Source organism: Cajanus cajan, chromosome 7 (assembly GCF_000230855.2).
Source record: "Cajanus cajan strain Asha chromosome 7, NIPB_CcT2T_4, whole genome shotgun sequence".
NCBI classification, from domain to species: Eukaryota; Viridiplantae; Streptophyta; class Magnoliopsida; order Fabales; family Fabaceae; genus Cajanus; species Cajanus cajan.
This window is the reverse complement of record NC_138523.1, coordinates 42,209,013-42,265,786: the sequence shown is the minus strand read 5'-3', so window position 1 is coordinate 42,265,786 and position 56,774 is coordinate 42,209,013. Positions and strand designations below refer to the sequence as shown.

The window sequence follows — 56,774 nt, the reverse complement described above, 5'->3', positions numbered from 1 at the left end:
TACTTGTACCTAGAAATTTTATAAAATGAGTGCAAGTATGAGTATTATAATACTCATTATTACAACTATTACTATTATTGATATGTCAGATTATTTGTGAGCTTGAATTGAATTAAGTTAGAGGTGTAAACAAAAAACTCATCAAATGTGAATTGATATTCAAGTCAAATCAATTAATTTTAAATTAAGATAATTAAATTAAGTTTAATTCATTTATAGTCTTAACCATTTTTATCATCATTATTATTATTGTTTCTTATCATTACCTCTCTCATTATTATTGTCATTTCTACTATTAGTTATTATTATTATTATTATTATTATTATTATTATTATTATTTATTATTATTATTATTATTATTATAGCTCCTTTATCCCATACTATTGCAACAATTGTCACCATTCAATTTCTTTTACACAATCTATAATTTTATATACGACTAATGTCCCCATAATTAATTAGAGATAGGAAAATAAAACTATGTTTTATCTTAAAATTATAATTACATATTTTAATTCTTTGAAAATTCCGAATTACAATTCAAAATCAATTTCAGTTTTATAATTATAGTTACTATTTTAAGATACAATTCTAATTTGTGACAATTAAAGTGATAAAGCAAGGCTTATACTATTTTCCATTATATAATATTTTTTTATTCTCTTACATATGTTATATATATATATATATATATATATATTTAATTAGAAGGTGTAATTCCATAAGTTTATTATACCACTACAAGAAAATTGTCATATAGTGACACACACCCTATAGTGACACTATATATACATGTCACTAAAAGTTACTTTTACTTACACAATAATTACAATATATGTTGGTATATTATTAAAAAGTCTGGGTATATGTTAAAATGACACACAAAATATGTTGTTAAATCTCATTCAAAATTAACACTAAAATTATGTGTAATTATATATCAAATAGACATATACTTATATATATTATACCTATAGTGACACTTTTTGTATGTCACTATATATAACATTTCTTGTAGTGTACGAGTAAAATGACATTCTATAATTAAGTTAAGAATCAAACTTTAGTCTTTTATTAAAACCTAAGGGGGGTGTATTGGATTAGGATTTTAAAGGACTTTTTTAGTTAAAAAAAATCCTACGGATTTTAAAAGACTTTGCAGGATTTTCATGACTTTTAAGATTTTGCAGGATTCTACAAGACTTAAAATCAGGATTTTAATAGATTCTGCAAGACTTTTAAATCAGGATTTTAATAGATTCTGTGGGATTTTGTAGAATTTTCGTGGACTTTTGACATTTGAAAAGATATAAAAAAAAACATTCATACATTCAAATTTAAAAAGAATCAAATACAAAAATAATAAAAAATAATAATGTCTAGATAAATAACAATAATAATAATTCTCCATAATATTTTATCCTCTTAAATAGCATTCACTCACCTATCCATAGCTATACTAGTCCTCCAAGCATTAGCGTCTTTTCGCTCTTGCTATTGGGTTTGAATAATAAGTTCAAAAGTATGATCTTCATTAACTGGTATCGTTGAAGATGAAGGTGCATCCACCACTTCAATTAGAAATTCACCAGAACGACATTCTTTACGTAGAAAGTTATGTAGTGTTGCACATACTAACACAAGTTCTACATGTGTCTTAAATAAAAATGGAGGTGCTGACTTAAAAATTGTGAACCTTTATTTAAAAATACCAAATATTTTCTCGATCACATTCCTTAAAGATGCATGACGAAGATTGAACAATTTTTTCTCATTTTTAGGGTCATTACCCTGACCTGCAAAATCTTGTAGATGATATCTTACACCTCGAAATGAAGCTAAAAATTGGCGTTGATTAGGAAATCCACAATCTACCAAAAAAATATTACCTAATTACATATGCAATATATATAATATTAGTATAATAATAATAATTATTATATATAATTATTATTATTATTTAAAGAATAAGCATTTAGATATATAGAATATATATATTATTTTAGTTATATATTATATGATAATTTTTAACAATATTTATAAATGTAAATTATTCTAACAAATATTTTAACAATATTTTCTCTTTTAAAAAATAAGTTAATGAAGACATAAATCTTAAACCCTAAAAAATTAGATACTGCAATGTCTTATGTTAATTTTCTTTTTTTAAAATATAAAAAGTCTTAATTTCATAATATAAAAAGAAAAAGAAAAATTCATAGTAAAAAAAATAAAATAATTGCTGAGTCGTAAAAGGAGGGGGATAAGAGTAACAAACTTAAGACAAGAAGAGAAATCGCAGTTTTTATGTTAAGAGGGTTTTTCCCCCAACTAAGATCTATTTTCATCTCATTCTACTCACAGAAACCCTAACAAATTCATCTTATATATTATATATTGTAGAGATTATGATATCAATTTCATCTTTCACCTTTTTCTTTTCTTAACGTGTGTTATAAAAAAAATTATCACTTAAAAGTTGAAATTTCAAGCAACTTTTTGTGTTATATAAAGGAACAAATTTAACTACATAGAATAAAATAAAGCAAGTCAATTAATGAGAACGAGCAGAAAAATAGAGCAAATCAATGACACTATCATTTACATATCGGAGTTTCACAAAATAGGGGAATGGGATGAGAACAATACTACAATATTATATATGAGCAATGAACAATAGTACAATATTATTAGCAAAGAAAAAATGGAGAAGACAAGAGCATAGAAAAAAAAAAGATGAAAAACTCACTTGAAAATTCTTGAAAAAGTCATTTCAAACAATCATTCAAAATTCGATGGGTTTGAATGGATTGTTTTATGAATTTGGTATTTATAGATAATACTATAAAGTCCTTCAAAATTTCCCTCACACAATAATCATTTAAAATCCTTATATTTTTGAATATTAATAGATTGTTTTTAAGTTGTAAAAAATCTCAAATGAATACCAATGAATTTTAATGGACTCTTTAAAAATTCTTGAAAATCCAGATTGAATACCACTAGATTATTTTTAAGTGACATAAAATCCTGATTGAATACCAATGAATTTTTTTACTCAAAAAAAGTCTTTTAAAATCCTATGAAATCCTAAACTAATACGCCCCCTAAATGTCAAAACCAATTATACTAAAAGACTTCAATTCTAAAATGTTTTTAGTCGTAACAAAAAAAAGTGAATTTTTATTTGTCACAAAATATCACTTAAAATTAGTTTGGATAATATTTTGGTACATGTTTGGATTTAGTTGGGAAAACTCAAGTACTTTTACTCTCAAAGTAGTAACTTTTTTTATTCTTCATTTATATATTGAAATTAAACTCTAATTCAAACTTCTCAGAGAGGAAAATAAAAGAATAAAAGAGGTAAACTAAACAAGCAGTAGATACTATTTCAGTCATGAAAGGCTTGATCAATTGTACAGGTCACAACCATACAATTAAGCAAATGATTGGTTTCAACTTAAATAGTTTGCAGGGGCAGCATCAATCATTACACATAATATGTCTTCAATATTTCCTTGCTTAACAACTTTCTCGGTAAAAGAACATGCACCTTACCAACAATGCAAGTGATTTATAACGATGCGTGTAAGCGGTAATAATGTAGGTTAGGATACAAATAAAATTACACATCAATAAAATAAAAAAATAAATAATAATTTATAAAATATACATATTCTAATAATTAAGAAACTCTTTTACTAATAATTAAAAATAAATTTTAAAGTAAAAACGGATAATATCTTATTATTATAAAATTATATATAAAATAACCTTATAAAAATAATATATTATAATTTTTCTTTTAAATATAAAATATTCTAAAATAAATATCATAAAATAATTTAGTATCATCATACCCTCTAGACAGATGAGTGAACTGCTACCAGTAATATTTGGCTTTCTTTTGGCATAATTAACTTCTTTGCACCATATTATTATATGGTTTTGAAACTTATCCTGCTTCCACCAATACTCCATCAGTCAAGTCCTGCATAAACTTGAATATTTATTCACAAAACAAAAATTGTAAACTCTTTTTCACTAGTGCAAAAAGAGCCTTTTACGTCACCTAAATTACGTCGGAATAGGCCAACACCGACGTTATAAAAATGCAGTGGCAGAATGGTAAATAAAGAGAGCTAATTTACGTCGGTCTAGTAGGGGTCCGACGTAAATTAGCAATTCTACGTCGGAGCAATATAGAAGCCGACGTAGATTTGCTAATTTACGTCGGACCCCCACCAGGCCGACGTAAATAATCCACTTCACTGCACTTAAATGAAGCTTCACACTTGCTGGAGGAGATTTGAAGATTTCAAAATTAACCTTCCTTCTCCCGCGCGCTCCACACTTGCTGGAGGAGATTTGAAGATTTCAAAACCTTCCTTCTCTCGCGCGTTGTGTAAATCTCTCCGCCTCCTACTCCTTCGGTTCTTCCATTCATACGGCAAATGGGTGAGGAAGCAAAACTTTCTGTTGACATTGTGATTTCCTAGTAAAACTTTTTTTCTTGCTGATAGTGTTATCCTAAATGTGTATTTTGTATTTTTATATTTTGAGTAGGAACAACCAGAAGAGAAGAGAAGAGAAGTCAGAGGAAAAAACAGAAGAAAAGCCAAGTCCGGGTTGCAGAACGGGCCGTTCTCCAAGGAGAACGGCCCGTACTCCTTGCAGAACGGGCTGTTCTGCTTGGAGAACGGCCCGTACTCCTTGCAGAACGGGCCGTTCTCCAAGCAAAACGGCCCGTTCTGCTTGCAATCGTTTTTTTTTTATAAATTTTTTTACAATTTTTACGTCGAACTTGTCATGTCCGACGTAAATTTAAGCTTTTCTGACATAAAATTCTTAAAAATAACCGACATAAATTTACTATTCTGTACTGGTGTTTGGGTATAATAATGATACTGAACTTTGAGTTTATGACCTTTTGGGAACTATTCAAAGCTTCTACCATTTCTGGAGAAAAAAAATTTGCATCAGTACTGTTCCTGCCGGCAAACATTTGTAACTTTTATTCAAACTAGTCAAATATAATAGCCTCAAATATTCGCTCTAAATTTGAATGAATGAATGGATGCTAAATTTCCTATACAGAACATTGGAGGGTTTAAATAGATATTTGATTACCTGGCTTGTTGCAGTTCCACTTTTTTACGCCATAATTAATATCGGAAGTATTTAATAATAAAGTAATTTATTTATTTAAAGAATTTTAATTTTTTTGAAGTAAAATATTTTGTTTGGATGAAAAATTTCTAAGAAATTTGAAATTCAAGCATTTATAAAATTTCTTGAAATAGTAGAATTTCAAATTCTCCCAAAAGAGTAAGAATTTGAAATTTCTCATATTTTTTTTCTTCTTATTTCACTTATATATTTTATCTTATCTCTTATCTCTTCATGTAATTATTAAATATTCAAAAATATATTTAAAATTATTAAATATTATTTAATATTAATTTTTAAAATTATTAAATATTTAAAAAAAAATTAGCTAATATTTATTTTTATAAAATTTAATTTAAAATTTTCAGCATATAAATATATTTTTAAAATCAATTTTATCATGGTGAAATCAAATTATTATATCCAACCTAATAATTTAAAATTTAAGAAATTTGAATTGATTTATCAAAAAAAAAATATTTTAAAAATGATAAAAATTAAAATCAAAGTAATTCAAATATCAAGAATTTAAAATTTCTTGAATTTATAAAATTCTTCATCCAAACTCACCATAAAGCAAATGAACATATTTTTTATCAGAAGGGTTGATTCAGCGGATCAAGATCTTCATGATATTAAACAGTTAAAGTCCTTGAAAATCTGGAACTACAGTCAGCAAGCTAAACTGACATGATTATTGCGGCCTTCTCAGAATGAAAATTGTTCATAACCTAAAAGGCTCTAAATTCTTTCTTCCAATCTCTTCTAATGTGGGCAGGCATATAGAAAATAATTATTTTCATTGATTATGTAGAATTCAACAAAATCTGCAGCAAAAGCATTAATCTATATGTCAGATTGTCAGTATAATCTTGATAGAATTTATGCAACCCATTTTGACCAAAAATATTCTGCCAAAATGGGAGAAATGACCTAGCATGATGCTACAAGCCAACATTAAGTGATTTTACATTAGGGGAAAAAAATAAACTGTACATAGATACCGCACATATAAAACATATAGTTAAGTAGTACACAAGATTACATCATAAATTGAAATATGGCCACCATGCAGTTTGGACTTTGCCAAGAAGAGACTAATTATTGGAATAGAGTAAGAAGGTTCCGATTAGCGTTGAAGAAAGCCAGCAAAGGTGCCTTTGGAGGCAAATCCTGTAATAAATAGAACATAAGATTGCTTCAAATTGACATGGGGTACTAAACACCTTCCTTGAACCTTCTTCCCGTGCTTTTTGGCCACACGCTTATGTCTTGGTGATGTCAAGTTCTCTTCACACAACTCTGGCTCTTCCTTAATAGTTGAAAGTTTAGCCCTCAGAATTTCCTCCATGTCCTTCCTAGAGTCAGTTCTCAAGCTTTTTCTGTTTGTGCAAGGCACTGATCGCCATATCTTCCTGCATGCCCTCCTCATTCTTGCTTCCAATTTCAATCTTCACCAATGCACCTCTCCTCTAACACATTGTATCAACTTGTGACATCTAAGAGTTGTTGTCTTTTTTAGTGCTAACTCTTTCTCTATATAAAGGAAGAGGGTTGGATGTATGCATTTGATCAAGGAAATTTCCACGAGAAATCAGATTAGTTGGAAAGGTAGCAGCAGCTGTTGAAAGGGGCCACAAAAAGTTGTGACTGCCTAATACTCGTTCCTTTACAACGATGTTTTAATCATAATGACCTTATAGATTATAGTTTCTTTGCCAACCGAGAAATCATACAAAAGATTAAGATTCATTACGTTTGGAGTAGGTATTAATAATTAGTAACCCCCCTTTTCTCTGTTGAAGGTCCAACCACAAATTTTCAAAATGAACTTCACTAAAGCAAAAATCGTAAGCTAGCTACTGGTACAATATTCTTGGTGCTGGACTGTCAATGTCAATTGATGTGGTTGCTGTCTATGGTTATGTTCATTATTAAGTTGCTTTAGCATTTGTGTTCCATGTTTGAACACCGCGAACAAAGACGAAATTCAAATGCCAACGGTGGTAATCTGCCATAAAATGATTGAAGTCCTTTTGTCTTCCATCCTTTATTAAGATATGAATCGGAACACAGTATCAGTATATTGATCCACATTTTTAGTAAAAGTTTGCCCCTAGTACACACTACACAATTGACCCACCTCACTTTTGTGGCCAATTCCTTATACACGACGCCCTTTGTTTCTTCTAGAATAGATGCTTCATTTCCTCCTCTTAAGGATAGGATGCTTTTACTGTTTTCCGACAATTTTTTTTAAAAAATATTTTTATCATCAAATCAACCTTTAAAAAAATGCAAAATTATCCCGAAATTCATTTTTTTTATCATTATTTTAGTCCTTTACATAATTTTGTATAGGAGATTAGTTTAGCGGATTTTTTTTTTTGTTGAATGATTGATTTAATAAATCTTAATATTCAAAGGACTAATTTAATAACATTTTTTGTTGTTGTTGAACATAATGCAATTATTCCTCTTAATTTTTCCAATACATAAATGAAAGCTCAATTGTTGTTCTCTTAATAGTGAGGGACGCAGGAGTAGGACCGTGGTAAAATCTGATATTCATTGTACCTGAAAAGATTATAATTTTAATTTATTATAAAAAAGAATAGTACCATCACTAGTACAAACAACAAGTTAGACGTTAGTGCATCTATTTTGTGATTCACATCTAACTAATCTTTTTATATAAATTTTAAATTTTTTTTATATATAAATGTATTCACTTGTTCAGCTTAATTTCTTGCATTTCTTCTCCTTTTTCTCCGCTTATTCCATGTTTTGCCTATGTTCAAATAACTGATATGTCTCAGGCTGGTTGTATTTTCATTGTGGCTTTTAATTTTGTGCATTTTCTTTATGTAGGTTAATATGCTTGTACAGGGACGGAGCCAGGATTTCAATACTGGGGGTGCCATATAGGGGGTGCCATATAGTAATATACATATGAGTTTATATTAAAAATATGAGTTTATATTAAAAATAGGGGGTGCCATATAGTAATATATATGTATATAAAAAAAAATTAAAATTGTTGGGGGGGCCGTGGCACCCGTAGGTCCCCCCTTGGCTCCGTCCTTGTGCTTGTAGGAAGTAGGATCATACAACTTCGGCAAAGAGTATTTAAGCTTTCCCTGTGATCCTGTAATTTTCTATCAAAACTAAATTTACCTAAAATACTTGGGCGATAAAATTATCAAGAAAACAAGATTTCAATGCATGTTTAATGGGTATCATTAAATACAAACAATGTCGTCACTTCAATTAGCTCAAGTAGTGAAGGTAACATTGAATTATATATATATATATATATATATATATATATATATATATATATATTAAAAATGTGACAATAATTTTATCCTAACTCCCCTTTCCCCCTCAACCATTAGAATATTAGATAAACTCTAATGGTTAAAGGTAACATTAAATTTGGTTAAATAAATTGTGAACCAAAGTAAAAAAAGAATATTTTTATAATTTCATAAAATTTATCTTTTAATTTTTATAATAAAAATATTGAATTTTATTTTTATTTGTGTTGCTTTTAGTCCTTATAACAATAGATAATAATGATTAAAAAACAAAAAATGGTATAAATAAAGACTGAAATGGAATGTATATTTTTAATTATAAAGAATAAAAGATAAAATTTATAAATTATAGAGATAAAAAAATTTAAATCTAAAATAAAATTAAACTATGTCAAAATGAAAAATGAATTCATTGTGATTAAAAATTCTTACGAAAAAAATTAAAATCAATTATTTCAAAACACAAGTACCTAGTCAACTTTGACAAGGAAACTCACATTTTAACTAATCCAATTACATTTAGGTTGACTTGGTTACGCATGATAGAGTTAGTTTTGTAACAAATTTTTCATGTAAGATAATAAACTTTCTCTCTCTATTATCAAAGGGGACCTCACATCGTAGATAAAACATTTTTCTCTATTTATATATTGTTATTCAATTTGGATCTTAAGTGATTTGAGCATTTAAATATCTATAGCTGATCATTACCGTCTCATCCTCAATATATAATTTTACTCTTTAGGAGCTTCCTATATTTACACATAATAATTCACAAACAAATTAGATTGATAGTTATGTAAGTGGGGATTGCATTTTATGGAATAAAAAAAATAGTGTTTTAAATCAGATGGTGGTGTGAGAAAAAAAATTGGATTGAAGTAACTTTTGATGGCGATTCGAAACAAGTTGGAGTGGCGTAGAACAAAAGTTGCATCCAAAGGCTTGCATGGTATGGTTAACTGATTCTGAATTACTAAATGTTTGACCATATTTTTCTCATTTCATAATTTCTCGGCTTTTTATCAAAATGGGGTCGTTGACCAAGTTATTTACGTAAATGGGATTGTTTTGAATTTATTTACGCCTTTGGGGCTGTTTATAACGGTGTCGCTATAGCCCATAGCGACACCGATGACACGTGGCATTTTTTTTCACTTCAGGGAAGCCATGAAAGCCATATAGATAAAGTCGCTATAGCCCATAGCGCCACTAAACGGCTTAAATAAAGTCGCTATAGCCCATAGCGCCACCAAACGACTTAAAAAAAATAAATTCAAATGTAAAAAATAAATTAAGTTAATAATTTAAAAAAAAAAAATAGTGGCGCTATGGCCTATAGCGACACTGTGTCGCTATAGGCCATAGCGCCACTTTTATAAATATTTAAATAGATAAAAAAGAAAAAAAAATATGTATAAAATAAAGAAATTATAGAAATAATAAATTTATAAATATATATTTATATGAAATTGATAATATAAATTAAAATTTGGAAAAATAAATTAAGTTAATAATTTATTGGAATTAAGTAAATTTTTGTAAAATAATTTACTAGAATGTTGAGTATATAATAATTTTTAACAGATATATTTTATTTAAAAATTGCATATAGTGCATAATAAAAAATGAAAAAAAAAATTTTCTAGGGACAGAATGTATTTATATAAATGGAGATAATAAAAAATACAAAAAAAAATGAGTTACAAAATATTTTTTAGAAAAAAAACTAGTACAATAAATCTGGAAAAAAAAACCCAATAACTCAAAAAAAACGAAAATTTTGAAAAAAAAAAAAAAAAGAAGGCTAGTGTCGCTGTAGGCCATTGCAACACAGTGTCGCTATGGCCCAAAGCGTTTTTTAAAAAAAATTCATTTTTTTCCTACTTAAAGTCGCTATGGGCTATAGCGACAAAAAGTCGCTATGGCCCATAGCGACCAGCCTTTTTTTTTTAGTTTTTTGTTTTTTTTTACCTCAGTTTTTTTTAAAATTTTTGTTTTTTTTGTTATTGGGTCATTTTTTCTCCAGATTTATTCTACTAGTTTTTTTTTAAATTTATTTTGTAATTCATTTTTTTTTGTGTTTTTCTACATTTTTTCCCTTCACTTATTTTTTGCCCAGTTTTTTTAAAATTTACATATAAAAAAATTATTAATACACTTAAATAATAAATTTTCTTTAAACTACACAATTAATTATTTTTAATTAAATTTATTAACAAATTACTGAAACTATATTTTTAATTATATTAAAGAAAATACTTAAAATATAAATTTAATTAAATTTGTTTATTTCTATACTTATTTAATTAAAAATATAAAAATTAAGTTTTTAAAATGAAATGTTAATATTTAAAAAATAAATAATTTTCCCCAGTTTTTTTAAAAATTAACATATTTATAAAATAATTTTCGTTTTTATTTTTTTACTTATTTTTTCCACAATTTTTTTTAAAATTTAACATATTATAATATAATTTTATTTTAATTATTTCATTTCTGTACTTTTAAATATAAATATAAAAATGTAAAATTAAAAATAACTCACTTTTATAAATAATTAAATACATATTTTTAAAATTACGTTTTTAAACAATTTATTTTTATTTTTATAAATATATAATAAATATAACTCAGTTTATTATTTTATAAATATATAATAATTTAAAATAAAAAAATATATATAAAGAAAAGAAATTAGAGAAAAAATAAGTTTATAAATACAAAATAATATTTAACTGCTAATATAAAATAAAGAAATTTTTAAACAAAATAAGTTAATAATTTAAAAAAAAAAATTAATTAGTGGCGCTGTGGGCCACAGCGACACTAAGAGTCGCTGTAGGCTACAACGCCTATTTTAAATTATTTAAAGTACAAAAATATATATACAAAAACAATATAAATTACAGAAAAATAAACTTTATAATTACAAATTAATATTTAAGTGCTAAATATAAATTAAACAAATTTCCAAACAAAATAAGTTAATAACTATAAAAAAAAAAATTAATTAGTGGCGCTGTGGGCCACAGCGACTCTGTGTCGCTATAGACCACAGCACCACTTACATAAATAATTAAATCTATTTTTTAAAATTACGTTTTTAAATAAATATTTTTATTTTTATAAATATATAATAAGTATACTCAGTTGATTATTTTAAGGTTACATTTAAATTATTTTAGTTTTTTTCGTTTTTTTTCTTAAATGGTGTCGCTATGGGCTACACCATCTTTGTTGGCTCACAAACTGTGTTGGTCCAGCCCATAGCAACACTGTTGTGGCTCATTCCAGCCATCCCTACGCAAAAAAAAAAAGCCACGTGGCATGGGTGTCGTTATGAGCCATAGCAACACTGTTGTAAACAGCCCCAAAGGCGTAAATAAATTCAAAACAGCCCCATTTACGTAAATAACTTGATCAACGACCCCACTTTGGCCAAAAAGCCTAATTTCTCTGCTTTCAGAGGTTTTCATTTTTCCTTAAGTTAATTCTCAGCCCTTGTTTTCTCCAGAAAGTGAATCGATTTCATCAACCAGTTGAAATTATCCTAGTCTGTGCTTTCCTTCTTATCTATCCTTCCATCTTACATAAACAAAACACATATCTAAACTAAAATATACAACTTTTACAAGAAGAAAAAATCACATGAGACTTACTACCTAAACTAACTGTATTCTATATATGTCTTAGTCACTTCTTATACCCTGCAGCTTTATACAAAAGGCAACAAAATTCATTCAATCTTATATTAGGATAGAAGACATGCATGTTTCAGAATTAACTGACCATTCATCAAAAACTGAAATTAAAATGTTATTTGTTGGTTTTAAGGCAGGACTAGACAATGAACATAAGTTAACTTTAATTTATGAAAAAGTTTATTTTATTTTATTTTTATTCTGGTCAGTCTAGGTTTTTTTTTCTAGGTCAATCCCTCTAAAACCAGAGCATTCAGAAGTAAAAGATGTCTCCATTAGGTCTAAGGTTTAAGGTTTCATAGTTACTCCCTTGTGGGTCTCGTAGCCCCGTAAGTTTCGTGATCCTTCCTAGCCGTTTTTACGTTCTAAATATTTGATTATTATTTATGAAATTTTATTCTTGATATTATTTTAGGATTATTCTATAACTCATCCCGCATACCATGGTGCGTACTAGGTTAAAGATCTCGTCTCTAAATTTCTCAACAAAACTATATCGGAATGCAATCGAGATGATAACTAGGAATGGTAACCAAAGCTCTCGTCCCACAATCCTTGAGATATTTTATCTCGACGAAGGTCCATCAATAAAACTATCTCGATATTAGTCTGGGATGGTACAATTTTATTTTTAATTCTTCTTTTCTATTGAGTATTTCTAAAAAAAATTATCCATACAAACCTTATAGTTTTAATAAATACAATACTGAAATTCTTGGCTACGTATTTGATGTTACTTTTTCTACCAAAAGAAAAAGGCCAAATTTAAGATTTGTGATTCGAGACATTTATAGACTTGTTTTGCTTGTGGCAGATTCCAGCTCTGCATGAATGCTCAGGAGCCACAAGGTGATTACTTTCTCACTTACATTATTTTATTTTATTTTTATGAGAAGTGCTAGGTATAGTCTCTTACTAACATTCTCTTTGTTTTTAATTAAAATTTGTTAAAATTTTCACAAATTTTTATAAACTAATCACTTAATTAATTAGAAGAGAGACTCATTCATACACGAGGTCGGTTAAAATTTATAATTTCAAATAACTTTTGATTAATAATAAAGAGAATACTACTAAAACAGATGAAAAAAAATTGCGAGAAAAATCTGCAATCAATAATAAATAAATAACTTAAAAAGAATTCTTAAAAATAATACACGAGATTGAAATGGGCCGCAGGTATCCATTACGTAATATAAATACCTTTACACACACAATATATATAGTTTTTTTTTTTAATTCGAGAGAATGAAATTAACATTGTGTGAGTTGGCTTGCTAATAATTTAGGTTTTGAATACTCATTCAGTTAACACAACAAACATAGGTCTTTGTCATTTTTTTAATATTTAGCGAGTTAGGTCTTATCTTCAACAAGTTTTATCAAAGTCTCAAATGATTATTGGAGTAAAGGAAAAACATGTGATAAAATATGACCAAGGTTGTAGTATAAAGTAAGATTAATCTAATCCAAACATAAAAATCATTGAGAAATTAAAGATAGCATTTAAGATTTAATGGATGAAAAATGACAGCTTTGCACGTGAAGAAGAAAAATAAAAAGAAAGAAGCTAGTTGAAGTGTGAGCAGCAACAGCAAGAAGCTTACTTTGGTCCCTTTTAATCATAATAGAAATAGAAATCTTTTATAATGGTAGTTTATTATTGGAACATGATAATTTACATTGGAAGATGCAGTTTGTTATGTAAATATGATTAAAAAAGAATAGTAGTAGTAGCAGTAGCATATATGAAGAAAAGAAATGGATAAAGTAATAAGAAAGCTTAAAGGGTAAGAAAGGGAGTAAAATGGTGTGCAGCAGCAGGACCCTACAAAGGGTTTGGAGTTACAGAGAGGGCATGGGTTAATTTGGTGGTTTGTGTGAGTTATGAGTTGTGATCCAAAGAAAGATAGGGTATTGGCAAGTTGGCAAGAATAACACTCACTCCCAGATTTTCAGCTTTCAGCTTTCAGGGTTGCACGTGACACCCATAACTCACTTTCGCCCTTCTTCAAAACCCAAGGTATGGGCCGTCTATCCAATCAAACCCAACAAATATTATTAAAACAACACCTTTTCATCAATAACGAGTAACATTATGCACTCTTTATTATTTAGCTCCATTCAAAAGAAGGAGAAAATGGCTGAAATGGGAGCCGTCATGATGAATGAAATCCGAAGGAGGCAATAAGCCTGCTAAAACCTCCCATCCATGATCCACAACTGTCCTTATTGTCTCTTTTAGGAACCAACGAACTCAACCCCCACTTGCTCTATTTAGTTTACTTTTCAATACGCAATTTGAGCCTACAATATCCCACTCAATTACTATAACAACCATTTCATTTAAATCTAACCTTTTATATTTTCTATATTTTTCAAATAACTATTTTATATCTATATATTAAATAATAGAAATTTTTGTATTGAAATTGCACAAATAAAATTAAACTCAGTCAGTTGACGTAATTGTTAAATGTTTAGTCAACAAAAGTGATGTCTACAAATGGATAATGATCTTTAATTATTAATTTTAAAATTATATTTACAGAAAAAAAAAAAAATTTCATCTATCAGTGTGAACCAAAACCTTTCAAGAATAGCTGCATTCCAAAAATATCTATTAAGCGAAAATTTTCAAATCTCACTATGAACCAAAACCTTTCGAGAAGAGTTGCAGCGAACCAAAAATACTTGTGTTAGAAATTTTTTTTTTAATAATAAATATTGATTTTTGGGTCAGAATTAAAAAAAAATTGATTTTTGTTGATTGGACAGTGATAAATATGGGAAGCAATAAAGTATTGAATGATGAATTGTTTAATATTATATTTTAATGTGAGTTCATTCCCCAGTAACTCCCACATTCACATGGTGGTGGAAGTGGGTACTATAAAAATGATATCTTTATGGCATGGCGGTCCCTGGTCAGTGGTCACAGCTGTGGTGGTGAGTTTGAACTTGGAAGAGGGGGTTGGATTGGGTTCCAGTTCCAGTTCCAGTGATAGAGAAGGAGGGGTAGACATGGGTGTTTCCCACACCTCTTTCTTATGATTCTTTTAACCCTTACCTTCTATTCTCCTCAATCCTCATTGTTTTCTTCTCACCCTTTTCCTTCCAAGGTTGGTTGCTTCCTCACTTACCTTTTTCTTTTTCCCCATCTCCTTTCTTTGCTTTCCTACCACCATCTTCTTCTATTCATTTTCCTGCTTTGCTTTTTCTGTTTTTCAACTCAAATATGTTCTTCTTTCACTCCAATTATTTTGTCGGCTAATTCTTCTTCATTCTATTAACGTACAGCATCATCAATTTTCTCCAAAATTTAGAGTAATAACGCCCAATTTTATTCCATCGCTAAGCATGTACAGTTGTGTGATTGTCTACGGGTATTGTTATGTTCAAATTTTACATAGGCTTTGGAGAAGGGTGGAACAATAACAATAATGATGCGTATTTAGTTGCCTGAGCTGTGGGGATTGCTGTTATTCTACCATTGGGTCATGAAATAAATTATTAGTAGTGATTAAAGCCTTTTGTAGTTTTGTCATGTTGAAAAGGGGTTGTTGGGAGTTGTTCTATTCTCGAATTGTTACATGAACAGGAGCAGAAAGAATGGCGTTGTAGTAAATTGATTATAGGTTTGACTTATTTTCAGAGGTTCTTATATGATTCTGATTAATTCACTCGTCTTATTTTGACATTTGAAGTGCCGTTTGGAGTGACAATGTCGACCTCAAGGCCTAGCCAATCGTCCAGCAATTCAGGGAGATCAAGACATAGTGCCAGGGTTCTTGCTCAGACAACTGTAGATGCAAAACTCCATGCAACTTTTGAGGAGTCTGGTAGTTCCTTTGACTACTCCAGTTCAGTGCGTGTGTCTGGTACAGCTGATGGAGTCAATCAACCGAGGTCTGACAAAGTTACAACGGCTTACCTCCATCACATACAAAGAGGCAAGATGATTCAGCCTTTTGGGTGTTTGCTGGCTTTAGATGAGAAAACATGTAAGGTCATTGCATACAGTGAGAATGCACCTGAAATGCTGACCATGGTGAGTCATGCTGTCCCCAGTGTTGGTGACCACCCTGCCCTTGGCATTGGCACTGACATAAAAACTCTCTTCACTGCACCAAGTGCTTCTGCATTGCAGAAGGCTCTAGGGTTTGCGGAGGTTTCGCTTCTTAACCCCATCCTTGTTCATTGCAAGACCTCTGGGAAGCCCTTTTATGCAATTATCCACCGTGTTACTGGTAGTTTGATCATTGATTTTGAGCCCGTCAAGCCTTATGAAGTTCCCATGACTGCAGCAGGTGCCTTGCAGTCTTACAAGCTTGCTGCCAAGGCAATTACCCGGTTGCAATCCTTGCCCAGTGGGAGCATCGAAAGACTATGTGATACCATGGTTCAAGAAGTTTTTGAGCTCACAGGTTATGACAGGGTGATGGCTTATAAATTTCACGAGGATGATCATGGGGAGGTGATTGCTGAGATAACAAAGCCTGGCCTTGAGCCATATCTGGGTTTGCACTATCCAGCCACTGATATTCCCCAGGCCTCTCGCTTTTTGTTTACAAAGAACAAGGTCCGTATGATAGTTGATTGTCATGCAAAACATGTGAAGGTTCTTCAAGATGAAAAACTCCCATTTGATTTGACTTTGTGTGGTTCCACCTTGAGGGCTCCTCATAGTTGCCACGCACAATACATGTCAAATATGGACTCAATTGCTTCCCTGGTTATGGCAGTTGTAGTCAATGACAATGAAGAAGATGGGGACACTGATGCTGTTCAGCCACAAAAGAGAAAGAGACTTTGGGGTTTGGTAGTCTGCCATAACACTACTCCCAGGTTTGTTCCCTTTCCTCTAAGGTATGCTTGTGAATTTCTGGCTCAAGTGTTTGCCATCCATGTGAACAAAGAAATAGAGTTAGAATATCAGATTATTGAGAAAAATATCCTGCGCACCCAGACACTCTTGTGTGATATGCTGATGCGAGATGCACCCCTAGGAATTGTATCACAGAGCCCTAATATAATGGATCTAGTGAAATGTGATGGAGCTGCCCTCTTGTATAAGAACAAGGTGTGGAGATTAGGAGTGACACCAAGTGAATCTCAGATAAGAGACATAGCTTTGTGGTTGTCTGAGTACCATATGGATTCCACAGGCTTGAGTACAGATAGCTTGTCTGATGCAGGCTTCCCATCGGCTCTTTCTCTTGGTGATATTGTGTGTGGAATGGCAGCTGTTAGAATAACTGCGAAAGATGTTGTATTTTGGTTTCGGTCACACACTGCTGCAGAAATCCGATGGGGTGGTGCAAAGCATGAACCTGGTGAAAAAGATGATGGTAGGAGGATGCATCCAAGATCATCATTCAAGGCTTTCCTTCAAGTTGTGAAGTCAAGGAGCTTACCATGGAAGGACTATGAAATGGATGCTATTCATTCCTTGCAGTTAATACTGAGAAATGCATTCAAAGACACTGAGAGTACAGATATACAGACAAATGCTATTAATACAAGACTAAGCGATTTGAAGATAGAAGGGATGCAGGAACTGGAAGCAGTAACAAGTGAGATGGTTAGGTTGATAGAAACAGCAACAGTGCCTATTTTGGCAGTTGATGTTGATGGGCTAGTCAATGGATGGAACATAAAAATTGCTGAGTTGACAGGTCTTCCTGTTAGTGAAGCTATTGGAAAGCATTTACTCACACTTGTTGAGGATTCTTCAACTGATAGAGTCAAGAAGATGCTTGATTTGGCACTGCAAGGTATTTTTTTTATTTCTCCTTATTTATCCTTATCTGTATTACTTTGTTTTTTAAAGCCTTATCATTCATAAACAAAAGCTTAAAACAGAGTTAGTGTGTGCCTTTATCTATTTAGCTTAAAAGTATGTTTTGTTGTCATTTTCATTCAATTTGGTGCCCTTACAATACTTGGGAAGAAATGGAACACCCTAGGATAGGAGTTTGGGGGCTTAGTGGGAGAAATTGATGCTATTTCTGTGACACAATGGAATTACATTCATCTAACCTGATTTCCATATTTCTTAATTGTTGTTTTGTTCTGATAATCAGGTGAAGAAGAGAAGAATGTCCAATTTGAGATCAAAACGCACGAGTCTAAGATGGATTCTGGTCCCATTAGTTTAGTAGTAAACGCTTGTGCAAGTAGGGATCTTCGAGAGAATGTTGTCGGGGTTTGTTTTGTGGCCCATGATATAACTGCTCAGAAGAATGTCATGGACAAATTCACCCGTATTGAAGGTGATTACAAGGCAATTGTACAGAACCGCAATCCATTAATCCCTCCTATATTTGGCACAGATGAATTTGGCTGGTGTTGTGAGTGGAATCCAGCTATGACAAAGTTAACTGGATGGAAACGAGAGGAGGTGATGGATAAAATGCTTTTGGGAGAGGTTTTTGGCACCCAGATGGCTTGTTGTCGTCTAAAAAATCAAGAAGCTTTTGTTAATTTTGGCATTGTAATCAATAAAGCCATGACTGGTTCAGAAACAGAGAAGGTTGCTTTTGGTTTCTTTGCTCGGAATGGCAAGTATGTAGAATGCCTGCTTTCTGTGAGTAAGAAATTGGATGTAGAGGGCCTAGTTACTGGGGTCTTCTGCTTCTTACAGCTAGCTAGTCCAGAGCTACAACAAGCATTACATATTCAGCGCCTATCTGAGCAAACTGCCTTGAAGAGATTGAATGCATTAACTTACATGAAAAGGCAGATCAGGAATCCTTTATGCGGAATTATATTTTCCCGGAAAATGTTGGAGGGTACTGACTTGGGAACAGAACAGAAACAACTTCTGCACACTAGTGCTCAGTGCCAGCGGCAGCTTAGCAAAATTCTTGATGACTCAGACCTTGACAGCATCATAGATGGGTATGATATCTGTGAATGTTTTTCTTTTTTTCTCCCTTATTTTATACATTTGTGTGATCTTGGTGTGAAGTATTTAGTTGGAGCTCCTATTAGAGCATAGAAGCTCCTATTTGAAACCTCATTGAAACTCAAGACTTGAAAGGTAACCTCATTCATGCAACTAAACTCCAAAAAAAATTGACAAGTACAACACAACTGATATCGGGTGTTTGTTTGTTGTTATCATGTTTTGTTGTTCTCATGGTTCTTGTTTTGTAGTTTTGTCATGTTTTGTTAAGGTGTACCTATATAGAATGTTTAAGTATTAACTTCTTTGAAAAAAGGCATACAATGTGGATGTTTACTTTTTATTCACACTGCTTTCAAAATCAATCTGTTGTGCTAGATTAGGTTGTGTATGTGAAATTATGAATACACAAACACGAACAAAACTTCCTAGTTTTCTCATTAATTGGTCTTGACATCTTTCATAACAGTTTTATAATCCTTTTTTTCCTGTTTGTTTAACAGTTACTTGGATCTTGAGATGGCTGAATTCACTCTGCATGAAGTCCTGGTTGCCTCCTTCAGTCAAGTCATGACAAAAAGTAATGGAAAGAGTATCCGAATAGTCAATGATGTTACAGAGCAGATCGTGATGGAAACATTATATGGTGATAGTCTTAGGCTTCAGCAGGTCTTGGCCGACTTTTTACTTATTTCCATCAATTTCACGCCAAATGGAGGTCAAGTTGTTGTAGCAGGCTCTCTAACCAAAGAACAGTTAGGAAAATCCGTCCATCTTGTTAAATTAGAGCTAAGGTAACTGTTCCATAGCATTTGAAATCCATTCATTTAATTAATCTGAATGTGCTATTTGTATTCCCACTGCATGTGATTCAAATGCCAGGAGGAAACAATGTGACATTGATTGATGCATGATTAACAGATTGTTCTAGGCAAAGAAACTTGCATTATAACCTTGATTCACAGCTAAGTTTAGGTTAAACTAATGATTGATTATTTTTTGGTTATTATGTAGCATAACACACGGTGGCAGTGGGGTGCCAGAAGCGTTACTGAACCAAATGTTTGGAAATAATGGGCTAGAATCTGAGGAGGGTATTAGCCTTCTCATCAGCAGAAAGCTGCTGAAGCTGATGAATGGAGATGTTCGCTATCTAAGGGAAGCAGGAAAATCAGCTTTTATCCTCTCTGCTGAACTTGCTGCAGCCCATAATTTGAAAGCTTAAAAGTTTTGGAAAAAGAATAAGATGATGCAACACAATCTGTTTTGTACATCATAAAGAGAACGGAGCTAGAAATTAATTGCATCCAGTGTAACTCTAATTTGTTTCACGTTTCCTTAACTTATTGTAACGTACGTTGTAGATATGTATTAATCTTTTTCCATTTCTTAACCTCCACTTTTTCTTTATTCCTTCCAGCAATCAACATCGTACCCCATGTTTTTCAACCTATAACTTCTGCTTGCAACCGTTTAAGTTGCGCTTCAATTTATTGATTTGCACATATAACAATCAAGTTTTTGACGGATTAATCATTAATTAATCAATCAATATTTTGTACTTGATATAAAATAATAAAAAAAACAAATTGTTGATTTAACCGATTTGTATGTTATTACGCATAGTGATCTTATTCTTTTACATATCTTCTTTATATTACAAAAATAAATAAAATATTTTCTATATAAAAACAAATGTTAGTTATATCTCAATCTTAAGTTAAATTATGAAATAGACAAAAATAAAAGGAATAAATGTAATAAGTAAAAACCAGGCCACCCAACAGTGCAAATAAGAAGTAGGGTATAATGAAAAGGAACATTTATCGTTTAAAAGAGAACTTGTTTCTCTATTTTCTCTTTTCTATCCATATTATGGTATTGATAACCATGATGAATTTGTGATGGTCAAGAAGAATGGATTGTTTTTTTCCTTTTGACATAATACTATTTGATATTAAACATGTTCTTTGATTGTTGTGTGATGATATTGGTCGTTGAGGGGCTCTCTCCAAAGATGACTTCATAGCCATCCCCAAAGCCACTCATATCTCCTGCCAGGAGTTGCCAGAAAAGCCCACCTGCACATGGGCCCCCTCTGCTGGCACTGCTATATATCATATTATATAGTTTCTCAAAATAATTATCCCTTTTTCCTACACTATATTCATATGATTTTGAAGAAAACCCAAACTCGGTTAGCACAATGGGCTTTCCTAAAACATCACTCGAGTCTTCGATGTGAGCTTTGACCCATTCGTCACCAAATACATTTTGGGCTGTCTCGTTGAAGCCCACTAGCCTGCATCCATAATCCCATTCATTTAATTAGACATGAAACTCAACTAATAAATTTCAATCAAACAAAAGAAATGTATTTAAAAGATTGTATTGTATCAGATAGCATTTTTCGTCAGATATTTTGATCTCCACACTCATACAGTTGATGAGTTTTATAAATGAAACAAATTATGAGTTTTATAAATGAAACAAATTATGAGTTTTATATAGTTTACCACTGATCAGGATAGAGATGAATGGTAGCAAAATCAATTTGAGGAAGTTGGTTGTTGGAAATAAAATCAGTTCCACTTTGGAATCCAGCAGGATTGAACCGTTTCTTTTGTGGCATTGATTCACCATAGAACCCTTCAAGCCCTATTTCCAGCAAATGATTGCTATCAAGGGATTTCACATAAGCTGCCATCTCATTCACCCAAACCTATATGTAAATAGGATTCTTTATAATTATGTTTTAAGCTCAAAAGCACAATCATGTAATTTACACTTGGACATGCAAGTGTCCTTGGTTTAATATAATATATTCAAAAATCTCAACCAACCTGAAATGATTTTCCTGATAAGTCATTTTGGACACGAGGTTCATTCATAAGTTCCCATGCAAAAATGGTTTGGTCATCTTTATATATTTTTCCGGTTATTGTGTTATTTCTCGAGAGCATAACCTGCAATCCATCCAAAGTTTCTATAAGAGAGGGAAATAAAAGAAAACTACAAAAACAAATTAGAGTTTGTACCTTAATATGGTTTTTGTAATATTGCTTAACAACGGGGTGTGTAAAGAAATCATCATCGTTGCTCACATTCTGGCCACGTTCTCTTGCCCATTCCACATATTTACTTTTGCCTCCAAAACTTTTCCAATTATTCACCAGGCTCAGTATTATTCGTACCCCATATTTTCCTGCTTCTGATATTACAAAATCTAGTCCCTACACATTCACCAAAGTACAATCCAACAACCAAAAAATGGTTAATGGTTATTATATATGCATAAAAATTACACCAAAATATATTTTTAGTATCTCAAATATGAAGGAAACTTATTTTGATTCTTGAAATTTAAAATTAATATTTTTAATCCTCATAATTAAAAAATATTATTTTAATCTCTGTAAATTTGTCAAATAAAATTTAACTTAATTTATCAGTGTTTATATTACTAAAAAAGTCATATTAAACTTAATTATTGTTACATAGTTATTTCAATCTATTACAATCTTAATAGTTTGTATAAATTAAAAAGATCATTTTAAATTTATGGAGAAAAAAAACAAATTTAGAGAAGAAATGAATTAAAATGCAATACCTTAAACACAGTTTCATCATAAGAACCAGGAGAAATTTGAAGGGCTCTGTAAGTTCCATCATTAAAGGCCATTGTTCTTGCAACGTTTAAACCATGTTGAGAAGCTTGTTGATAAATGGAAGTAACTTTGGAAGATGTAGAAGGGTCAGATGCCATGTACATTAACCAGTAGGCATTGAAGCCATTCAAGTAATATGGCTTCCCATTTAGAATAAAATGAGTGGCATTTCGCTGAACGAAAGCACTTCCACCATCAACCAATGCAACCGTAAAAGCTATCAATACCAAATTTTGTAACCCCATGGCTCCATGATTACTCTTCATTCCTCAACTTTGAAGAAACACAATAACCAAAGCCTGATTTATAAAGTGATGAAACTTTAAGATACAAAAACAAAACAATTAATGTTAATCGTATATGCCAAACTAGCTTTGACAGAAAAATAAAATAATTAATGTTATATTTTCATTTTATATTGTTTTCACAATCTTCATTAAAGAATGTTAGGATTCGGATTTTTTTTTTCATAGATACTTATTATTAGAGAAAAAATAGAAAGAAAAAAAATAATCTTATAAGTTAACATCTATTTTTTTGGTGGTTAAATGATTTTAACTTCTTAAAAAAAATTAACTTTAACTTGTGGATAAGTTAATTTTAACTATAAATAATTTTTCTCATTTTTTTTTCTAATATATAGAAATTTATCCAAATAAAAGTATAGTTAAATTAATTAAAATCTATGTACGTGGCACATGAATTTCTACAAATAATAAATAATTGGTATATTATTGTGAGTTATATGAAAAAGCTAAATTAAAAATAATCGAAAGCATAAAATATATTAAATTATTTTTTAAAATTCAATGAAAAATATATTATTGTAAAAATAACCTAATGAAAGATAAAATAACAACATACATACGAGGAAACAATTTATTTATAGATATATATAAAGTATAAACTGTAAAAGTATTGGTGATTTCAGTAAAAAAATAAATAAATTATCAGTGATTATTACTCAATAAAAAATGATAATTATTGGTTATTTTAAATGTGTAGTTTAGCCAAATATTTATTAGATCTAATACTCAATTTGGTTTCTATATTTTCAATTCCACAATCTTAAAGCTGCATTTTGATTCCACAACTAAATGATCATCCATCCGTGATACTTATAACGTCAACCATGATCATAGATAAATAAATTATATCATAATTAATGTTTCATTTTTATCACATAAAACGGTAACAAATGATGAAAACATTATATGCATTAAAAAAAAGTATTAAAGACCTTTAATACTCAATAATATATTCAATAAATGAGTTATTATATAAAAAGAGGGAGATTCATTTATTTGAAGTGTAAGTTTTCATAAATTTATTTTACTCAATGACTCATCATCTACATTGAGTTTTAATAATTCAATTAATAAATTAAATTTTTTTCATACAAATATCAAAATTATAATTTTTATAAAATTAAAAATTATTCAATATTTTATTTTAATAATTCAAATTGACGGATAATCATAAAAGTATTTTATCTGTCAATTTTGAATTGATAAAGTGAAGTATCATATGATTTTCAATTTTTTAAAAAACTTATAAACATAATTTATATATTAAGATCTTTTAATTTAATGGTTGAATCATTGAAATTCAATATACATTATGTGTTATTGAGTGAAATAAATCTATTAAAACTTATTAATAATTATATTTAATATATAAATTTGACTCATCTAAAGTGAAGGGTATACTTTAGACAATAAAATACAATAAAAATTGTTAATTAAAAAATCACAATAGAGAATTGTGCTAAAATCAAATACTTGTATAATGAAATTTAAAATTAACTATAATGTTTATCATTGATTTTTTATCAACAAATATTATTACACTTCATTTTATAAAATATAATTTTCTCCCTTTAAAGAAATCAAATCTTAAATTAATATGTTGATGCCTGTAATTTAATCAAAATTTTAATTAGTTCGTTATAGTTAAAAGTTTGGCTAAAAATCTATTTTGGTCCCTTATAATAATTATTTGTTTCAATTTAGTCCCACTTTTATTTTTTGTCTCAATTTGGTTTCTCATAAGTTAATTGGTTTCAATTTGGGACTTCCGTCCAAATTATTTAAACGGAGTTAACTATTGGCCACGTGGATGTCACGTAGATGCGTACGTAGAAAACACGTGGACGCCAAATCTTGTGAAAACACCTGGACCAGAATGGCCCGTTCTGAAACCAGAATGAGTCGTTCTGGATGCACTCTTAGTGTGTTAATTTTGCATCCGAAACGGGACGTTCTAGATGCAAAATTAAGACACCACCAGTACATCAGAACAGGCCGTTCTGAATTCAGAACGGCCCGTTCCAAGACTGAGAATAGAATATTCTTTATTAATTTTATTAAAAAATATAATACTTTTGAAAAATACTTTTTATGGTAAAAATTTTAAAATTATTTATTTTTATAAAATACAATTGTCTTATAAATAAAGTAATAACTTTTTCTTTTTCTCTTTCTGTCTGAAGAAATATTTAAGTGTTACTTTATAATTTTTTGCAACTTATTTAAAATTAGAGGAATAAAATGATAAAAATTAATAGGATAAACAGAATAAATCTATCAAGACTTACTCTTGAAGTAAGTAAAATTTTTTCTTCATTAAAAATGAAGATAATTTTACCAGAAAATAAAAAACAATTAAACAATAAAATAAAATATAAAAAAATATTAATATATTTATTATATTAGATATAACAACATAATTAAAATATAATTAATAATATATATTTTATAAAATTATTAATATTTTATATATATAAAAAAGAATGAAAAAAATTTTAGTGGGGGTAAGTGTCCCCACTATGATTAACTTAGATCTGTCCCTGCATATGGTTGTGGTGAAATGATAGTCCTGTGTATCCTCTTCCTTTACTTCAGGTTCTACCTCTTCAAGAACAGGTTATTGTTGTTGGGGTACATCGTTAATGACTTCAAGAAAAAATATTATGTCATTTCATCCTTTACTGTATAGTGTCAATTTGGTAGTAAGTGGTTCACTCCAGTTTAAAATGAAATAAAATCTGCTACCATTGTCTTTAGTGATACATTGCATTGTCCTTAATAATACACTGTATAGCCTAACTGTTTAGCAATTGAAGTTATCAATTTATATTGACAATATTACCAAATTCAATGTTTGAAATGCTTTGTACCTTGGGTCTTTTTCCTTCCATAATTCACAACCGTGAACTATAATTATTGATCGTTTATACCTAGCAGTCTGGAACCAGAACGGTCCGTTCTGAAACCAGAACAACCCGTTCTAGTTGCACTTTTAGTGTGTAAATTTTGTACCTGGAACAGGCCGTTCCGGATGCAAAATTAACACACCAAAAGTGTAACTAGAACGACCCGTTCTGGTTTCAGAACGGGCCGTTTTGGTTCCAAGTGTTTTCAAAAAAATTGGCATCCACCTATGCATTTACGTGGCATCCACGTGGCCACACAGTTAACTCCATTTAAATAATTTAGACGGAAGTCTCAAATTGAAACCAATTAATTTATTAGGGACCAAATTGAGACCAATTAATTTATTTGAGACCAAAAATAAAAGTGAGACTAAATTGAAACAAACAATTATTATAAGGGACTAAAGATCCGTTAATTTATGCTGTTTGGATATTATGACATGGCGATTATATTTTAATACGGTAATTCATTATTTTTTATTTTCATTTTTTTAAAATGCTTCTAATTAGGTCCCTAATTTTAATAAACTAATTGTACTAAAGTTTTATGATTCCTTCTAGGTTTAAATATTTTAAACATATAATTTTCTTAAAAAGAGCGTTTTTTAAGACATTTTTTTACCTCTTATCTCTTTTAATTTTTTGTTGTTAAATTCAATTTTAAAATTTTAAAATTGTAATAATTAAAAATAATTTTATATTATAATAAAAATTATTTATTATAAATATAAAAAATAATTTATAATTTATATATTTATTTATTATAAATCATAATTATATAAAATAACCATTTAGGGGTGGGCAACAGGCGGGTTCGGTCGGGTTCAGGTGAAAAATGTTCAACCCGTTGTAAACCGACTTTGGAAAAATGTGACCCATATCCGACCGACTGAGCTTTCGGTTTGAGGCGGTTCGGGTTGCAACGGATTCGGATTTGTGCGGGTGGGTACAATCAGGTTTGAGATTTTTTGTGGACCAAGTTATTTTAACGAAGGTAAAGCTTAAAACGGTAAAAAAATATTTTTAAAACAATGTACAAAAATAGAATGAAGGTAACAATAGATGATGTAAATAGATTCGTAGATGAAACATTTACAAACTAAAGAAACAAAAACAAAAGATAACAAAATCTATAGTTGTTACATGCAAAAGAAATCTAAAGTTAGATTACAAAATCTATAAGAAACTACTGTCGCACAAGTTGTACTCAAAATGGAGATAGAAAAATGGAAAAGAAAGATAAAGAAAGAAACAAAAACAAAAATATAAAAATAGACTAGTGTGTTGAGAAATTGAATGAGGAAGGAGAAGAAAAAATAAATATCTAGGTTATGAGAAAAAGAAAAAAAAAGTTACAAATTAATGGCTATATTATACTTGAAATAAAGACTTTTGAATTTGGACCATTGTTGTTTAGTTATACAAAAGTAATAAAAATCTAAATTTATCTCATTTTCGATTGGGTTCGGTTTTTAGTGGGTTTAAAAATTTAAAACCAATCCCGCCCAATATAACTCGTATAGAATCAAAATTTTAACCTGATTTACCCGTAAAACCCGCCCAAACCCACCCAAAAGTAATCTTTTTTATCGAGTTTTTCGGGTTCGGTTCGGGCCTCGGTTTTATGCTCACCCCTATAACCATTTATCATGTTCAATGTATAGGTTAAATATTAGTTAATTTTGAATAGATTTAAATATATTTTTAATTCTCATATAATAAGCAAGTTTTGATTTTGTTTCATGTAATTTTTTTTTTCATTCTTTTAAAATTCGTAAACATTGTTTTTGATTTTTATAAAATAAGCAAATTTTGGTTTTAGTCCTTATAAAATATATCTTTTTTTTATTTTTCATCCCTAAAATATTTAAAGTCACTATTTTTGTTCCTGAATGACCAAATTAATATATATATATATATATATATATATATATATATATATATACCACTTATTTTAAAAATTTATAAAAAATGAAAATATCACATGTAAATAAAGTATCAAAAACAGTAGTAAATATTACTTAAGATGATCATATAACCTTCTAGTGACACATATATAATTAAAAAGAGTCACATAATAATAAAAAATAAAATCATTATTTTGAATTTTAGAGAGATAAAAAATAAAGAAAAAATAATATTATATTCTCTCTCTATATAAATTAAAATAATTATTTTTAAATGAGATTATTTTTGAAGAACTATTTACATATACTTAATATATTTACAAATATTTACATGTTAAAATTTTAGTTATACAAAATAGAGATTCTGTTGTATATTACATAAACTAAAATATTAAATTAAAATCTTGAATTATATAGATGAAAAGTTATGTGCTTAATTTTCTTTTTTCTCAATTTTTAATTGATGAATAAATGTAAATTAAAAAACGTAAAGAGTTTCAAAACTCAAATATAATATAAATTTAAACATGAAATAAATTCTAAACTTTTTAATTAACATATTATAATTAGTGATTTGATTAGAATCAATTAAAAAATGAAAAGAAAAAGATAATTAATTATTATATTAAAGATAATTATCATGTCACAATATTCGATTAACATAAATTAAATTTTTTTTAATGGAGTTAACAGATAAAAAATTTAATGACAAACCTTTTTAATTATAAGTATCATTTTAGAGTTCTTTTTTATTTTCATTTTTTAAGTGTTTTAAATTATACGACTAACAAATTAATTTAACAAAAATTATATATTTAAGATTTTTCTTTATTTAATATATTTTTTCAATAAGTAAAACATTAAATGCAATTAAATGTATTAAAAAAAGTATACTTAACATATTTAATTAATGATTAATTAAATGAAAATAATTGTATTAATTAAATATCTTAAGACATAATTAATATTTTTAATTTACTAATTGGAAAGGTTTTTAAATATCTTAAAGCATAATTTTAAATATACATTTTAATATTAAAGATTTTATATTTTTGATAAAATTTTTAAAATAATTTCCATTTTTATTCCCTCACTTTAAATATACATTTTAACTTTTTTGTTTATTTAATACTTATTTTGATATAGAAAATTTATATTCATTGAAAAAATATTGAAATCGTTGTTCATATAGTTTACTTATGGATAAAAAAATACTTACTATCTTCAATAAATTAATTATTAAATAAAATAAATATATTTAATATCTTAATAAAAATTAAAAAAAAAAATCAAATAGCTTTTTAATCTATTGACCGGAAAGATTTGTCAGAAAAATATACATAGAATCAATAGTTTTATTAATGAGCGTTTTAAAGATGTACAACTAAGAAATATTTAATGCAGTCAATTCAATATTTTGATTTACTTATGAAGATAGGATTCATTCCTTTAAATATAGCAAACTTTATTTTTAATTTCTCATAAAATTTTCAATTTTAGTCTATTGTTTATTTATTTATTTTTAGACAATTAGTCATTGTCATTAACTCTAAATCGTTAATTATTGACATTAACTTTGTATTTTTGTCAGAATTACTACACACGCGTCGTCGTCTTCTTATTCTTATTTTTTTTTTTCATTTTCTTCGTCATTTTTTTATATTTCAGGTTAAATTATTCTTTTGATCTCTTTATTTTAAAATAAAATCATTTAATTTTTTTAAATTTAAAATATAAAATCTTAGTTTTTTTTAATATTTATTAATTGTTAAATTATAATTTTTACTCATACTTAAATTATATAAAATTTAGTAATATGATATTTAAAAATTAAAAAATTAAAAATATATAAATAAAATTTATCAATCATTAAAATAAATATAAATAAAAATATTTAATAAATTATTTTTTAATATATATATATATATATATATATATATATATATACCACATCATTAAATGTAATAATTTAAAGAGTAATATTTATTAAATAATATTAAAATTTAATAATTAATAAATATCAAATTGAGATATGATCAAAATTTTGTATTACATTATATTTTTCATCGATAATACTTACCATTTATAGAAACATTTATATAATACAACTTTTATGTAATAAGAATTAATCTCTTTGGTGATTAGCCGCATTAAAAAAAAATCGTGTTTGAAAAATTCTCTAAGAAACCAACTTTGTTTTTTAAGTTATGAATGTTGATGGATTACAATCGAACTTGAGTTCTCTTCGTTAATATTACTGAAAATTACTTTTCAGAATAAATACATATTATTTTGGAATATAATTTTTTAGAAGAAATATATCATTCCAGAAAATATATTTTTTTAAAAAACAAATATATAATTACAGAACTTGTTATTTTAGAATAGTACATGTTTATTTTAGAATTTAATTTCAGAAGAAAATGTGATAAAACAGAAGTATAAAGTATTATTTTTAAAAAGTTAATTAAAAAACAACCTTATATATTAGACACAAATATTTATTTTATACAAAAATATTTTTAGAGATTTTACTTCTATGAATGATTTTTTAAAAAATTTATATTTAATTCAATTTTTTATTTTATCATAATTATTTATAAACGAAATTTTAATATTTTAAAAATATATTATTGATAAACAAAAATATCTTGTGATATAATATAAATTGTTTATTATAAATCTAAAATATATTTTATTTATTTAAAAATATCTATTTATTTAAATTTAGAATATAATTTATATATTTAAATATAATATTTATTTATATACATAATTTATCTAAAATTTTAGTTATATAGTAAGATTTAATTTATGAATTATAGATGTTAAAATATTAATTTTATATAATAAAAAAAATGGAGGAAAGGTGTATCCAATGAATAGACATAGTGTAAATAGAAAATGGTTGATGTTATGTTACTGGGTCTTAAGTCTTAACCATAGAGGCTAGAGCCCATTCTGTAGCCTGATACGTGAAAACGCGCGCATTTCAAAATCTTGAACGTTGAACCAGAGATGTTTCCCTTTTGATGTTCAAATAAATATCAAACCATTCCAATCCTCATTTTTTGCGTACGAATCGCTATTCTGTGCGATCCGATCAACGGTAAAAACATTTCCACATTCTTCGCTCTTTCTTTCCTTTCTATCAATTTTAATCGATTAAATGCTTCTTACTTGTTACTCAATCTTAATCAATCATCTACACTACTTCACTGTTTCATTTCCTTTTTAAATTTTGATGTCTCGATTCTGCTTTCGCTTCACTCTGTTATTTGTAGCGCCTCTATCCTGAATGCTCTTAGGTTGTCTTTCTAGTTTCCAATTTTCAGATTCTCTCGTTGTGCTAGGGTTTTCTCTCAAGTTAATTGCAGTTTAGTTAAATACTTGCTGAATTGCTGAATTTTTATTCTTAGATGAATGAATTTTGTGAATGTTTCGGTTATACGCATAAAATTGCTTTGAGGTTGGAACATTAACATGGTATGTTGTTAATTTGTACCTCTAGGCGTCACCAATGTCAACTCGAAGGGAAAGCACAGAGAGCGAAGCCACGAGGAAACGAATGAAACCTGTGGTACTTGTTTTCGTCTTTCAACTTTTTCTCTGTTATGACATGTTACCTTCCGTTCTTTTCGGTATCCCCTTACTTATTTATTTATTTACAATAATCAGGTGGGAGATGAAGCAGAATCAAAGACTGTAGAGGAGGAAGAATTTGAGACACACGTTGCTGGATCTGAAGAAATGGAACTCAGTATCTCTCTTATTCTTGAGAAGATTGAGAATTATACTCAGAGGGTAGCTATATATACTTATACACCGTGTGAAGCTTGGGATCATACTGCATAAAAGAATTAACTAACTCTTTTATCAAAAAAATAAAAATAATAATAATAAATTAACTAACTCTTTCACATGCTGAATGATATGGATTGCATGTAGGTATCTGAGCTCCTAGAGTCAGGGAAAACAATGTTAAAGGAGCTAAGCGATGAATTTGAAGAGAAACTGATCATGTGAGCTGTGACATTGTCACTAAACATTCTGAGTTAGGGATTCATTTACTTGTAATACCGTTCGCTTTCTGTGGTATGATCCTTTTAAATTTACAATATTCAGGATTCACAAGGAGCAAGTCGAAAAATGGCAGGAAGAAATCAGAGAATTGCGCGCACTAGATGCCTCAAATGAGGAAGCCAATGCTCTTCTGCATAACGCTCGATATCTTCTTCAGCCCACTCATGATCATTAGTGAGGTTAACTTTCTGATGTCTATGTATATTCGTTAATATAATCGCCCCCCGGTTCCGCACGCATTAATCAGGAAATACCTATACCTTGGTGGGGAGAAATTATTAGGTGTCGGTGACTGTTATGACCCTGACTAATCTATACACAATACATAATCGAGTGCTGTTAATTTTTTTTTTTTATTAATTGAAAAACTTGAATACATCACAATTTGTTAGGACCATGTATACGTGATGGTCTGACTCTACTTATCAATTTCTTGTAGGGAGAAACTATTATGTGCTATTCTACCCTGGGGATTACTCGGGCACTGTTAGATCATCATTAGGAATTCTTGGATTAATTTGAATTGGACTGTGTTCCATTATCTGATTGATCTTAAGGAGCAGTATATTCTCATCGCAAATAATCACAATTGGTTAAAAGTAATGATACATGTATTACAATTATATAACATCATTTTTTTTTATCTCTCTTGACATCATTTATTATATTTAAGATTTCTCTCTCTCTCTCTCTCCTTTCTTTCTTTCTTTCTATTACTTGTACAAATTGTTGTACCAATATCATTTTCCATTGATTAATATGGGTTGGGAGTAATAAACATTTTAGTAGTAATGACGCATGCAAATCCGTGGCATTTAAGTATGTTAACAGGAAAGATGTTTGAATGTTGCAAGTACTGCGTGTAAAACGATGCAAGGGTTAAGTCCTTCTTTTTAAACCATTTTTGCTCCGCACTTGCCTTTTCTTGAATTCAATTTGTTTTGACCAATTTCCTGATGATGAGCTCCTATGCTAAAGGCTAACATATTGTTGAAAGGGTTGATATTGAGATGTTTGTTCGCATGCAGGTTATCCAACGTTTGCGGATTGAGTGAAAATTCATGAGATATTAATGTTTTACCAATTACCTGGATCCCATATGATATACAGGCATTGTTAGAAATAGTCTTTACTTTGATATACATGAAATATATAGATGGTTAAATGAATAGAAAAATTTTCAACGTTACCAATTTAGTGTTGTTTTGCTTGGTAGTAAGTGAAAGGGAAAACTTTAAGGCTATATTGTACTTATGATATGAACATTGCATTAAAGATAACAACTTAGCCATCATCGGGAAGAATGATAGCATATGGACGTTATTTCACTGTTTTTGTGGAGAGGTTACCTTGTTCAGTTGTCGTGGATCACTGCAAACAAAGAAAAAAATCATAAAATATTCAGAGTGGTAAACTCATGTTGTAAACGCTACCCATGTACAGGACAGTGTTGGCAGATTTAAGTTATGCTGAAACAAGGATTGCGAATGAAGAGCCACTCGGGGAAGCAGAGATAAATTATACTACACCTAAAGGGAAGGGTAATAGCATATGCAGTTATGTCCCCCTCATCCTTTTTTAAACTGCATTGCATTGGGTTTGCAACTAGACAAAGATCCACACAGACTCAACTTATTAAGTTTAAAACAAATTTTAAAGTGAATTTTTTTAAAAAAGATTAATAATAATATCTTTTGATAAAAAATAAAAATATTTTATAGATGATTCTTGAAAAAAAAATAATAATTATATTTGTATATTTTTTAGAAATGAGATTTTTAAAGTGAATTTAAAAAAAAAAACAAAAAATAACTTAACTTTTAAAAAATTATATAATTATTAATATAAAATATATTTTTTAAGGGATCTAAAACAAAGGGTTGGTTGGCTTAGAAGTTGAACTGGCCTTGAGTAGATAAATGTTACATATACAACAATTTGTTTTGTGCAACAATCATAAAAAATTGAGAAAAATGAGAGAAATTTAATATATATAATAAATGATGATAGAAAAAGGTAAAAAAAAAATTGTACAAATTAAATTATAATATAGAGTGTTATACATGGATCATTTCTCTAACACATATTTTTACTCGTGGATAACTAGTGTCGATCAAAATGCTTGTTCAAATTCATATAACTTCACTTTTCACTAAGTAGAGAAGGATAATGATAATATCATTGTTTTTGTTTTGACATTTTTCTTAACAAAGATTTCCAAATTTTTTATTGAAGATATATTTCAACTTAGTGGAGAAGGCCATTTCCAAATTGTAGTTGGGAAAAGAGGGGGAGGAGAAAATAGAGAAGCGGTGAAAAGGGGGAGCAAAGCCCTAATCCGAAGAACCACCAACAGTGCTGCCTATTTCGCTGAAAACTCTGTTCTTTTTAAGAGTTAGTCATTCTTCATTAATCATTATCTTATGTGGCTTGCTGATATAGAAAAAGGAAAGAGAGGATAATATTTTAGCCAAAGATTTGCGTTAAAACTTAAAACTGTAAAACTTGGAGGACCCATTTATTTTTAACCAAAATAAATAAAGCAAGCAAAAAGTTGAATTCATCTAGGACAATTTTTTAGTTGTTGATAAATCTGGGATGATAATTCTGAGTACACGTGGAAAAGATTTGTGGTCTAAATTTACACCGTTTAAATGTACTAATTTGCATTTTGCTCATTCATATGAAATTAATTTGGATTCTGTCATTTGTTTAATTTGATCTTTTGAAGTGCGTTACCACATTATTTATTAAAAAAATAATAAAATTAGTTCTTCAAGATTTAAATTGTCATTATATTTTGTTCTCAAAAGATTTTATTATTAAACAAGTCTTTTAAATATTTAATCTTTTGCTAAATTAGTTCTTCGAAAAAAAAATGTGTCACTACATTTAAGATAAATATGGTAAGATTTTAATTTTTCAAAGGGTTAATTTGATGATATATTAAATTTTTGAGAGATTAATTTGCTAGATAAATGTTTGAAAAATTCAAGTGGTGATAAAAAGAAATTTTAAGGATAAGGGGGTTTGGCTTAGTTAGGCGAGAGGTGCGTGAGTTGTTATAATTAAACTTCCTTGAAATTGAGTTTGATTTCCACAAATAAGAAAAGCCTTCTAAGTAGTTAATTTGGTAATTATTTATTTTTATTATTAATGTTGTTATGTGAGTAACTTTGGAGGATTAAACTGAAGGTTTTCTTTGTTTAATGAGTGTAACGTGCATTAAATTGCATAATAAAATAGTGTGAATCTTGTGTATGTAGGATTATTTATTATTATTATTATTATTTTTTTACGATTATCAGACTTATGTTTGAATCACCTTATGCATATCCCAACCCCCAAACTATTTCATGTAGGAGTGTTCAAGAATCAATTCAAACTATTTTAGATCCCCAAATTGATTTAGAAAACTGAAACTCAAGCTAAAATTTGGAAAAAATTACTTTCTTTATATTTGATTTGGTTGTATTTTTTTTTTGGTGTGTTTAAAATCTAACCAAACTAAATTGAATTGCAAAAATATTAAATTCTTAATAATTTTCTATTATACCTTTAAATAAATCTTACTTAGAAGTCGATGTACTGTTCAATAAACATGTTCTTTTTAAAGCGTGATATTATTTGACTTGCAATGTGTAATTTATACCAAGTTAGGATTCCATGAGATATAATATTGTCAAGTTTTTCGTTTATTCTTATTTTGTAATGAGTTTTTCTTCTACATTTGTTATGTATATCTTTTGCAAACATGCATAACAAATCAGGATGTTAAAAATTACTCATTAACTTTCTCATCAATAATTTATTTTAGAGAGTAAAATCTGATAAAATATTAGGAGTGTTTGCAATTCAGTTTATACTTTATATGAATGTGGAGGACATGTAGTTCACATTCAGCAATGGCCAATGGGGCCCTCTTATGTGAAGCAGTCGTTTGGTGAAGATGCCATTGCCATTGCCATCAGCCATGTGCCATATGGGCGTAGGTCCATGAGATAAGGCAAAATATATGGCATATATTCATGAGCTGACTTACTCATCATAGTCAAAACTTCTTTAGTAGTTGCTAATATAATAAAGTTTTCATTTCTTGATAAACAAGGTAAGGCCATTGCACATACTAAGGGATTGCATGTTACTACTAACTACAATTAACACAAACGTTTATGCTCATGTTTTCTTCAATGCTCTTGCGTGTAAGAATTGACTTTGTATCATACAAGAAATAGCTATTTATAATGCATTTTTTTTATAGATATTTTTTATTATTAAATAAAATTTAATTACGAGGCTTGTTAAACAAGGAATGATATTATCAAGAATTTACCTTATTTAGTAATGCTTGCATAAATTTTATCTAATAATAAATAGCGTGTTAAAAAAAAATGTTTGAAAGGTATATTATCGGCATTATTCTTTCTAATATCAACATTGTTATTTCGTATTATGTAGAGTCCTTATGAATTCTATCTAATAATAAATAGTGCATTAAAAAATTGTTTGAAAAAAATACATTGTTAGCATTATTCCTTCTAATATTAACATTGTTATTTCGCATTATGAATAGACCGTATGAATTCTATCTAATAATAGATAGCATGTTAAAAGATTGTTTGAAAAGTGTATTGTTAGCATTATTTCCTATAGTATCAATATTATTATTTTGTGTAATGAAGAGGCAGAACGAATTTAGACAATATGTGAAAAACTCGCATTCTTTTTAAAATTTATTGATTCAAAATTTTAAATAATATGAAATACAATTTAATATAAATCACCATTAGTGCATCGTAACAAAATTTTTTCAATATATATTTTATGAATACAAATGTAATAAAATTGGCTTGAACTTTTAACATTGGTGCTTCTACAGTTAAGTGTGTTGAGTTTAATATCTTAAAGGACTTCTCCTAAAATGTGTTTTAACTATGAGCTTTTAAAATTACCAATTTAAAAACGAAGTAAGGTCATGGTTTAGGTAGATTTGTAGGTAATGGACGAATTTAGGAAGGGTAAGTCCGATCTTGACGCTCTTTTCTCAAAATTTTAATGTGTATGTCAATTTTATTTTTTTACAAAAATCTTAATTTTATAATTTACAAGTATTTTTTTGTTTATATACATAATTCACACAATATTTCAAAGTTGATAATCAATAATTAATTTGCATAAAATATGACTTTCACTAGTCAAATATTATAATTACGAGTATAATTATATTTTGTTACAATTTGTTTGGATATAATTCCTCCCTTAAGTATTTTATAGATCTATCCTTTGTGGTTCAATTGATTCAACTACTTAAATTAATTACTCCCCAAAACAACTGAATAAATTTGTAGTTTAATCATTATTGATCCGGATAATATTCATATTAAAAACACTGACGAAATATATAGTTTAATCACTCCCGTTTCAGTTCAATTTTTTATAATATTATTTAAAAAGTTGATCGTTTGAGTTTTGACAATGAGGGAGGAGAAGAATCTTCTATCTGTTTGTTAGTTAGTTTATAATTAAAATAGAGTACTATTCTGACAAAACACTAAATCAATATATACAATTTATCATTATATTATGCACGTTTACTACGAAGCAAATTGTGCTGCAAAAATGCAAATTGCATTTGACTGTACCACTACGTACCACGGATCCTATGACCGACACAGCATGTTCTTTCACTGCACAATGAGACAGATTGAATCATATGAACAAAACGTAAGATGAATATTGATCTCAAGACGGCGTGTTAAGCAATTAGCATCTATCGTTGTGTACTATAATTATTTTAATGGGTTGAGTCTTCTTCACACCTACCTAACTGCCTTCTATTTCTTTAATGCGTGCATTACATACTAATTCTTCTTATAATAAGAGAACAACGATTGGGTCAACATCACCTTTTTTGTTCGATAATACGAATTTGAGTTTGAGTCAATTTTTTATATGAGCCATACGTCCCTAGCAACAGTTATAAATACCTCATAGGAGCTTGTCATCTTTAAGCAGCAAACTAAGAAAGTCCTTGTTCCGGATCAGACTAAGAGAGAGAGAGATGGAAAAAATAATTTTCTGTGGTCTAATAGTGCTTGTGGGGTTATTCACCACAGAACTTAGAGTGGCATCTGCAGCTTGGCAACAAGCTCATGCAACTTTCTATGGTGGAAGTGATGCATCAGGAACAATGGGTAAAAATATGTTCTGCTTTTTTTCTATTTCTTTTTCTCATCATATTTCTGAAGTTCATTAAAACACCCCTTTTTATCTATTAAAATTATAATGATGATAATAAAGTTTGAATTTAAGATTATGCATGCCACTTTTACCACTAGATCCAACCTAGTAATTCATTTTAATTCAAGTGCAAAATAAGAACATTTTAATTTACATATGTTTTTACTCATAACACATGACATGAAAGGAGTACCATGTTTGTACTTGTAGGTGGGGCATGTGGCTATGGAAATCTCTACACTGATGGTTATGGAACAAAAACAGCTGCGTTGAGTACTGCTTTGTTTAATGATGGCAAGGCATGTGGTGGCTGTTATCAGATAGTTTGTGATGCAAACCAAGTGCCCCAATGGTGTCTCAAGGGCACTTCAATTACAATCACTGCCACAAATTTCTGCCCTCCAAACTATGCACTCCCTAGTGATGATGGGGGATGGTGTAATCCTCCTAGACCACACTTTGACATGTCTCAACCTGCCTTCGAGACGATCGCCAAGTACAAGGCTGGAATTGTTCCAATTTTCTACAGAAAGTATGTTATGTCGTGTTATGTTATATCATGTCATAACTAAGTGTTTTCCTTTTGTTTTCTAAAAAGTGAAAATGATTTCAACTTGTCATGGTGATGTATATAGCTAGTTAACTGATACACGTTCAAATTTGCTATGCATCTATGCAGAGTTGGGTGCAAAAGAACTGGGGGCATCAGATTTACCATCAACGGGAGAGACTATTTCGAACTAGTGCTCATAAGCAACGTAGGTGGAGCAGGGGATATTTCAAATGTTTGGATCAAAGGGTCTAAAATGAGTAACTGGGAAACCATGTCAAGGAACTGGGGAGTTAACTGGCAAAGCTTAAGTTATCTTAATGGTCAGAGCTTGTCCTTCAGAGTCCAACTCAGCAGTGGAAAGATTCGCACAGCTTATAATGTGGCACCGTCCTCTTGGACATTTGGCCAGTCTTTCAAAAGCAATGTTCAGTTTTGAAGGGAAGCATACATATAATATTCAGTATTCTTCCATTTCATACTTCTTTATAAATATATCCGGTTTCTGATTTGCTTGTCCAAGGGATGTACGTTATATTTGTATGCTTTCATAGGGGTTGTGGCTCACCAATTTTAGCACTTTGCGATGAAGCCCACCAAATTTGATATTTTTTTTTCTTAACTCGGGCAAATATGTAAGCCCAAACAGGTACTTGAAGTTTGCAACTATGTGACAAAAACGGAAGAAGCTTGTAATGATCTGATATACATTGTAAAATGATCTGCACAACTTATAGTACTAATCTTTTTTAGATAGTGAAGGCTACTTATTCAGTTCGACCGCTCCTAATAGGCTAGTAGTTCAAATACTAGGGTTAAAATGTCCCCATGCAGCAGGACATCAACTTTCTGCATTTAATGTGAACATGCCCACTACGTTAGGATTGAGTCACAAGGCAAAGTAAATAATAGTTCAACTACAAGAACAGATTCATCGATGCACTTCTTTTAAATTCCAAAGGCGAAAGCCAACTAATTGAATACGGTAACAGAGTAACCCACTAAAATTGACTAATGGTAAGAGATTAAGGTAGTTTGCAGGTTAAAGTCTTATTAGCACTGTTGTACACCAAACAAAAGATGATGCATCGGTTACTTTTGATTTTAGAACAATTAAAAATGATATTTTAAATATAATATTCAAAAACATTTTTATTTACATAAGGTAAAATCAAACTCAATTCTATTCAACTTAAAAGCTAAAATAAAATCATTAAATCGAAATCAATTTTATTCAAATTAATTATGAGAATCTAAAATCTAAAGCAGAGTACAACATATACTTACCTTACAAAGTGATTTTGGTTGACGCAAATGGCGATTTGCATCAAACCGTACAAGCACTCTGTCATTATGAACGACTAGCATGCAACTTTTCAATGGAAAAATTAAATATTATAAATGTAATTATAATACATCAAGATCGGCTTACAAGACACCAGGTAGCACCATCACCATTATAGCCATTGCCAAAACTGTTCATACCATATCTAGTATCTTAAGAGGCGAACAGCAAGTTATTGATGATCAATCAAAGATATGCTGAATATCACAATTCTTTTGCTGCCTCTCAACACAGGCCACTGAATAGTCAGAGGATGCCGGCAGTGACTAAAATAATATAATTTTGTTCTTAAAAAGGGAACCGACAAATATTAATGCTCAAGCAGCCCTATGATCTTCTGCTAAAGTTCGAACAAGGAGCTGATGTAAATCAATGGAATCCATTTGACAGAAGCTGGAATTCCAGCAATCCTTGATGTACTGTTGTAAAGTATGCCACCAATATAGCATTCATGTCATCTTCGCATGACACGATGCCGTTCTCGTTTCCTGAAGCGCTCTAACATGAATTCATCAGTTGCAGCCTGCCTCTGTACTGCTCCAGGTGCATCACTGCTGGAATCATTTTGTTTCGATCCAGAACTATCATCCTGTAGACTTCTATCTTTGTAAAGCTCTGGATGTTCTGCAAATTGGTGGCTTTTCCGGTCAGTAATCAGAATGCTTTAAAACAAGTAAAAGCAATCAACAGTTACACAACTCTATCTATAACGGTACATGCTACAAGATAAATTCTTCGATAACTAAATCAAGGTCAACAAGAACACAGCAGAAAAGCACACATGCATATGTATCTAAAATGATAGAATCAATGAAATGCAACCTCTCCTAAGTTTTTCAGCATAATCCCTGCCACGCTGGAAATAATCAGCACTATAACTTGCGGGAATGTTGAAATCTGACTTTGTACGACCCATAAGCCTCTTCTCCTGTAGAAGCTTTTTTGCAGCCTCTGTTTCTTCAATATTTTTCAATTTATATCTGCAAACATGAAATCAAACCCATTAAGAAACATCACCATTTCTCTTCCTCAATAAATATATTCATAAAAGAAACATTAGACAAAGACCATCGTACTTGCAACATGTAAGAGAACCTATTACAGTTTAAAAGCAATGAACCAAGGACAAGATGAATCATTTAGACTATAAATCATTGAAAGAAAGAACTTTCAGCTGGAAAACCAAAGTTCATAAAATACAGTTGTTTGTTCCCAAATATAGGTAGTTAGGTACTAAGAATCGCCTAGATAATCACACATGGCCAACAATGAATTTGAAAGAAAAAGGATACACTCAAGAACCATCATCAAGTACTAGCAACATATAAGAGAAAGAGGAAAAAGTATTACCCTTAAAATGCAATCAACCAAGGACAAGCTGAATCGTTTTGAATATAAAACATTGAGAAAAGAAAGCTTCAGAAAAAATGCCAAAGTCCTCAAAATGTGGTTTTTGTTTTCAACTAAAGTCACTGAGTTAGCATTTGGCGTGCAGACAAAACAGAATGTTATGTTTTGTTGTCCTTGGTTCCACACCCCTTTCAGTGTAACAAAAAATTGTACCACTATGTAATTCCATCTCCCATTATGATTTATTTTTAAAATGCACCAAACGTACAATAAAATTTACATGCAATGCTTTGTTCCGTACTAACCAGTCTACAAAAAAACTACTCGTACAAATCAATTTATCCCCCAGATGTATAGCAGATGACCAACCATTAACTAGAAAGGAAAATGAAACACAAAATACTCGACTAATCTATACTTCTTCAACAAATAACTGAATCTACAGATACAGCCCCATAACAACAAATATGAGATAACATACTCAATTGGAAGCTGGACCTCAGCAATACCAGTAGTCCACTGAGTAGAGCTTTCTTCCGAATTTCGTCTTTTTACCTGACAAAATAAAAAAGATGAAATCCAATAAAAGGCAATGCACATGAGAAGATTAAGCTACTAAGATGAATGATACACTAACTGCAAAACACACCATCCGTATCCCTAACAGTGCCTATAATCTAGAAAGTAAACAAAGAGCAGACACTCACTTTAAGATGCTCAGGAATCTTATACAATTCATCTTCAGCACGTTTCAGCTCATTCTCCACTTGATCTGCCGCATCAATTTTCCTTCCCCTCTTCTTAGCTAACTCAAGCTCAATATATTTGACCCTGTTCAAGAAACAATTTGCACCAAGAACCACATCCAAATTCAAAAACCATACGAGAAACACAAAATAATAATACATTATCCACACACACATATTGGGGTCTTCAACCATAACAGCGGTCTCTTGAGCAAAGGTGTCTTGAAGAACGAGCTCGTCCTTGTCGGCGCCGTCGCCGTCGTTCTTGTCGGGGGGTTTAGCAGCTAAACCGGCGGCGGTTGCGGTCTGCGCTTGCAAAGTAGGGTTTGCCAGAATTCCGGATTTCCTTTCCCTCTGCTTCTGGAGGAGCTTGATTTCCTCCAATGCCATTCTGATAAATGTAATGCAACTGAATCAGTGAAATCGAAACCCTAACAATAACATGAAATTCCCTGTGAGAATTGAATGAGAGAGAAACCTTCTTTCCCGTTCGTCGTCGGATTCATTGTTGCTTTGAGATTGAGGAAGTTGATCTTCGTCTGAAGGAGCGCTTCTCTTACGGTAGTTCTTCTTTCGTTGCTGCGGTTGTTGTTTCGAATCTTCCATTGTTGTTTGCTGCATATGCGAATGCGAATGCGATTGCGATGCCCAGCTTTAAACGTAACGTTTAACACTTGTTTTTGTAACGCATCAAGGTTACATGCCATTAATATATCATAAAATTGCCATGCCACTTGTGATAATACAATAAGATAAAAATAAATTTTAATTTTATCTAATATTTGCTTTAGCTTATTTTTTGAAAAATAAGTTTTAGTTTAATTGTTTAAAACATTTAAATTTTAAAAAATTGTAGTTTTAACTATATTGTACAAAAATATATTTTATTAAAATTAAAAAAATATACACAATAATTTAAAATTGTAATTAATATAGTAATATTTTTTAAGAACCATTCACATGATAATAATAATTTATTTTTGATATTTATAATTATAATATACATTAAATTTACATGTCAAAAATATTATAAGTGTATATAAGATAAAATATTAAATCCAAATTTTATAATATATATATATATATATATATATTAAGTAAATTAATATATATATATATATATGTATATAAATTATTTCTTATATTATATATATAACATAATATAGAGAAAAGACAGCTTTAGTTCTAATTAATTATCTTCTCAAAATAAAAAATAATAATAATAGACCAACAAAATATAATAAATAATTAGATAAAAAAATATCAATTTTTATGAACACAACAAATAATTAATTATAACAAAATAAAATAATTATCATATTTATTTTGTTATATCTTAGTTACCAAATAAATCTTTATAATAATCTATTCTAAATATAAAATATAATTTATATATTAAAGAATATTTATTCATATAAAATTTAAATTAATATAATTTATATTAAAATATATAGTGTTTATATGCATATATAGTTTATTATGATTACTTTTATATATATTATAAATGTTTAACTTGGACTATGTACTCGTTAAATTATCATTATTATTAAAGTCAATAAATTTATTATAACTTATTATATATGGTGAGTTTTGACAGGATGATAAAATAAAAAATACATTATCAATGCATAATTTGTTTTCTATATATATATATATATATATATATATATATAAATATGATAGTCTTTGAAGAATGAAAATAAAAAAATGTAATTGAAATTGTACTGACCAACCGAGTTGTCGACCTGTCCCTCACCAATCTATTGACTCGATCAAGGGTTTACCAGCTTGACCAAGCAGTAAACTCATTATTGTCGAGTTCTTCAGCTCGGCCATGAAACATGGACATCAGAATATCACATCAACCCAAAGAGGCCACGTCATCAAACATATAAAAATACAATCTTGTCACCGCGCCGCAATCACAAGGTAAAACCCTAACAATGTCAATGTGCCGGTAGACAGTAAAAACCCTAATATTACCAAGGTACGTCTACATAACCGTCACCTCCCATTAACACGTCGCCCGCGTGTTTCGGGGGGCGAGGTGACACTTATGACACATGGCATCGCGAGAGAGAAGCGTACGCCAAGAGTCACGACCCTTTACCAAGCTCGGTATCAACTCCTCGACCCACGGTCTTCGGAGCTCGGGGGGCTAGTGTACTATCCGTATTGCTATGCCGAGCTTGAGCTCGGCATCTCAGTGCGGCGTGACCTCGGACACGCGCTAGGCCACGTCAGCTCGACATCCAAATGGGTCATAACTGATCTCGGGCCCAATGCCCATGAAAACCCTAATTCACCCTAAGGTACGTGCATTACTTATACGAGACTCGTGTATCCACAAACACTAACTTTGGCATCGGAGTCTCTTTTGCAGGTACCACCCCCATCTTGGAGCACGAGACGTACCCGTGAAGGAGGCTCACCAATCTTACCCAGCAGATCGTCCCAACCACCGATCTCCAGTAAGAACATTTGGCGCCCACCGTGGGGCCGATTAAGACAGCTCTTATCGGCCACGCTTATGGTTTTCACCAGAAGCCATAGCAGATGCGCAACAGACGACCTAGATCACGCAACTAGCATGGACAACGAAGCAGCATTGAGAAGGCTGATCGAGCAGGTCGAGCAGATGCGACAGCAACACACCGCTGATCTGTAAAGCATGCGTGCCAAGCACGGAACTGACCTAGCAGCGATGCGAACCTCTAACGAAGCTGACCTAGCGGCCCTGCGTGCTGAGAATGAGCGTATCCGCGCTCAGCTACCACGGCGCACCTCTGATCAACCCCCTCAACCGAGTAACCTAAACGAGGAAGAGGGGCACTCGATTTATCATCCGCCGACAGCACCTAGGGCACAGACTCCCAAGCCTGCCACACATCGGTCACACGTGCCGACGAACAGGTCGGCCCATGAGGTCAGCAATGCCCCTGCACACGTCATGAGAAATCAAGCGACCTTCCGCCGTCATCCTTTCGTGGATGGCATTATGGAAACGCCCCTCCCCTTTGGATGGAAGCCCCTCCTCATCGACCGCTACGATGGCACGACAGATCCGGACGAGCACGTCGACTTATACGTCACACAGGTAAACCTTTACACTAACGACGATGTTGTTCTGTGTAGGGTTTTTCCGACCTAACTCAAGGGGGCTGCACTGAACTGGTACACCCAGTTACCTGCCGAATCAATCGACGGCTTCGACACCCTGGTCAGGCGATTCACGGCGCAGTATGCCACGAGTCGACCTCACCACGTCACCTCCACTGCCTTGGCCAGTCTCAGGCAGGGCGACGACGAACCGCTGAGGACGTTCATGGAACGCTTCGCCAGCATCTCGGTCAAGATTCGGAACCTGAATCCCGAAGTTGCCCTGCACGCCATGCTCATGGAGCTCAAGCCAGGACCTTTTGTGGACAGCCTATGTCGCCGAGCACCCGCCGATATGGACGAATTCCGTGCCCGAGCTGCAGGGTACATTCAGATAGAAGAGCACTCTGCTTTTCGTGACCAGATTCGCGACAAACCACAAGGAAAGCAAGACCAAGGTCAGGCCACAAACATTTAAAGTTGGCGACCTTGTTTGGTGAGGTGAGAGAGGCAAGAATAGACCCCTCCGAAGGGAAATTCGGAACTTGGAATGTCACCCACCTCAAATTTTATTTCTCTTAACTTGTAAATTCAGGTGATGTACTCTTTTTCCTCCTCAGCCTTTTTTCCCACTAAAGAAAAGGGTTTTTGGCCAAGGAAGGTTTTAACGAGGCACACCTCAGAAATAATCAACAAAGGAACTTCATTCCCATACATTTTCGATATTGGCACATTAACCGTGACGACTTGCCAAGGTCGAGTTTGAACCTTGATGTTAAGGTCGAGTTCGAACCTTCAAGTACAAATTACGTTGCCAAGGTCAAATTCGAACCTTGATGCCAAGGTCGAATTTGAACCTTGTTATGCCAAGGTCGAGTTCGAACCTTGTTATGCCAAGGTCGAGTCCGAACCTTGAGACTACATTTTCTTAACCAAGGTCGAGTTCGAACCTTGTTATGCCAAGGTCGAGTCCGAACCTTGAGACTACATTTTCTTAACCAAGGTGGAGTTCGAACCTTGTTATGCCAAGGTCGAGTCCGAACCTTGAGACTACATTTTCTTAACCAAGGTCGAGTTCGAACCTTGTTATGCCAAGGTCGAGTCCGAACTTTGAGACTACATTTTCTTAACCAAGGTCGAGTTGAACCTTGATATACCAAGGTCGAGCTCGACCCTTGAAGATCACATCTACTTAACAAGGTCGAATTTGTGTAACGACCCGCCATGGTCTCTACACTTAGTGGAATCGCACTACTACTAGTGAACTAAGGAAAATATTAAATTGGATAACTCATACATACAGGTATAGATAAGAATAAAAATAACCAAATTCTTTAAATACAAAATAAAATGCCATATATGTACAGTCATCCCAAAAATAATATTTCCTAGTGCCGGTCAAACAGACAAAAATCGCTACCCAAAATGGTAACCCTAACACGAGGATCAAACTCCCCGTCTCGCAGCGGTCACCTCGACTCCAAGCTAGCCCTGATCTGCTCCCATACCAAGTATGATCATCGCAGTTCCACCACATGGAAACAGAAGGGTAAGCTAGAATTCACAAATGAATCATAATAATCTATATTACACAATCGTATTCATAGAGTCACACCATACACTCTATCCAATACTACTCATGCATAAAATACAATCCACCAATCATGAAGTCAAACACCACACTTCATCATATTAATAATCATACAATAAATGCATCTCATGACAGATATCAATGCATATCAATCATCTAATGCGTCGTCACGCATACTCCTAGGAGATCTCCACAACAATAGAGCTGTATAAGTGACATTCCATCCTACCGAAACCACCCCAACCGTTTTCACGCCCAATGCGCCCGCTCGGTCACAGCTAAACAGGATATATAATCCTCCCTCGGGTTTACTCGGATGATGTCACTTACACAATTGGAAGTCCAGATCCACCGTCAGGTATAGCACAGCTGGGTACGGGCTTACCACGACCTTGGCATGCATTAACCAAGTCAATTGTGGAGTTCGCCCACCGACTATCCGCAAGGATCCACGCACCTTCCCGAGTACTTGGTTAAGGGAATAACCCTCGACCTCATACCCCGCTCCAACACTAGCTAGGGACTTAGAGGAGACTCACCCAACCCAGTGGCCTATCTGAGCACCACTCTCCCAAATCCAGTGGCCTCCCAGAGCACCACTCTCATATATCAGTGGTCTATCCAAGCACCACTCTCAAGAGACTCTATATGAGCTCTTCCAGTTCGAAAATATTTTTCCTCTCCTCAAGTCCTAGGCTAGACTCATGCCATAGGCATCACATGCAATAATGCATCATACATCATAATGGTCTGCCCACCATCATGATGAACAATCATACACATGTCATAAGACATCACATGCAATAATGCATCATACATCATAATGGTCTGCCCACCATTATGATCAACAATCATACTCATATGAACATATACGCATGTCATATCATATTCAAACATTCATACGTATCATCACAAAGCATACATATGAATCACACCTCACCATACATCATATATCATACATACATGATCTAAAACTTTAACTTTAAACATGCATAAGCATCAATTCATTCATAAACTTATTCACGCTCGGCGTAGCCTGAGCTCGCCCAGCCTAATCCCAGCCTGAGAGTCCCAAGACTCATCCACGCCTAGCGCATTCAACCTGCGCCCGGCCTAAATTCCAATAACAGAGTTCACAAACTCTCATCCACACCAACAAATCCAGCCACATGCAAACACAAAATACAATGCATAGACTCCATACAACTTAAATAAACCTAGAATCAACATGCACCCATCTGGTGCATCAAATTCACTAGAACCCCCATTTTTCCAAGACTTTGAACAATTAGCGAATTCTCCAATCCAGCCATGGATCCTCAACTTTCATGCATCAATTGAGTTTCTAAACTCACATGCAACTTAAATAACAAACATTCTAGCTTCCCTTACCTGAAGATTGGCTCAGATAGCCAAAGACTGAACAAAAGTATAATTTCCCCTCGAGGCTCAACTCGGAACTTCAGTCCTCCCAAAACAAGCTTTCTAATCTGAATTTCAAGAAAAGTCAGAAGGAGTTAGTGATCTAGAGGAGAAAAGGAGTCAAACAGAGAAATTTGGGAGAGAAAGGAGCTCACTGACCCAGAGACCTTCTCTCTAAAACTTCTCTCTAAAAACTCCAAAACTCCTGAAGGCCCCCAACCCCCTATTTATAGACTTTCGGATTGGCCCAGAACGGCCCGTACCGAATTCGGAACGGCCCGTTCCGAACTCCCAAATCACGCACAAAATTAACGCCCAGAACGGCCGGTTCTGAAATCAGAACGGCCCGTTCCGGAACTCATCCGGAACGGCCCGTTCTCCCTCCGGAACGGCCCGTTCTCCCTCCGGAACGTCCCGTTCTCCCTCCAGAACGGTCCGTTCTCCTTCCCAGAACGGCCCGTTCTCAACTACAATATGTAGTTCAATTCAGTAGCTTGGAACGGCCCGTTCCAATTTGGGAACGGCCCGTTCTGGGCTACTGAATCAGCCTTTTTTTTTTTTTTTTTTTTTTTAACAATGTTACAATTTGAACCTTCAAACAACAAATTTGGGAGCTCCTCAGAAGCCCCTTCGCTCTTACATCACTCGGTGCTTGGGGGGCAAGTGTACTGGCCAGTCGAGTTGCCGACTTGTCCCTCACCAATCTATTGACTCGGTCAAGGGTTTACCAGCCTGACCAAACAGTAAACTCATTATTGCCGAGTTTCTCAGCTCAGCCATGAAACATGGACATCGGAATACCACATCGACCCACAGAGGCCACGTCATCAAACATATAAAAATATAATCTTGTCACCGCGCCGCAATCACAAGGTAAAATCCTAACAATGCCAATGTGCCGGTAGACAATAAAAACCCTAATATTACTAAGGTACGTCTACATAACCGTCACCTCCCATTAACACGTCGCCTGCGCGTTTCGGGGAGCGAGGTGACACTTATGACACATGGCATCGCGAGAGAGAAGCGTACGCCAAGAGTCACGACCCTTTACCAAGCTCGGTATCAACTCCTCGACCCACGGTCTTCGGAGCTCGGGGGGCTAGTGTACTATCCGTATTGCTATGCCGAGCTCGAGCTCGACATCTCAGCGCGACGTGACCTCGGACACGCGCTAGGCCATGTCAGCTCGACATCCAAATGGGTCATAACTGATCTCGGGCCCAAGGCCCATGAAAACTCTAATTCACCCTAAGGTACGTGCATTACTTATACGAGACTCGTGTATCCACAAACACTAACTTTGGCATCGGAGTCTCTTTTGCAGGTACCACCCCCATCTTGGAGCACGAGACGTACCCGTGAAGGAGGCTCACCAATCTTACCCAGCAGATTGTTCCAACCACCGATCTCTAGTAAGAACAGAAATTAACATTTAATTGTAAGCATCTTTTATAATATTTTGTCTATTATTACTACTTTTATCATTATCATTACAACTATGTTCACTTCTATTGTCAACCATCATCATTGTGATCATTGTTATAGTTATCACATATGGTTGTTGTAGTAGTGATATTCAACTATTAATTTTATTATGATTTAAAATTATTTTAATAAAGTTTGAAACCAAATTCTATTTATCTATTTTTATTCCATCTAAAATATAATATAAGTATACATTTTTATTTAATCCACTATTATTAATTTTGTTGTCACCTCTAAGAATTACGTTTGGTTAAAAATAAGAGAAAGGAGAATAGGGATTTTAGTGAAGAGGGGAGAAATGAGAAGGGAGGGAAAGGGAGTGAAGAGAAGAAATTCAAAATTTTATTTGATTAAGAGGGGGAAAGGGATAGTTTTTTTTTTTTTAATTCGCAAAAAGGAGAAATAAAATTTTAAGAATCAATTAATTTTTTTACTTTTATAATTTTAAACTTTACAGTATTAGTGAAAATATTTTAGACATTATATTCAAAATATTTTAAAATCTCTCTTCTTTCCTACAAATTTATCTAATAATAAAAAAGAGTTAAAATTAAATAAAAAGAGGTCTTGTTCTATTTCATTTTTCTCTTAAAAATTAAATTAAAAAAATAATGAAAATTTTCAACCTTTGCTCACAAGTAAAAGCGACAATATAATAAACTTACTAAAAAGTAGGTGAAGACGTAATAGTAAAAAAATATTCTTTTATGTTATGTGCACCAAAGTGAAACAGTTGAGTTCAACTCAATTCAGATTGAAAAAAATAAATATATTTATAATGTTTTTTTTTCTTTTTTTTTTACATTATAGTTCGTATTTTACTGTTAAATATATTTTTAAACCAGTATGTAACATATACTTAAAACGTCATCATGACATGTACAAGTGTAACTACTTCATTGCTAATCTATGGACAATGCCATCAAAGCAAAGTACCAAGAACTAATCACTCAAAGTTGGTGATGGAAATCAGGAAGAGTGCAACGTAGGTAAGGACCAGTGCCTACATCATCAATTTAAACAACTCCAATAGAACTTCATTAAAAGATGACTAGAGCAAAATAATAATGGTTAAATAAGTTTAAGTGATTCCAAATAATTTGTTATTCAGTTTTTTTTCCCTTGTCTATGAGAGACTCGTATTAAAAAGGGATGGAGTGGAGGATATTGGAGGAATTGAACTCGTGTACACTACACTCATGATTTGTAATTAATCATCACTTTATTTTGGCCATTATCTGATTTATTTTTTATTTTTTTTATTGAAGGGCATTGAATAATGAAATCCATTTTCTATAAAATAATAATAATAAAAATCGAGTACTCCAATTTTAAGGTGTCCACATCTTACCAAACTGATTTAACAACTAACCAACATGAAAGAGAGTGGGATCAAAAGGTCTAATATTTGTTGTGTTTACATAATCTATGACCAGAAAACAAAGAAAAGAACATACCCACATAAAAGGAGACAACTACTTCATAGAACTTGTATTATTCTTAACAAGTACTCTGTAATTATAATCCATCATACAATTATATCATTATACTCGACACCACATCATTGAGCAAAATGCAACATCGGAAGTAATACAATGAATCACAACCCTTGAAGAATTATAGAGAAAAATTAATATAGGAAAAGTAGGCTTAATTAACTATAAGACTGAATCAACTTAAATTAACTCTTCTTAGGAGCAAGCTTGGCCTTAATGTTGTCAACCTGTTTAGTATCAATCTGGAAAGCCTGCGCAAGAACACCATCAGGAACAGTTGGTGTTGATGTGAAAAGAGCTGCAGCTATCGAGAAGGTGCCAGGAAGTTGGCTGTTGAAGGCAGAAAGCACAGAAGCAGGCTTATCCCCATTGTTCTTCTGATAATGCACCAACCCTTTTGGGAACACAAAGATTTCACCCTTCTTAATGGACTTTGAGATGAGTTTGTTGGATGTGGTGATGAATCCAACATCTAATTGGCCATCCAACACAAACACAATCTCAGTGGCACGAGGGTGTGTGTGAGGAGGGTTAAGTCCCCCAGCTTTGTAGTCTATCCTTGAGAAAGACACCCCCAGTGTGTTAAGTCCTGGAATTTTGTCCACATTGGCTGCAGTAACCACTGATCCCAATGTGTTGTTGGTAGCTCCAGGCTTGGCTAAACCAGCAAAGAAGAAATCAGCTTCTGTCACATTTGCCTCTGCCTTGCAGGCAAATCCATTCACCTTCACACCTGCACATATTTAGTTACACATCATTGTACATGAAGTTATAATGCTAGAGAGAAATTAAAATGGTGAATGGTGATGTATATTACCCGAAGAGGGAAGAGCCACACAAAGGTCTTGAAGTGTGTCAGGGTCGGAAGCGAAGGCAAAGGAGATGGCACAGCAGAAGATGACCAAAATTGTGAAAGTGTTTGTTGGTGACATGGTTTCTTGAATGATGATTGTATTAATTGCAATGAGTGGAAACAGAAAAGGTTTTTTTATTATATATAGCTAGAGAAAAGAGAAGAATATTTGTATTGAATGGTGAGAAATGTGGCAAGTTGCTCTCTTTATATATGCATTATTTGTAAGCAGGCAGTGGTTATGGGCAGAGTAGATGGATGTGATGGTAAAGTGTTAGTATAGTCCTTCAACTTGAATTCAAAGCAATTGTGTAAAAAGACTTTATATAAGTTCTATAAACTTTTAAGTCTTTACTATAAAAGAAAATTATTCATGTGAATGGATAGAAATCAAAGTAAATTGGTTTTTTTTTCTTCCATGAAATTCACTTTAAACAGTAAATCAATCAATTTTCTGATTTGACTATTTTTATTATACTACTTAGTTTAATCATGATTAAATTATCAAATTATTACTTTGAACTAATATTATCAATCATGTTTGTGGTTCGGTTGTTTTCTAATACGCTATTTGGTTTAATGGTAAATTATAAAATATTTAGATTAATGTGATTATATGTCCTAAATAAAGTTTTGGCTAGTTCAGTTCTCGATTTAATTGTATTATATCTTTTGAGTCAGTATTAAGAGAAATTGACTGTTGGCATGAATTACCAAATCTGAACAACCTTTGAGTGGATGGGTCATAGCTAGGACCCCTTTAGAAGCTGACACGCACTGCTTTTGTTCTATGGTTCCTTTCATTGTTATATATTATAAGTAAATGTATTAATTGCAATTTTAGTTTGTTGTTTATTTATTTATTTATTTTGTAAATTTGTTCTTTATTTTAATTATATAATTTTAGTTCATCTATTAATTTAGTATTTAATGAAAGTACTAACTTACTACTGCAATTAATATATGTTAGTATAATTGTGTTGATTTAATGTAATAGTGCATTACATTGTCATGTCAGTATTTTTTTAATATTATATGTTAAGTTAATATATGATATTTTACTGTATATTTTCTTTTAGTTCCTCACATGTATGCTCATTCAAAAATAATTTTCTGTAAGGCATATCAAACGTTAAATATTAACAACTCTTTTAGTGACTAATTTGTCACATTATGAGTTTATATTTTGAGCTAGAACCAAAGTTAGGCCGATTTAATACAATGAAAATAGTAGGATTAAATTTGCAAAAACAAAAAGATAGAGAATAAAATTCACAAAATTAAGAAATAGAAAGAACAAAAGTGTATAATTAAGCCTATATATAAGGTAGGTCGATACGAAAAATTATTTTTCAAAATTAGTGAGATAATAAAAATTTATACGTTGAAAAAAATATTTTTCAACATGCATGTATATAAAATAAAAATAATAAAAAGTAACGAATAGAAATAATTGTATATAATATTACATATATACTAGATCAATGTTTTATTATTCAAATGATGAAACTAATTGACAAATATAAGGAGGGTTCTTTTTTTTTTTTTTTTTTTTTTCTAAATAGAAAGGATTCTTTATTTATAATTATTTCATTTTATTTTTTTCAAGCATCATGTATACTATATTGTGCCTACCTCAATAGTTAAAATGAAAATCTTTTTATAAGGTTAAATAGTTTTAATACTTTTATTTATCTTTATATATCAAGTTATAAGACACATATGACTATTAATTTCTTTAAATTTTAAAATCAAATTATTTTGAATTGATTAAGTATATACCTGTAATTTAATTTTGAATATTTTAAATTTATATTTATTATTATTATTATTTAAATTTAAATAAATGTATGTATACTTAAAAAAAGGAACTCAATGTTGTCTTTGAAAGATTTTCACACTTGATAAGTAGATCAAACTTCGTGTAGTAAATTTAAGATCTTTTTTTCAAGAATTTGGAGATATTATATAATTTTTCTCCTAGTTTAATTTGTATAAACATCCATACACAATTTTATTTGAACAGATTATGTAAATTAAGATAAGTTCTAAATGAGATATTTAACAAAAAATTGATTCAAGAAGTGATTTTATGCAAGAGAGATTGAGGTGAAATGTACTTTCACAACACATATGCTTTCCGATGAATCTTCTATATGAATTCAAGTTCTTATATTCCCACCTTCATTTAGTCACTCAAACTAATTCCTCAAGCTTGAATCTCTAAAGATTAAACCTTGAAACATGATTCCTCAATGATCAATATTAAATCCTTGCATTAAGCATAAGGGTGTAAATGGCTAATAAATCCAAGTCTATTCCTAGCACAAGTCATTGCTAGGTGAAATGATCTAAACCAAGTTTAGAAAATGTTTTTCAACAAGATTCAAAACTATAAATTAAAATATATATGAGTGATCAAATCAACTTAAGCATTAAGATCGAAATCACAACACAAATATGATAAATTGAATACACACACATATATATGATTCGAAGGATTAACAAGTGTTGGTAGTTACATTCAAACCCAATCTAAGAGAAGTTAGCCACTCATGATGAGGGCTCTAACTAATACAAATATGAAGAATACAACAAGAAGAAGAAATGGAGAAGCTAAAGACTCTTGTTCCCAAAAGATATTAGCCTTCCAAAACCTCCTTTAAAGCTTTTCTCTTTCTTCTGGAAATTTTTTTCTCTCTATCTCATGTTTTTCCTTCTTTTTTATTTTATCCCTTTGTTTTCTATTTACATGATCTTTAAAAGCAAGGGAAAAGATGGAATATTTAACTCTATCATTGTAGCCATGGATCACTACTGCAGCAGTGAGGAGTCCTTCATAGTGAAGAAAACTTTCATAGCTTGAGGTGTTGATTGAGTGTTGCAACACCGAGACCCTTTGTTCTTGGCTTCTTCCAAATTTTCACTACTATGGCTACAAACCAACGCTATAGTCATGGTTCTCTAACTTATTCATTATTTTTCCATTATTCACAATTGCAACCATGAATGAACGTTATGACGCTAAATATATCTTTCACTTTGTTGTTTTTCTTGCACAAAAGACAGAAAATTTTAATTAAAAATTCACCACACACTTTTTAACATTTTCCTTTGAATTACTAATAAAATTATGGAAGAATTCTATTTAAATGTACACAATAATTTCAAAAATAGTGCTAAACATTCAATAAAATTACATATTTCATGCACTCATCAATTTTCCATAACTAGTGTGTTACTCGCAGTTTAGAGCAACCATCAAAAATTTGAAACTTACCTGCAATTTTGAAACTGGAGTGCTGTCTTACGATTTAATAATCCTTGATAGTGTGTTTATTTCACAATTAAAAGCTAATTATCAACAATATTGAGTTGGAAATAGCATATTAAATCATATGTTTATTTAGAGTTTTGAAAAATTATCCCTAAGTATAATTTATTCTCGAAAAAGTAGTCACAACATGATTTACTCCATTTTGATTTTCATGGAGAAAGATGAAAAAGTTGTATTCCCATAAAAATGTAGAAATTATATTTTAATCCACTTATTCAACTCATTTTTTTATTTAATTAATTTAAGCATGTTAAAATTCCATCAATGAATAAAAAAAATCCCATCAAACATATTTATAAATATTCTCAAGAATCATATTCCAATAATAATATTTTAGGAATGTGATTCCTAGGAAAGTAGTGAGCAACTAAAAATTTAAGAGGCATATGATTGAATTAAACTTGTTATATTTACATCGATATAATTAAATGTAAAAATATTAGTTATTTGTTTAATTTTTAAAAATGAGATAAAATATAATAAAACAATGATTATACTTCCTATAGCACCTTTTTTCTTTTTCTTCAAATTTTGGAGTATATATAAGATAAAATGAAAAAAAAAAAACAATTTATACAAATTTAATTTCTATATAGTATCATTTTGAATACTAATTTTTAAAATAGTATTTATTAATATAGATCTATAGCCTTTTTTTTTTCAACCACATTTATATTACCCGACTGAGACGTCACTTAAGAAGAAATTGGAATCGAGTTTCTTGGACCAACAACTTATAGTATTATTTACCAACTAATCACCTTATGAGGTAAAAGAATTAAAAAGAAAATTTTATGTATCTAACATTCTCTAGTATCATTATTGTTTTCAGATTGAAGTAGTTGATTTTGTTGTATTTGGAGCAAGTCTCCTTCGGTAGTTCTGCTATTGTGGTTGTTTGGAATCTTCTATGTTCTTAGCGGTAACGCATGAGAATGCTAAACGTAACGTTTTTACTTTTTAGCGTTCAACACTCAATACCAACAGTTTAGCTGCTGGCCTCAATCACCCACCAGCTGTTGCAATACAATGCAGAGTTTAAAATGCATGCCAAGTTCTTACCATACATAATAATTAAGTAGATATTATTGTTAATTAAATTACTTAATCCTGAGTGCTTTTTAATTTCGAAAGAACAACTAAATATATCAAATCAAATTAACAAACCCGCCAGCCATACATGCATTATGTCAATGGAGTGATCCAATCAAACTTGCATGCACTTGCGGGGATGAGAAAGGAGTGGAATGGAGCACACTACAAAAAAGAAACTTGTGT

At 31.1% G+C, this 56,774-nt stretch overlaps 6 protein-coding genes across 9 annotated transcripts; 3 read left to right on the top strand and 3 right to left on the bottom strand.

The window, feature by feature from the left end:
• Positions 1-15,015: 15,015 nt before the first annotated feature.
• On the top strand, positions 15,016-20,500 carry LOC109807811 (phytochrome A-2). The gene is made up of 5 exons (XM_020370451.3): positions 15,016-15,319; positions 15,905-17,974; positions 18,284-19,100; positions 19,611-19,901; positions 20,122-20,500. The coding sequence occupies exons 2-5, from the start codon at positions 15,922-15,924 to the stop codon at positions 20,330-20,332; spliced, it is 3,372 nt and encodes a 1,123-aa protein (XP_020226040.1). The 5' UTR covers positions 15,016-15,319; positions 15,905-15,921; the 3' UTR covers positions 20,333-20,500.
• On the bottom strand, positions 20,171-23,148 carry LOC109809602 (mannan endo-1,4-beta-mannosidase 4). The gene is made up of 5 exons (XM_020372949.3): positions 22,718-23,148; positions 22,146-22,340; positions 21,951-22,073; positions 21,624-21,829; positions 20,171-21,409 (listed from the first exon to the last, which is right to left on the bottom strand). The coding sequence occupies exons 1-5, from the start codon at positions 23,039-23,041 to the stop codon at positions 21,055-21,057; spliced, it is 1,203 nt and encodes a 400-aa protein (XP_020228538.2). The 5' UTR covers positions 23,042-23,148; the 3' UTR covers positions 20,171-21,054.
• Positions 23,149-30,788: 7,640 nt separating this feature from the next.
• On the top strand, positions 30,789-33,274 carry LOC109809465 (knotted 1-binding protein). Of its 3 annotated transcripts, none has more exons than XM_083059675.1 (6): positions 30,789-31,005; positions 31,408-31,476; positions 31,575-31,700; positions 31,845-31,918; positions 32,022-32,158; positions 33,008-33,274. In XM_083059675.1, exons 2-5 carry the CDS (start codon positions 31,417-31,419, stop codon positions 32,152-32,154), a joined length of 393 nt encoding a protein of 130 aa, XP_082915801.1. In that variant the 5' UTR covers positions 30,789-31,005; positions 31,408-31,416; the 3' UTR covers positions 32,155-32,158; positions 33,008-33,274. The 3 variants fall into 3 exon arrangements, with proteins under 3 accessions (XP_082915801.1, XP_020228378.1, XP_082915802.1); XM_020372789.3 differs by lacking the exon at positions 33,008-33,274 and adding an exon at positions 32,419-32,999 and having other exon boundaries at positions 30,806-31,005; XM_083059676.1 differs by lacking the exons at positions 30,789-31,005; positions 33,008-33,274 and adding exons at positions 31,071-31,204; positions 32,419-32,999.
• A 4,695-nt stretch (positions 33,275-37,969) lies between these two features.
• Positions 37,970-39,521, top strand: EXPA17 (expansin A17). The gene is made up of 3 exons (XM_020372788.2): positions 37,970-38,173; positions 38,430-38,751; positions 38,899-39,521. The coding sequence occupies exons 1-3, from the start codon at positions 38,041-38,043 to the stop codon at positions 39,206-39,208; spliced, it is 765 nt and encodes a 254-aa protein (XP_020228377.1). The 5' UTR covers positions 37,970-38,040; the 3' UTR covers positions 39,209-39,521.
• Positions 39,522-39,974: 453 nt separating this feature from the next.
• On the bottom strand, positions 39,975-42,897 carry LOC109808254 (integrator complex subunit-like protein). 2 transcript variants are annotated; one of them, XM_020371159.3, is made up of 6 exons: positions 42,689-42,897; positions 42,386-42,601; positions 42,172-42,295; positions 41,946-42,019; positions 40,937-41,094; positions 39,975-40,738 (listed from the first exon to the last, which is right to left on the bottom strand). In XM_020371159.3, exons 1-6 carry the CDS (start codon positions 42,829-42,831, stop codon positions 40,569-40,571), a joined length of 885 nt encoding a protein of 294 aa, XP_020226748.1. In that variant the 5' UTR covers positions 42,832-42,897; the 3' UTR covers positions 39,975-40,568. The 2 variants fall into 2 exon arrangements, with proteins under 2 accessions (XP_020226748.1, XP_020226747.1); XM_020371158.3 differs by having other exon boundaries at positions 42,172-42,601.
• An 8,375-nt stretch (positions 42,898-51,272) lies between these two features.
• On the bottom strand, positions 51,273-52,355 carry LOC109808832 (germin-like protein subfamily 2 member 4). Its single transcript, XM_020371983.3, has 2 exons — positions 52,124-52,355; positions 51,273-52,039 (listed from the first exon to the last, which is right to left on the bottom strand). The coding sequence occupies exons 1-2, from the start codon at positions 52,236-52,238 to the stop codon at positions 51,492-51,494; spliced, it is 663 nt and encodes a 220-aa protein (XP_020227572.1). The 5' UTR covers positions 52,239-52,355; the 3' UTR covers positions 51,273-51,491.
• Between the last annotated feature and the right edge of the window lie 4,419 nt (positions 52,356-56,774).

Bases quoted from the DNA above. Each gene is read 5' to 3' on its own strand.
- LOC109808832 (XM_020371983.3), bottom strand. From the start codon at position 52,238: ATGTCACCAACAAACACTTTCACAATTTTGGTCATCTTCTGCTGTGCC. The intron at 52,040-52,123 runs GTAATATACATC...AAATATGTGCAG, and splicing joins TGTGGCTCTTCCCTCTTCGG to GTGTGAAGGTGAATGGATTT.
- LOC109809602 (XM_020372949.3), bottom strand. From the start codon at position 23,041: ATGAAGAGTAATCATGGAGCCATGGGGTTACAAAATTTGGTATTGATA. The intron at 22,341-22,717 runs GTATTGCATTTT...GTGAATGTGTAG, and splicing joins ATGATGAAACTGTGTTTAAG to GGACTAGATTTTGTAATATC. The intron at 21,410-21,623 runs GTAAACTATATA...TTATGGATGCAG, and splicing joins CATCTCTATCCTGATCAGTG to GCTAGTGGGCTTCAACGAGA.
- EXPA17 (XM_020372788.2), top strand. From the start codon at position 38,041: ATGGAAAAAATAATTTTCTGTGGTCTAATAGTGCTTGTGGGGTTATTC. The intron at 38,174-38,429 runs GTAAAAATATGT...TTGTACTTGTAG, and splicing joins TGATGCATCAGGAACAATGG to GTGGGGCATGTGGCTATGGA. The intron at 38,752-38,898 runs GTATGTTATGTC...GCATCTATGCAG, and splicing joins GTTCCAATTTTCTACAGAAA to AGTTGGGTGCAAAAGAACTG.
- LOC109808254 (XM_020371158.3), bottom strand. From the start codon at position 42,831: ATGCAGCAAACAACAATGGAAGATTCGAAACAACAACCGCAGCAACGA. The intron at 42,602-42,688 runs GTTTCTCTCTCA...TACATTTATCAG, and splicing joins GACGACGAACGGGAAAGAAG to AATGGCATTGGAGGAAATCA. The intron at 40,739-40,936 runs GTTGCATTTCAT...ACCAATTTGCAG, and splicing joins TGCTGAAAAACTTAGGAGAG to AACATCCAGAGCTTTACAAA.
- LOC109807811 (XM_020370451.3), top strand. From the start codon at position 15,922: ATGTCGACCTCAAGGCCTAGCCAATCGTCCAGCAATTCAGGGAGATCA. The intron at 17,975-18,283 runs GTATTTTTTTTA...TCTGATAATCAG, and splicing joins GCTTGATTTGGCACTGCAAG to GTGAAGAAGAGAAGAATGTC. The intron at 19,101-19,610 runs GTATGATATCTG...TTTGTTTAACAG, and splicing joins CTTGACAGCATCATAGATGG to TTACTTGGATCTTGAGATGG.
- LOC109809465 (XM_083059675.1), top strand. From the start codon at position 31,417: ATGTCAACTCGAAGGGAAAGCACAGAGAGCGAAGCCACGAGGAAACGA. The intron at 31,701-31,844 runs GTAGCTATATAT...GATTGCATGTAG, and splicing joins TTGAGAATTATACTCAGAGG to GTATCTGAGCTCCTAGAGTC. The intron at 31,919-32,021 runs GTGAGCTGTGAC...TACAATATTCAG, and splicing joins TTTGAAGAGAAACTGATCAT to GATTCACAAGGAGCAAGTCG.